We start from the raw sequence: 72089 nt of genomic DNA, 5'->3' as shown, positions 1-72089 counted from the left end.
TGGTTTTGGAATACATCATTCAGGTCGTTTATAGGTTTCCAACCAAACAGAACCTTGGATCCATGTAGACCACACATAGAAATTCAAGATTTATCCTTATGGAAGTATCTGACAGTCCAGAAGTTCCTAAATTCTATCATGAAAGGATCTGACCATAGGAACCATACATATGATCAATAACTATCTTAAGTTAAGAGCAAACAAAAAATACCTCTGACCGTTGGAATTACGGATATGGCCCACACAAGAATGGTCATAACAAGTTCCTAAATACATCTTTCGTATAAGGCCAAGATCTCAGCCATCCAAACTCTGATTGAGGCTTATTATATACCATTGGAAATCTGGTTCAATTTTCTACGAATCTAACGAAACATATATTTTTAATACATTCATTAAAAGAGTTAAAAATGGGTCCGTTTAGGCAAATCGGAATCCTGCATGTGCTGCTGGATGGCAGCCAAGTAAACTTGATGTTATGGATAATTGGACCGTTGGATGACTACGAAATTTAGTCTAGAGTTAGCTCATATTGTGGTTCATATTATTCCCAAGTTTTAACTCTGATCTTATCATAGTCGATTTTATATGATTTTTAGAACTTGTTATCCAGATACAAAAAAAAAAAAAAAAAAAAAAAAGAAGAATATTACATGTGAAGGGTGTGGATATGATGTTCATCATGGTGGATCATACTGACATAGGCCACTTTGCTGACCACCATAGCCATAAATACATGCACATAAGAACTCCATACCAGTGGGGCCCACACATATCAAAAAAATAAAAAGAGGAGGATGAGGAGGATAGGAGGACGTCCACTCCCTCTTTGATTAATAGTGGGCCATACCTCGGCCACACTCTCTCTCATTCTCTCTTAAAATCTCAAAATTTTTCAAAGTATAGGAAAAGAATAAGTGCAAGAGAGCTCTTACTCTTATATATGGAATTGGGGTTAAGGTGGCAAGATGATGTGGCAAGTTTTTGAAATCGTATTGGTGCTAAAAGTAAGGTGGAATGTGATGTATGGTATGGGTAGTGGATGGATGAGGTGGATGGTGCTAAGCATGCATTGGCCAAGGTGAAAGAAATCTAGACATGCATTGGCTAATAGATGGATAAGGGTTATGGGTTGTAGGTGATGCATGGTGGATGATGAAGTGGAGTGTTGTAATTGGTTGTTTGAAGTGATGTGGCACAAATTAAGACATACATTGGATGCATGTATATGATGAGATGGACATGAGCCATGATTAGTTTCTAAGGCATAGGGAGAGAGCTAATAATGAGTTTTAGGATAGAATCTAATTTTGTCTTATAGTGCTTGTCTTATATGTGCTAGCTTCTTATTTTGTCATGTAGCAATTGTCCTATTTGTTGGCAATTTTCATGTTCTAAAAGTGGGTTTTAGGCTCAGATGGGTTTAAGTCCAATGGGTCTAGTATAATAAAGGTTGCTTGTGTTACTGGATACATAATTTGGGTCTTTCATTCGATGGGTCATGTCTCACTAACGGAGCGTCGGATTGATGCGCAGTTTTCACCATTGCGATCGCAACGACGACGCTATCCACGTGATAGAAGTCTCAATATCATCTGGAACAAATCATTTGGGTGAGTTTTCTAGGTGCACTAGGGTGCAGTGTATGGTCCATCAACGATACGAGTTGGGACACGTGTGCATACGAGCGATGTTGCAAAAGACCGAGATCCCACATACTCATACCCGAGAATTCCGGGTGTTAATAATGTATAAATTGGATGCTTTAAAAATCGCATCTTATTATTATTATTATTATTTTCATTTAGATCACATCCAATTACATTCATGAAGGTAACCATTCACGAAAATAAAATCGACTATATTAATTATTTCATTAGAGTAAAAGAATTCAACAAATTATCAAATGTCTTCTCAATGGGAGCTTATTACATTATCGAGTTTGCAGCAGAAATATAAATAAAACTAAGTCATAAAACTTTCTTATTCATTTAATGTAATCTTTCATGGAGGGATGATTCTCTGGGTCTTCAATCTAAACATCATCTGCATCATCTGCATGGTTGGAGAGGGTCAACGCCTCATTCATAGTGATGGTTATCCTTTAAGATTAGCAATAATTCAAGAGATACATAAAAGTACTGTAAGGGTTCTGATACGTCTCGTACTCCACTACTACGAAAATACGTCTCGTACTCCATTACTACGAAAGGTATCAGCATGCGCAACCAATATATATATGAATGCATGCCTAGCAAAGTGTGTGCGGCTCATCATACATAGTGATCATCACAATGTCGAATACAATTCATGGAAAACCCGACTCGTCCCGCATCTCATAACTACGGAGATTCGCCGGCGTGTCCAACGTTAACGTGGATTTATGCGAACATCTCAAGGCGATACAACAATGCGATTGGAGGATTTTCGTAATACGATGTATTCATGGAGCGACCATTTGTGACATCCAATTCTAAAAAGTAATGTAACACTCGTGATGCTTTACTAATATCGATTGTACACCACGCCAACTAACCCATGGAATTACGTGCCGACCAAGAGGGCTGCTACCCGAAATGCATTACGTCCATGATAAATATTTGAATCACCAGCTGTGATACCTCTAACATATCACTTGCACCGAAGATGAAATAACTTGAATTGTGGGAGTTTTGGAATTCCAAAACACATGCCTAAGCCATAAAAGGAGGTAGCACAAGGCTAATATAATAAAGGAGAAAGTAGTAATAAACTAACTCAATAAAAGAGAAGAGTAGTGATAGGCCAACTCAATAAAAGATGAGAGTAGCAATAGCTAACTCAACAAAAGAGGAGAGTAGCAATAAATAACTCAACAAAATTGGTAAAGGCAAGGGCAAAGCTTGTATCCATCGCCCCACATAAATTAATAAAGATCACATGTAATTAAAATTACACCTTAACCATAATTACCAAAGGATAAATAATTGTCGGTGGTAAATTAAACAATTACAAAAAGAGAATCATAGTAACATGAAAGCATAACATGTAAAAAGCAAAATAAATCATATCGACTTAAGTTACTGTAAGCTTAAATGAATCCCTCATCTTAACCTTAGATCTAAACCCTAGGTAGATATCCATGTAGGAAAGCTTCTACATGAAAAGGTTTCACATGAATCACGACATCGCTTGAGCAAGAGGGAGACACCATACATATGGAGAATGAATTGGGCGTCTAGGCTTCTCCTTCTCCTTCTCCTTCTTTCTCTTTCTCTCTTTCTTTTTCATTTTCTCTCTTTTTCTTTCTCCTCGGGCGTGTGAGTAGAGATGGGAATGGATTCCACTTTTAAAAGGAGTGGGCGAGTGAGAGGAGTGAATTTCACATCCCACTTGGATTGAGTTTCTCCAATTTTTCATTTTTTAACGATATTTCTTTAAATCTAATTCATCTATTATGTCAGGGTCATCGAATAGAGCCAGGGTATATGATTTTCTTGGTGATCCGAAATTTAGAATGACCTATCTTGAAAATTCTCTCAATGGGTGCCAAAATGAACTTGATCTCAATTAACGGTCTATACTTAACGATCAAGGCCTAATTTTGGGAAAAATATGTAGTCAGGATAGGAAAATGGATGGACAAACTTTGGTGATTGATCGATGGTGGAAAAAGCCTAAATCTAAAATTTCACCTTTTGTACCAAAAAGAAGGAACTGACTTCAACCTTCGATGGTGTAGGATCAGAGATCGAGGCCTCAATTTTGTATAACCTCGTAATTATATGAGACTAAAGTGTGGTCCAAATTTGAGTTGCGATAGATGGAATGAAGTGGTTAAATCAAAAGATCCATATTTATAAGGAGTTGGTAGGCCTTGACAGGATAACTTCGCGCCTCAGGAAATGCCTACCAAAGTAGGGTCTTCATATTTCACATTTGGTCCATATTATGGGCAATTTAAGTTGTTTATATGAAGGAAAATATCATACTACGACTACCCAATGGGGTTTTTCACTCGATAGACACTAAAATTAACGGTTATGGGGCTAATTTATCAATTGGGCCACTATTACAATGATCTAAGGGCTAAAATTTGATGTGTATGGTTAATTTATGATACATATGTATGGTATAAAATTTCACATCAAACGGATCATGGGAACCATGTGATCTAGAATTCAAGAGTCTAGGTTAATGACAATTTTGTAATTATTACTGATATGATAATTTGAGAAATCTAATGGTTCTACATGGTTATAGGCACATTTATATGTAATTCTTACAAAAAAACTTATTTCTAAATCATTATGAATAAGAAATTATTCACCAAACTAATTAAGGGAATGTACATATATCAATCAACATAATGGTTGTTCAGATGACATGTTAAAAATATAAAAACTTGATGGTTAGTACTCTAATCATGTATGTAAGTGGGTGTATGGTTAGTTTTATAAAAGGATGATCACAAGTGAGAATTTGAAGCAATCAAGAGGAAGAACATGTATTTCAAGTGACTTGTTCACATCTGTAAATTTCTCAGATTGTAGTTTTGATAATGGGTTAGGCATATTCATAAGTGGTGAATAAGATGAATGAATTGGAATCTCAATTTGATATGTGTATGAGTGGATGCTGAGATCAAGTAGCTAGTTTACTATGATCAGGTGGTCTAAACTCAGAGTGGACGATCAGATATCTTTACCTAGCAGTGAATAGTTGACTGAACGGTTGGTTATGATGGACAAGTGAGAATACTTGGGTATATGATAATCCTATCTCAAAATTAACGATCAGATGACTTGATTTATGAATGGAGATTATTCTCAATGGTCAGATTTGTGTTGGAGAATGGATGTAAGATTAGGGTAGCTAGATTGGTATCGTTTACATGTACATAATAAGTTAAATTTCAAAGTAACACTCCAGAACTTTCAATACTCGGGTATTAAAAAGTTCGGGGTGTTACACCACATAATTAAATTTCTTACCAAACATAAATCTCCAACTAGGAAATCACCTAAGGGAGATAAATCTAGAAAAATTATTTTTCCTCCCAAACATAGTCTAAGCCTTAAGAAATTCACACCCAAATGGGTAGTGAAGGAAATAGGTGACCTTGGAAGGTCTACGAGTGCTAATTGTTAAATCATAGGATTTTATCCTCATATGTCAGCTTACTAGAAAATTAGAGGATTTCAACCTCTTGAAGTGAACATCATAGGTAAATATGAGGATTGTAGTCTCATCTTGTGCTTAATTGATATATACTGATATATTCAAGTATTATAGCCTCATTTGTTTTGATGTTTTAAAATTGCCTAATTTTAATATTATATGTTTTAGCTTAGACTATCATTGATCATTCTAATTTCGATTGTTGTATCATTTGAATGATCATAATAAGTATGCTCCATGTACTTAATGTTTATATGCACCATATTCACTTATTAGTATGTGCCTTATAATTGGTAAATCCATAACTTATAGAGTTTTTCCATATTGTATTTTTATTGGTATATTTATTGGAATTAACTCTATGTCAAATACTGACAAAAATGGAGAGAAAGATCGAGTCCCACCAAAACAAGTATGTTCTATTTTTGCAGGATTTATTTGTTGTTGCAGGGATTGATAAAGATAGGGAGAGCAATTATGGGGGAGCATTGCTAGTGTTACATGTCTTGTTTGTATCAAGTTGTAAATCATTTATATTTAACATGTAATATTTTGTGTTGTATTGGTATGTCATTGGTATGTACCATGATATTATCTAGGTTAATTTTTTATCACGTAATTGACAAATGGGGAGATTGTTAGTGCATTGATTTGTGCACTTTGTTTGTCAATCACATGAGTTCATGTGTCATGTAGTTGGTTGAGCCCTTGGAAGGTGAAGACCGAAGACATAAGAGGATGTAGAGAATTAAGGAGCAAATAACATATAAATAAGGTACCTTGGTGACCCTAACCCTTGACCCAAAACAATCCTTGAAGCTTTAGATGATCCCAGTCCTATAAGTAAACCTTGTTAATCATCCATTACCCATAAAAGATTAATTGGAATATAATGAGTAAGGCTAGAATATGTTTAAAGCTGCTGTGAAATCATATACCCAAAACAACAGTTTTTGAGTGGTTCTCGATCCCATCGACAACCTGTCGATGGGACTCGATGAAATCGAAATAGCACTCGATACGATCGAGGAATAAGCCCAACAACTAAACAAAGATAATTATGGATTTTCTCAATGGGATCAGCAGAGAGTTCGATCCTATTAAAGGACCTTCAATCCCATCGAAGGCCCTTTCGATCCCATCGAAAGAATCATTAACTAGCTGTTTAATAGCCGTTATTAATCGGTTTTTATAAAAGGGCATTCGGTTCTTGGGCAAGATCATGAGTTTTGGTGTAATAGAAGCTTAAGAGATTCCCTACTCATATCCCATATTCTAAGCCTCTAAATTAATAAGTTCTACGTAATCTTCCTTGTGAAAGAAGATTCAAACCTTAATTAGGAAGATAAACTTAATCTCCACCTTATTCTAGGGATTAGAATTTAACCAATAGTCAAATCTTTGTCTAAACCCTCTAGAACAACCATCTATGTAAATTTCCTAGGATTACAACTTTCCATTAGTTGTAGGAGATCACCCAACTTTTAATCACCTTGGTCTCCCCAAAGGAGCATCCCATGCAAAGAGTTTGCACTTGTATTTGAAGCATTGGCAACACATAGACATCAATGATGGGGGGAGTAAAATGGAAGCTGATTAAAACATGAGAGAGCATCGATCAAGCAAACCGAGACGATGCGTCAAAGGGGCTCAATTGACAAGTATCATTTGTTGAGTGTCAAATATTACATATTCTCCCCTATTTATACATAGGTTTTATGAACATGATAAGGCTTAATGGTATATTTTATATATGTTTGTGTAGCAAGGTGAATCTAAGAGCTTGGATTGAAAAGAATGGATTTAATGTTCAAGAATCACTAAGGCAAAAGATGGATCTTAGGAGACCAAGAATGAAGAATTCACGTACCAAAGATCCAATGAAAACAAGTACAAAGGATGAAGAAATGACTTGAAAGAATGCAAAATCTACAGCAGAAAATAGGACATTTTGGTCCGACCTAAGCCAACTTCGGTCCGACTGAAATTACAGAAAATTGTCCAGTAAGAAATGAGGATAATTCAGTCCGACCTGAGTCAACTTTGGTATAACTGAAGTACTTCAGTTGGAGACTTCAGTTGGAGTCAGTCCAACCTAAATTTGACAGATTTTCTGCACAAGAATTTTTAGCATCAACTTTGGTCCGATCGAAATCATGCAGAATTGTCCAGCGAGAAAGTGTGATTTTCAATCTTAATTCGGTCCAACCGAACCTAACTTCGGTTTGACCGAAGCGTAACACAGAAAAGCTGCAAACTGTATAAATTGAGGCGGTTTTGCAATGGATTGCGGAAATTCCAAGTCGATGCGTAAGGTGGAGCTTCACAACTATAAATAGGAGTCCCTAAGACGTTCCTAGGCATCTTCTAAGGTTTAAGGAGTGGATCGAAAGGGTGGAGAGCTGCCGCTAAGAGTTTTTCTTCTTTTTCCTTAATTGGTCTTTATGTTTTGTTTGAGAGTTTTTAGTTCAATCATGTCTATAGTTGGTTAAACCTCTTACTTATGGCTAAAAGGTAAAGCTTGTAGCATGATTAGGATGTTTATTTTGCTTTGAATCTTGTTTATGTTGAACTTCATTGAATTCTAGTTTGATTATAAGGAATATTCTCAGTTTTCTATGGATTGTTGTGACTCAAATTACAATAGATGCTGCGATAGCTTTGAATATCTTTTTTTCCTATTTAAAATTAGGGGATTGGTAAATCCCGTTGTTCACCATTGTCTCCTGGGTATGGTAGGGTGATGGAATCCCTTCCAAATCCTCACAATTCTCCTCCATTAAGGCTAGTTCAATGAGAAGTTCAGAGATTTGACCATCTCTCATTCCAACTGAATAACATAGGACTCTAAATCCAATTGTGTCTCTTGAATCAAGTAAGGTAGCATCTTAATTGGTACAAGTGGATCCTTGGTACCCTAGTTCCCACCTCTAAATTCATAAGTTTCAATTACAATAATCACAATTACTCTCTCAAATATTTCAAATTTAAATTTACATCTTATTCTAGTTCTATTTCTAGTTATTTTTAGAAACGTATGAGTTTAGTCTCTGTGAATTCGACCTCAGTCTTTTGAGATTATTACTACATCGCAACCCTACACTTGGAGTTGTGAACATCATTTAGTAAGCTTATACTCTCTTTCCTTGTGTTGGATTGAGGGTAAGAGTTTGTAACCCAAACTCAATAGGCTCTTGTGTAAGACATAGGCTCTTGTGTAGGGCCAAATTTATCGGACATGGGTGTGTACGTGTTAGTTTCCGTGGGAGCCTCTAGTAGGAGTAAACGTAAGTCCTTGGACTAGGACCAAAGTTGTTAGTTAGCCGATTGAAAATCAATTAAAGTCTCTTGTGGGAGCCTTTGGCAAGAGTGTATGTTATGTCCTTATGTAGAAATATAAAAGTAGGTGAACCTGATTTAAAACTTTTGATAGTGAAATCCGGTATACTCATGGATTGAGGGCGTCCGTCGAGAGTGAAGTAGGAAAATTGAACCATTATACATGCTTGTATTTGGGATTGACATTTGAGAACTTGTTTAATTATACTTATGTAATCAATTAGTAGATGATATGTATGTATGATTAGATAAATGCTAGAAGTTAATAGTTAGCACATTCCACATACATGTACACTATTATGTTTATAAACTAATTGATTGAATTGAAATATCATTTTTATTATATGTGATTGGACCCACTATTGGCTTGGAAGCCTTAGTATTAATTCACCTTACTTAGTTTAATTGGTAAATTAGTTTAAATTATGCAATTGTGTTTTAATTAGTAAAAACTTTATTTGGTCCTAATCACCCCTTTCTATATAACACCCGGTGTTTTCAGGACCTGAGTATATGACCCGTATCCTAAAAACCCGAGTGTTAACTTCAAAGGATGGTCAAATTCGAGTATACATTTTTTTTCTTCATTCATAGTAAGCAGATGAGCGTAGAATAGACAATTCAACGTAAAAGAAAAATTACATTTACATTTAAAATATACAAGAGGTTGTCCATAATGACTTATGCAAACAAATGTCCTAAAACTTACAATTATAAAGTGAAATAATGTTACATGTAAACAAAGCAAATTGTAACAAATCTGGAACTATAAAACTCCGTAGCAACTCTTGACAATACAATCATGCATCTTCAACAGTGGTACTCTGTTCCTCATCAGTCTGAACCTGAAAATCAGTTAAGTCACATGTGCTACCTGTACGATTATATATTTGATGGAAAAGTGGCCAACTCAGTGTGAATTCTCCTCAAGATTACACACCGCAGTATTAGGTAAGATATAGTATAAAACATCCAGACAACCAAAACAAAGTAAATGCAGTCTTATTATATGCGTGGATATGCTCGTCTGTGCCATATATGCATGATTAGCCAAACCATTATTAGTCCAGTTACAATCAATTGTTTTAAATAAGCTCAAAGTCACTACGGGGACTTGTCACCAGCGTAGGCCGACAGCTTGGGCATAGGTCCCATACCACCATCCCCGGCTTATGAGATACCATCTTAGGACGTTTAATGGAAACCCGTCGACTAGTGGCCAATCCTATTACAGTATATAAGGCTTACCATCGCATGGTTGCACAATATAAAACATTGAACCCATATAAGGCATATACCAAAGCAAAGCCACATGGCATGAATATCAAAACTAAGCTACATAGGGCAATTGTCAAAACTAAGCCGCATAGGGTCAATATTAAAACCATGCGATAAAAACCATCCTTAAAAACCACTTAGACACAGCAACCCCTGGATGGTATGCCCACATCAATATACAATTCAAGCCACCATTCAATAACCACTAAGTCGCAGGTTCATTTCAATCTCATTTAATCGAGTTAGATCCCAAGTATGGGTGTACATTTATAAGTAGGGGTTTCCCACTAATGTACCAGTCAATTTAAGTTCCATAAGCAATCCACAAATAATCCACAAACATGAAATAAATATATAGGATCAATAATAGGCATGTAATATAGCAATTCAATTCCAACAATTAACACATGTGACTAAAAAAAATAAAGATATCAATTATCAATCGATGTTAAAATAAAAAATTATCACTTAAACTATTGGGAAAATGAAAAGCTCAAGGGGAAGAAATCATCACCTGAGTTGTTGTAGTCCTACCCTTAATCCGAATCCCCGTGTGCAATAAATGGCCCTAGGTCACGCAAGTAGCTTCCTAGAGGATTAGCTTACGTTAGATAATAATTGTTAACATATTGAAGGTCTGTGGGGGTTGAAGGGTCCATGAATAGAATCACTTGGGCTCGCTTTAGAGCGGTTGGGCCCACCGAATTTTTGTCCTTCAAATGGCCAAATTGGGCCTAGGATTTGCTCCAAGTTCAGGCCCAATTTGGCCCGACATTCGAGGCCCGAACTGGGCCTGGTTCGGCCCAGCCTAGTGGTCCCAAGGGTGGCCTAAAATTTGACAAGGCCCATCAGATTTACGGTGAGGCCCACTACACTTTAAATGAGGTGTGGCCCACATGTTTTGAGTGTGGTGCGGCCCACCCATTTTGGATGTGCGGCCCACTGTACCTCCAGCTGGGGTACGGCCCACCTGCTGTACAAGGTGGGGCCCACCAAATTCACATGGTGTGGCCCACCTGTGCAGCACACGGCCCGCATGGAGGCCCACTTTCTAGGCCGTTTTCAACTGGAATTCCAGCCCACCAGAGGTCCATTTTCTGGACCATTTTCCAGTCTGAAGTGCCGTCCAATGCACGGCCTGTATGTCCGTTCGAATTAGGGCCTGTTTGAGGCCTGATTCCAACAAAAATCAAAGGCCATTACAGGCTGTTTTTAGTGTTTTTTAGAGCCCAAACAGAGGGTCACTTTCTGTCCTATTTCTGGCCCAATTGTGGGCCCATTTTAGCGTCTCCACGGCCTGGTGATTGCCGGGCTTCAGGCCATTTACACAACCTGATGCAGGCTTGGTTTCAGCCCAATTTGGAAGCTAGTTTCGGCCCACACCATGGCCCCAAACGGTCTGATTTTAGGCCGTTTTTAGCATCATTCAAGGCATGGTTTTAGCAGGGATTGTGGCCGGTTCTTTTGGCTTGGATTGAGGCCTATTTAAAAGCCTAATTTCAGTCCCATATGCAGCCCATTTTCTGGGCTGTTTCCCAGCCCAAAACACCATTCAATGTAAGGCTTGTTTGAGGCCTGACCCTAGCCAACATCAAGGCCCATTATTGGCTGATTCTGGGCCCATTCCAGAGGCCATTTTCTGCCCTGTTTCAGCCTGTTGCAGGGCCAGCTGAAGGATATTTCCAGCTGAGAACATGGCCCATTTTTCACCTTGTACCAAGGCCTGTTTCAGGGCTGATTTCAGCTTGGATTTATGGACGTTTTCAGCTTGATATTAACCCAGCCAGTGGCCTGGTTTCAGCCTAGTTTGGAGGCCCAGCTGAAGGCCATTTTCTGGAGAACCTTAAATCAGGGGAAACAAGGGTTGGGATCTGTCCAAATGGACGGCCAAAATCTGCTAAAAACCCCTCACGCGGATCGTGCCAGCTGGCCTGCCAAAACGTTACCATTTTCGAAAAAGTGATTTTGCGAAGCCCTTTTCCGTCGACATTTGTGTACACCTCCGATCGCATCTGCGTGCGAGACTCACCAAGTTTTGGTCTGACCCCTCCTGCGCACAAGATGGACAGTCTGGATCATGCATGTGGCCGCAGGTGATGGGCCACCGATCAAAATCTCCAGACGGTAGGTCGTCCGCTGTCACAAACGAAGAGAGAGAGAGAGAGAGAACCGCTCCAACAGAGGTCAGCCCGTGCTGACCGGTCCAGCAAGTTTGGTGCACAGTGGCTATACGCCTGTGGTGTACATGCAGGCCAAGGGTGGGGTCCAAAGTGGTGTATTTGACAGATCCACCCCGTCCATGATGTTCCATGGCACAACTAAGCCATCTTGGCCGAAGATGTCGTAGATCCAATGCTTAAGTGGGCCATATGAGTTTATTAAGGCCTTATAGGTGCTGATTTCATCATTCCGACAGTCAGATTACTTCGAAATTGGACGTCAACGGTTTAAAAGGTCCAAGGGACCATTTAAGCTAGAAATCAATGGCCGGGTTATGGACATATGACCTGTTATGCTTTTATAACTCTAAATATCATGCTACACCACTTTTAATAATATTATTTATTATTATCATTATTATTATTATTATTACCATCATCATTATTATTACTATTACTATTACTATTATTATTATCATTATTATTATTATTATTATTATTTCCCCCACATATGCATGCATTTTTAGTCATGCTGTGAGTCCCACTTTACAGGACATTAGGACCATCATCTCATGATTTGATATCGTTTAAATATTTAATTATTATTATTATTATCATCATCTTCTTTTTAAGGCCAAATTTTATTTTATTTTATTTTATTTCATGTCAGTGGCATCTGTTAAGTCTGCAAGTTCTTACTAGGCCTCGGTCCCAAATTTAAGGTGGATTACCTGTATTAGTGGACCGCATGGAATAAATTCCTATTATAGTTTTAAGTTATAAGTTTTTGAAAAAAAAAAGATTAAATTGATTATAATTTGTTCCATGGGCGGATGGCTTCATCTATGGTTAAAGGTTACTTCTATTCACTGACTCAGTTTTTAATGGTAATGCTCGAGTACTGGAAAGTACAGGGTGTTACATTCTAGGATATGACATTCATTCTATAGATTTGCCAAGCTTCTGCATGTGGCCGTGGTATCTTACACTATATGCAATTTCAAGAGTTTCAAATGAGATTCAGGGGGCATGCACATCAACTTCTTCAGTTTTACGGTTGTGCATATCTGGATTTTTAGTGGATTACACCGGGACCGAACAAGCTTATGACAGTAATGACCACATTTTTCACCACAATTGAAGATTACTGCAACTGCCTATTGAGTTTAGGTGGGTGGCATTTGTTGAGGCTTGAAAAGTTACACTATTCAAGTTGTGAAAATTGGACAACGCATGCGGCCTATGTTCAAGACGGTGAATAAACGGGCAAATAGTATTAGATCAAGACGATTTTTGAACCATCGCAGTGTTGGATCAAGATGATTTCTAAACCATCAGAAAGGTCATTGAGCTACTTTCACCCAAAATTTATTTCATTATAATTCGAGTTATAACAAGGGAGATCCGCCCCGAATAATCAAGATGTATATTGTTGGCTACGTAGTTGAAAGTGAGGATGCCTTAGTTGTGTTACAGGCCTATTTGGTAGACCAAACAACATCTAATTTCCTTAATTCTAGGGCTGAATCGTAGCCCTTCGAGTTAGCTTTTTAACGAGCACAAAACCACTCTGACCCAACCGTTAACAAGGAAGATATAGTCGTTTTTCTAATGCCGGTCCATGTAGAGGAAAATATGGTGTGCCAGTTAAGTAAATTGAATGACATGGCAATGTGGCAAGTGTTACTTAGTTGGATATAACTATCACCCAGTAATAAAAAAAGGCCCATTTAAACCTATTAGAGAGCTCCACATGGTTTAAAGCATAATCTATTATATAGTCTACACAGTCTAAATTATGGCCCATCGCAAAATCAGCATGTCATCCTATCTTGATCGTCTAAAGACACATTGTTTGATGATCATGATCACTAATCAAGTGGCTCACACTCAATTCTCCATCCAGACTGCCCATCACTCTCCAATGAGTATTATGCACTCAACAACTATTGCACCTTTGTGTAGAAGGTCTAATCTGTCCAGCCACATGTTGTAGACGTCCATGACATATCCATGCCTTACCATAATGTGTAGGTCTTCCCCGTTTAGTTTGAGAAGAGGGCCATTCACTTATTGATCTGCATTTAATTAACATTGTCATTACACGGTTACACTATCTATTCTATGAACTATAGAATATGTGTCGTTGGTTACATCATGTCCTACACACTCGCATGATTTTCATGACTAAAACCATCCATCTTACTTAACGTGTGATGTGGGCCTGTTCCTTGGGCACGGCCTATTTACTTAACATGTGGCCCATCTAATCAATTCAAATGGCCATCCATCCAGCCATCTAACTAGCTGTCTTTTCGTTCATTTAGCTGGATGTCTATTCATCTATTTAGCTAATGGTTTGTATTATGGCCCGTAGCTCATGTCATATGCTTAAGACCCATCTCGAATTACTCTCGGTCCACTTGATTATCTCACAGTCTATTTAGATGATCTTCAGTCCATTTGATTTGCTTGAGGCCCATTCACATACTTAAGGCCCACTCATTAACCCATGACCCAATTACATGGCTCAAAGCCCATTTCACGGCCCATGGCCCATTTATATTGTCCAAGGTCCATCTCACAACCCATGATCTACTTAATTAGTTTATATATTGCTTACATGACCTAATTGTTATGTATGTTGATCTACTTAAATATCTAGATTTATTGTTATACTATTGTCATGGAACATGCCAATCATTTGACATACATGCTTGAATTAGAGCTGAACACCAAGTCGAGCTGGGCTCAAATCAAATCGGCTCGATTAGCTGCCACCCCCAGCTTGAGTTCAACTCGGCTTGGTGACTGACCCCGTCTGGCTAGCTCAACTCGACTCGATCAACAGCTTGGGCCAGATCGAGCAAAGTTTAAGTTCGAATTGAGTTTTTGAGATGAGTTCGAGGTCGAGCTTTCAAGTTAAGGTTGTACTTGTACATAACATTTAATCAACAACACGATAAAACTGAAAATAAAAAACAACTTACAAACTGAAAAGTAAAAAGTAAAAATATTCTAATTACAAACTTGCAAATTTACAACAAAATTAAATGCATTTTTTTATTGTCATTATTTATTAATTGTTACTGGAGAGGAGATTTGTTTGTCAAGCTCGAGCTGCTATCCAATTCTTTATATACGTACTCGTTCACCTCTCCTGAATTAGAAGGTGGAGAGAGCTTTTTATCATGCTCTTGTATAGTTTGAATTAGATTCTTCAAACTTTCTTTGTTAGCAGATTTATATGTAGTTCCTAACATCCTGTAAAATGCACCAAGACTGGAGAGAAACTTGGATGGTTTGTTACTCTTCTTCTTTTTATTCGTACAACTTGATCCTGTTTTAATATCATGTTGTCTTAGAGGACATCATTGATGTCTGGAAGCCTCTTCTACACTACATTTTAAGGTGAGTTGGAACTGTTCTTCTTCCAATGCTAATAATATAGCTTCATCCTCTGCCTTAGAAAGTTTGGATGGAGGAGTGGAATGATTTTTATTCAAATCAATAAGAGCCTGAAAAAAAAAAGTTGGACTTCCTTTGAGGCTTTAAGACACGGTTTTGCATCTCCACCCCGACATGATAAGTGTAATCTAAGCCGATTAGTTTTGTTGACAAACTTGACCCCACACAAATGACACAAAAATTTTAATTTTTCGAACTTTGGAGAGTGGATTAAGGAACCATAGTCCCAAACATCGGTCAATGGTTCAGTTGAAGACATTTACACTTTATGTGTTGGAGAAATTAGTATTTTGACAATAATGAAATATTAAAAAAAAAATAAAATGAAATATGATAAATAAAAGAAATAATGAATTATGAATTATAACATAAACAAAAGCATGCTATGAAAATGAAATAAAAGTCATTGATGCATTGCACTTATAACCTCCATCAACATTACATACAGGTATACATTACATCAGTTTCAAGAAACTAAAAATAATTTTTAACCTAACCTCATTCAAGTTGTTTTTTTTTTTTTTTGCATGTGCAGTCTCATCTTAAAACTCGTTCTCCTTATCATCCTCATCCTCAATATCAAAACTATTACATCCCCAAATCGGACGCAATCAATATTGTGTACAAATTAATGCTTTAACTATTTTTGGTGAAAGATAGCTTCGATGCTTGCTCATGACCCTACTTCCTGTGCTAAGAGCAGATTCTGATGCCACCGATAAAATTGGAATTGACAATATGTCCTGTGCCATCGCTGATAGTGTAAGGTGTTTTACTTCACTAACTCTCAACTTGTAATAACCTGATATTTTGGTATACGTGCCTGCATCTGCATACATGCACACTTGCATCCATCTAAGCATTCATGCATAATCCTTCCATTTATTCACACATTCATGCATACACGCATGCATAAAGTTTGCAAGTTGTGACCATTGATATACATGATCAATTTATTTAGTGTGTATCATTGATTGATAATTGTATAGTTTTGGTTGTGTGTGTGTGTGTGTGTGTGTGTGTGTGTGTGTATACATGCACTCTCTTTACTCATACACCTAAAATCAATTGTTCATTCATTGATCAGCTTAAATCTAACCATGAAACATACACTAAATCCAACCATTCATATGCTGTGTAGAGTATGCAATCACCCACTCATCCATCCATTTTTTAGGATTGCAGTTTAATCATCTAAGGGCGTGTTTAGATTCACGTTTTGGTTGTATTGTATTGTATCTGGTACTGTTCACGTATACGTTGGGCGATATTCAGAATACATCCAACGGAGACGTGCCACTAACCAATGTTTGGATAGGACGTATTACTCTGAGCATGTATACAATTTCATGTCAGATCAATGTTTGGAAACGATCGGATAAGGGCCACACGATGTATATACGTGCATTTAGTGGGGCTCACTCACTGTTCCATTGAATGATCTAAGCCATTCATTCACTTTAGAGGGTGGGCATTACCCTTGCCTAGGTGTCCTTTTGTTTCTATGCAAACTATTACAGAATCTCAACCGTTAAACATGAAATGGACAGCAGAGTAAACGCCCTCATGGGCCACACTGATTTCACTCTAAAAGCAATCCCTTTCGGATGGTTTTCCGTCCTAAATCCATTGGACTAAGTGGATTTTCCAAGAAGCTTCAATAAGTGAGCCACCAAACTTCACAGAGTCGACGTACGTCGACTCTGTTGCGAAACAGAGGTTCCGTCTTTTCGTTGTGGGCCACCATCATGCAGTGAAAGGTGTATCTGAACCGTTCATCAGGTAGAGGGAGAAAAATCCATCAAAAACATGTTGACCTTTCATGACCATGTGCTTCCTCATGATCGCTACAATGATCAAAAGAAGACCGTTTGGCTGTTGTTTCAGCTTGATTGTCTCAGTAGGCCACATCATCGGATGATCAAAGCTCACCATTCATGGTTTAAATCTCGAGAGGAAGATGATGGACGGTGTGGATTTGTCAAAAGACGGCCATACTGGGCATTACCAGCAACACAGTGAAAGAAGAAAATGCTTTCTTCCTATTTACGTCTAACTGAACGTCCGGCCGGTTGCGCGGTACAATCCCATTGATGATGTAAAGTGGTTCTCGTGCGTATTCGCGCGCATTGAATGGGTCGCCCGCTGTTCGTTTCCAAACGAGGGACATGTCCCATCAACCCTACTAATACGATACTATACACTCGAAACCGTGAATCCAAACACGCCCTAAGCCGTTTATCCGGCGATCTACCTATCTGATCAATTAAAAATCCATCTTGCACATATCTAAGTATGAAAGTAATTGTACATTAACGTGTATATCGGATTAGAATCTCAATTGTTTAATTATTTTACCTATATTTTATCATCTAACCATACATCACACCTGGATCCGCCAATTGAGACACTAAAAAATCAAACAAAAATCATTGTGATAATTCTCACATTTCTCCGGACAAATTTACTAGAGTACTTTTTACATTAAAACATAATCTAACAAATTTTAAAGGTCCACAAACCATATACATATTTTAGTGGTAAACTTATAATATTAAAAGAGGAGAAAACCATCCATGTATCCACACGTATAACTGTAAATCCGACGCCCTATATCTTACAACTGGGTTACCCATTCATAAAATCAACCGTATGTCAACCTCTCTACTCATTGAGGTACCACATGGTCTACATAAATCTAATTTTCAATACATCCCAACCATCCATCAATGTACAGTATAACTCTCTAATGCAGTATGTCCTAAACGTGTGTAGCATGCCCATTTAAATTTTAATATTTTAAAGAGTTAATAGCATATACTAAATACTATTAATTTTTAGTAAAATATAAATATATATTAATTAGCAGTAAAGTTAGTATTGGATTTAGAACATAAAATGCATGTGACTATCATCAGGGATCACTAATATATACCACATAACACAATGACCAACCTAACTATTTTAAGTCGCCCAAGTTTTATTACAAGATCAACCAACCATCCGTTCATTAACTCAAACTAATAGAATGAAACCGTTAAATTCGTACACAATATCAGCACTGTCCATAGAACTCCTCAACTTTCCATACGACACCCAAATTCATCTATCAATTTGATTCATCAACACACCCACCCGATCAGCCATCCATTGTATATTAATGATTATACGTGTATGCCCAAATATACACTGCTCACACATTAGCACAATGTATATGCACGACCATGCACCACATGCATCACTTCATATATACACATGATGCATTTTTTATAATGAAACTAAAAGATGTAATTTAAATATAACCATTTTATTTTATTTTTTCACATGTGCGCATTGCGTATGTAGGACCTCCATATTATAAATAGGGTGGTGTAGGCACAAGAAGGGAAAGTGTGAGAAAAGATAATAGAAAAAAAAGAAGGAAGCTTCATGAAAATTTTGTCAATGTAGGTGATCCATCCCTAATCTGAAATTTTTATAGTTATTTTTATTTAAAATTATTTTTATTATTACAATTAATTAATTTGAAATTTAAAATTTGTAGGAAATAATTATTTATCATTGATATTTTTTTATTGCTGACATATGTTGAAAAATAACTACTTTTGGTAAATAAGATTAAAGAAAAATCTAAATTGAATTTCTAAATTAGTGAATATAATACAAAATTTTAATTATTTAAATATGTAAGAATTAAATTAGAAATTATTCTGAATCCTACTTAAGTTATATTAATTCTGTTGACGTAAATCTGTAAAGTGACTCGAGTTATAAATTTTAGATTTTTTAAAGGCTAGTTAGAAATAATATATAAAATAATTTATACTAATTAACTATAATTATATTTATAATATTAGGTAAACTTTAATAATAGTTAAAGTCCAAACTTAATAATTTTAAATAGCTTATTTAGCTAAAAATATATCAGATAAAATTTCAATTTAGAAATAATGACGTATGATTAACTAATTTAAACTTATATTTACTTTAATAATATTTAACTTAGTTTGATTAATAATAATATAATTAGACCTGATCCATCAAATAAATTGATTATTAATTTTAGGAATTATAGAATTAATTTTGATTAAAAAAAATTAAATTCTGAAATTAATTCTAAATAAATAAAACAGATAATTACTTATTCTAATTTTAATAAATTGAGATTTAATCAATCAATTTTTAAATCTTGAAAATTAATTATTAGTATAGATTTTCAATCTATATACTCACCTAACCCTAATAGATGGAAGTGTACTAATAATAGATATTGAATTAAGGTTTATTAATATCTCTATTAATTCAACTATTAGGGTTTCAAATAAGTAGAGAGAGAATCTGATAAATATGTTTAGTATATATTTTTTCTTAATTTATTAGAAGGAAATAAAGAATTATTATAAAATAGTAAGGTTTTATTAATATATTACTAAATTAATTAAATTAGAATGGTTAAATATAAATAATACATTAATTTATTTGAATTTGGGATTTGACATGAGTTACTTTTAGAAGCTCCTACGCTTTACTGATTTACAATTTCATAAAGAAATTTTAATTCAAATTTAAATAAAATTTTAATTTTGATAAAGTAATTATTAAATTGTATTAAAAAAATAATAATTCTGACTTTATAATCAATGATTTTAATTATCTAATTAAAATAATGACTGAGTTAGTAACCATCAAACCTTACAATGACTTAAATGCATAATTTGAGATTAACGAAGAATATGTGATGTAACTATGTAGTTTGCAACTAACATACAGTAATTTGCATATTTAATAATTTCGATTTGAACGGATGGTAGTTACTCATATCATGTACATATTTATTTTTAATTAAGAATGAATATTGGAATACGGGTGCGCTGCCCTGAGGATGTCCCTGGAAGGCATAAGCAGGTAGGGCGATTGTGTCCCTTAGACGAAAGTCCCTAAAGTCAACAAGTACAATGATTGTGTCCCTTGGGTGGAAGACTCAAAAGCCATCAAGTAGGGCAATCGTGTCCCTTAAGTAAAAGACCATATAACTTACCTGATCCTTTGGAGTCTCTTTTGTGTACGACGTATGAGTATAATTGTATGTATAGACATATGCAAGAGGTACAACTGGAGTAGTAGTTTGACCAGCTGACGTATAAATGGGTCCCTCACCTCAAGATACTAGTGCATGGGCGTTAATGCAACTTGACCATCCACTTGCGTACGCTGTTGTAAAAGATAATGATTATTTATTTTAGTTATATATAGAATTCATGGAAAGTTTGGCATTCAGAGCATCTTTACAATTCCAGTATTGTATTCATCTCATCTTTTAAGATTCAGTGCTTTAATTCACGACTTAAAATTTAAACAAAGTATTTTCATTGTTTGTACATTTTGTATAATTATACAAATTTCATATTTGGGTTGCATACAATCCCACGAACTATTATGCTTACACCCACATTAACAGTGTTTTAGGGCTCAGAGATTAGTCAAGGGCGAAATGGAGCGACGATCTAACCATCTGTCTAGTCATAGTGATCTTTTCTATTTGTGTTAGAAAAAAAGTATAGTGAAAAAACTCAAAAGTGAGTCTAAACATTATATTGAATGAACGTTTAATTTATTATGTTATAGTTTTTATTAAATTTGTAATCGAGAATGTTTTAAAAAAATTAATCACAATGTAAGATTCGGAGTCGGGTTTAGCCACCTCGGGGACCGAATTTAGGGGCGTGACTTCCACCACTCCAAAACATTGAAGTCTGAATCATAACACCTTACGATTGGCTCTTTGAAATACAAGTCTAACTTTGATTCTTTCATCTCATTATCTATATCTTCTTGTGCTAAGAAATACATGTATTCATGATCGAGCATATTGTCATCGCTTGTAAGAACAGCAGGAGCTCTAATTTATTTATCACTTAATGTGCTTGTGTACATAGTGTACGATTCTTCGATTGCGTCACGAACCTTGGAGGTTTCGATTATTACCCTTTGATAAGAATAAATCTTCATAAAAATAAACTTAACATATCTCATCTTGCACCGATAATCAAGAATAACTGCTAAGGCCATTAACAAATGGCATTCATCCCAGTACTTATCGAACTTCATTTACATACCAAGTGTTATAAGCTGTAGAAAATCTGGACCGTCATTGGCATTTTTTCTTAGGGCTTCCTTGATCTTCCAAACAGATGGAAAAATATATTTGTTATGGATACTTATTTCAAGAAAATATCTTCGTGCAATCGTAAAAAATATTGAGAAACTTGTGAACTTCTTTTGCTTTGCTCCAATCATCTTCAATAGGTGACTAAGAATATGTTCTATCATGCGCCGCATATTCAGGAAATATAAGTTTCAAATCTAAAGTCGAATCCAACATTTCAAAAGTCAAATTCTAACGTGTGCATATATCTTAACTTCAAAGTTTTTTGAGTCTTCATATTCAAACGTTGGACTATATCACTCCATATACTCAATCTTTAAGGTGACCCCCTTATGTATTTTACACTCTCTCATATGTTCTATATAGTGGGGTCAATTTTTTTAAGTCATTATTATACAATTAAATTTAATATGTGGGCACAATACCAAACTTGAAATATTTTTTCATCAAAAAAAATTACCAGTTGCCTTGAACTGATTATATAAGAATGATATTACACTGTCATTTGCTAAAGCATTATCTAAAGTTATTTAAGAGATTTTATTTTCAATGACACAATCTCATAAACAGTTATAAATGCAATCTGAATAACCAAACCAATATAAGGAGGAAGAAGGTGGTGGAATGTCAAAATTCTCTTGCAAAGTTTCCAATCTTAATCAACACAGTGTGCGGTCAATGAAATGTATCAGTTTCTTTAATTAGACACCGTCCATAAATTAGAAGTCAAACTTATTCTTGAGACTGATACAAAAACTGATTTCAGTTTTATTTTCTCATTTGTGTATTTTTTTCATACACTCCCTCTTTACAGTAGCACGAGAGGCCTTCTCAACCTGATGATTAAGAAATTTACTGTATCTCATAAAAATTTTGTTATCTATCATTCTAAATGGTTTTTTATCAACGATCACGAGTCTTGCACCATTCTTTCAGCTTCTCTTTTTCAAACTTATGAGTGAAAAGTTTACCTTGAGGCTCATCCCCTTCTGACTTGCTAAATGAAAGCAACTATTAGCCTGGAATTGAAATTTTTGGTTTATTTAAATAACTTTGTCTATGTCTGTTTGAATGAGTAGTTGACCCCACCGGGATTTTTGTTGTATAGTGATTTATAGTGCATACACCTAAACTTCAGCATATCATTAACTAGAACTTCTTTAAACTCATCCAATATAGCTGACATTTTCGTTCCTTTGGTTGCAGTTGTAGCTAAAGACTCCTCCCTCAACAATAAGATGAGATGTGGCCGACGCATCGGCATTAGGGGTAGTTGGGACTTCCTCACTAGCCATCTATAAATATAAATATAGGAAATTAACTTTTAAGCACTTATCAATACAAGTAGTGTCTATTTAAATGTCCTTTAATTTTTCTAGAACTTCCGAAGTGTCTAAATCAATCATCCATTCAATGTTGAATATATTGTAATGCTTTCATTTTTTAATTTAAATGTCACCCCAAAATTTCGGTAGCATCTCCTCTTATCTGTCTAGATATATCAATCTTGTATTTGATTCCCACAAGGTGTGAAAAGTTTATGATGGAAACAAATGGAAGAAATATATCAAGAGAAGAGGAGAGACGAACCGAAACAAACATATGCATTTAAATTAGAATTAATGAAAATATTCTTTTTTATCCAATATTGAACTATCCAAAAAGTGACAATTTGAGAATTTTTATGCCTCAAAAAACATATTGAATCTATGTTTAGTAACATAAAAATCCTGCAATAGACAATTGATTATCTTATACTACAATGATAAAACATTCAAAAAAATTAATGTAACTGATTGAACAATAAGAAATTAAGAATAACAATAACAATAATTTAATATTAATATTAACATTATAACATTGACATTAACAATAAAAAAAAAAAAAAAAAAAAAAAACATTAACATTTACATTAATTTAATAATGTAACATTTAAAATCACATAATTGATAAATAACAACTAACATAACATTAAGTCATTTACAATCTAAATTATAACATTAACGTATGTGAATCACTTATCAACTAATATTAATATATAATAATAATAATAATAATAATAATAATAATAATATACTTATTATATTTATTATATAATATATGCAATTTATATTATACAATATGTATCATCCATTCATCTATCCAATTATCCCCCCACATACATGATTCATCCAACCAACCAATCATTCATCCCCTCCCATCCATCCATCTCTATATAGGTTTTAGGGTTATATATATATATATATATATATATATATATATATATATATATATATATATATATATATATATATATTTATAATATTTTATTTGTATTAATATAATATATATTTTTAATAATATAATATATAATATATATATATATATATATATATATATATATATATATATATATATATATATATATATATATATATATATATATATATATATATATATAATATAAATTAACAATGCACCGATTGGCGACCGGCGATTAGGTTGCCAGCCATGGACGGTGGCGGCCATCGGTCGGCCGAGTTTGATTTACATGTATATAATATATAATATAATATTTTTTTTATAATATATAAATATATATTTATTAATCGGGTAGTCAGCCATGGACAGCGTTCAGGCTGGTATGGCTGAACGCCCAAAAATCACAACAAAAGGGATGGATATGATCATAGGGTTTGATTGTTTACCAGACGGACGGGTAGGGCAATGACGATGGGAAGGGCAGGGGTGAGAAGAGCAGAGACAGCAACAACGGACGGCCAGACTGACAGGGCAGGGGCGAGTAGAGATTGACGGACACAGGAAGGTTGGATGAAGGGACGAGTGGCTCAGCCGCTCGAGTAGAGAGAGAGAGAGGAGAGAGAGAGAGAGAGAGAGAGAGAGAGAGAGAGAGAGAAGGCTGGAGGGGAGAGAGTTTGTTTGGGCGGCTGAGTATGTAAGAGAGGTAGAGTTTTTTTAAAGGTGGTATTGATATCAAATGTACCAAGCCGAGACAAGTCAAACCAATTCGAGCTAAGTTCGAGTTATGTATCGATCTGAGTCGAGTCGAGTCGAGCCAAGCTTGGGCTAGCTCGAACTTAGTTTCGAACCAAGTCGAATCAAGCTTTTTCGCATCAAATCTAGCAAGTTAACGGAGCAATCTTAGTTCTTGTACAGCTCTAAATTATGGATTTCATATGCATTTAACATTAGACATTTTGATTGTATGGGGTAAACTTAAGAGGGCACACCTTATGGATGGATTGGATGTAGGATCTACATTAATGGCTGTGGGCCCCATACGCCACATTATAGATTAAACCTGTTCTGCCCTAAGCATTAGGAAATTAGGAGTTTACCTTTATAACCCTGCTTTAATAAGAATACACTTATAAATTAAGGGCATAATTGGAAAGCAAAATGCCCAAAATCCCTCTTTATATAGAAATAATATCGATAGTGTAATATGGATCGACTATTTCACGGAGTCTTGATTGGATGATTAGAATCACTATGTCAATTTTCGGCCCAAAAATCAGGTAGGTCCACTAATAAGGTGGGCCACAATGTTTTAAAAATTGTACAGCTGAAAATAACTTAGCTATAGTTTTCTCTCGTTCACGTCTCTAACATGGTGGTCCACTGGCTGAGTGGATCAGCTGTATTTCTTCTCCCTGGGACATCCAGTGGGACCCACCTGATGCGAAGCTCGGATTGCACCTGCCTGGCACGCTCTAGTTAGATCTCATTTTTATACATTATTTCAACTCCAATACGGCTGCATAGTAAAAGGCCCAAAACAAATCCCATATTGGCGGTGACACTGAAACGGATCTGCAAACGAAGCACTTGATCAGTGATAGACCAATGTTCAGGTGGCTGGTAGAGATATGTCCCACGGAGAATTGACCATGACTTTTGAACCCTGCCCCTAAGGCTGCCACCACCACCACCACCATTAGTAGTTGGGATTGGCTACAGTAATCCTACCATTCCACTCAATCGAGGACAAAAAAAAACAAAAAAACACAACAACAACAACAGAGGAATGATACCTTCGTGTCCCTCAGGACTGGAATCTTCCTAAATATGGTTAATTCACCTGTGCCAGGCCCTGCCATAAACCATCAATTCCAGGTTTTTGCACTGCAGGCCACACGTAGAAAGAAACCCACCAGTTCAATGCTCTGAATTCATCAACCCTACAACAATATGCAGTCACATGGCAACAAGCCCTGTTTCATTGTGCTGTAAATCTGAAACCTTCTCATGCATGGATACCCAAAGGTGCCGTCTGCACGGCCAGCAAATGCACTCAATCCAAAACAAGAGCAGTAGCTTTCTACATCCTGCTGAGGATTGTGGCGAATATATGCCACTGATTTGGTTTCAGATCAGTAGAGTAACATCACCCAAACAGCCACCTCCCAAGTTTATTTTGGTTTCAGGAAACAAAAAGTACCTCAAAACTCAGAGAATGCAGTTGGTATTAAGGCCAGAGGGAAGCTAACGCAGCTTGGGAACTAGAATGCAATTGCAGGGCTAAAGAAGCTAAGGTCAAATAAAAATCAATTTGGATAATATTGGCCATATACTAGAATTGGGGAATCCCCTTCAGGTAACCTGTCTGCTTTGTGCCTAGGGATGTGAAAAATGACTGTGCTGTTTGGGGATAATTCCCCACAAAAACTAAAAAGCATCCCATTGTACCCAAATATCTCTGCCTTTACAATTCTACAGATTACATAAGACGGATTCAGGGTGGCCTGTCAGTGTATTGAATAGGAGGCCCCACAACAGATGTGGATCATTGGATGGATGGGCCCCCACTTTGAGGTGTTGAAAAACACTTCAGATTAAATAATCCTCCATCAGACAAATAGACTTCAAGCTACCAATCAAAGAACAAATAAATGGAATTTAGGCTATGAGATTCTGCTGTACCACTGTTGGTCAAAATACATAGCTAAAATTATTTGATTAGAACAGATAAAAGACTTACTCAATATAAGAGTTTGCCATGCTGAATTTCAATTGGGACTGAGCATGACATAGGGCAGCATGGACGGTGAATTTGGATGGGACAGAAGCAACTCAAACTGCAAAGCAGAGTCCTTACTCATGCCTCAGTGGTAGACTCTCAAGAGTTTCAACACAAGGTAATGGGTTCGAGTACCCATTGTAGTGTGAGTGCATGCGTGTGTGTGGGGTGTGAGTGCCTGCGAAAATAAAAAATTAAAAACTTCAAAGCAGTAGGGTAACTTGGTTTCAGGTCAACCCAAACCCAATCAACTTAGGCAGGTTGTCAAGGTACTCGTATCAGATTCAGATTGGAAAACACCAACCCAATTTCAATTCAGGTTGGGTCCGGGCTGAGCAAATTCAGTTGGGTTAGGTTGGGGTTGGGAATAATCACATGTACTTGGGGTCAGGTTGGATCAAGTATAGAGGATTTTCAAGTTGGGCACCCTTTGTTGGAACTTCAGGTCAGATTGGATTGCAGGTTGAGGCTTCTTGATGTTTGGTTGGGCTCAGGTTGCAGGCTAGGTCCTCTTAATGTCGGGTTGGAGTCAGGGTTCAACCCGAACCCAAATGGCCAAGTTTTTGCACCCCTGAGCATTCCCAAGGGATGCTGTGGTATCAATGCAGGCAGGACATGTGATGTTGTGAACAATGAAAGGTAAAATGCAATTGCAGTCTCATAACACTAGCAGTTATCAGAAAAAAGGGAGGGCCATCTTAATAAGCTTAAAATTCACAGTAAGCACCATCTTGCAGAGAACACAGGCCACATAAAGACAGACCCAGCAAAAGCCATAATATCCAAAAGTTTCGCAAGTATAACATTTCTGTTCATGGAAGCGAAATAAGTTTACCAAGTTTTTTAAGGAACCTGACACACCTCAATTTTGAGCACTGCCAGGAGACTCACTGCCTCTAGCAGAACCACGGTTATCATCATCATCAGCGGGGCTCCTGTCATCCCTGGGGCTAGGGCTGCGGCCATTAGCCTCAGGGCTTCGGTACCTCCTGCCTACAGGACTCTCCCTCTCAGGACTGGGGCTCCTGCTGTTGTCCCTAGGGCTGCCGCTGTAGTCTGAACCGTTGCGCTCAGTGGCCTGCTTACGCTCCCTTGGTGGAGGGCTCACTCTCTCCCGTGGGCTGCCATCGTCAGGTGTAGGGCTGCGCTTCCTGCCTTTGGATGGGGGAGGAGGGCTCTTCTTTGACTTTGGGCTCCTGCTGTATCGAGGGCTCCTTGATCTCCTCTCCTCACGCTCGAGGCTGCGTTCTCTTCTTGGAGGGGACCTAGACCGGCTGTTGACAAAAGCAGATGATGTTGTTATTGAATTAAGAAGAGTTGTATACATCACATATGACATAACAGATGCAAAACAAAACAAATCTTCAAAATGATAATATTTTGATGCCATCCTTGAATCTCTTCCAAATTGGCAACCTGTTTCATTTTACTTCCACTGTTGTATATGTTCAAATGGAACTTCTGTGAAACATCACCAGCATAACAAAGAACATAACGGTTATAGTTCACTACCTGCTTTTACATTGTGGTTTCTCATACACAGCAAAACATGGGAAACATGCACACAGCAATTCTAACTCTCCAGATCGCTGGCCCAATTGTGGATTGACCATAGACCGAAAATCACACTGAGGGATGCCAAGCATCCTATTAAGATGGTCTGCCATCCAAACTCAAGAAACAAAATGATGTGGCTAAGTTCGTTCCATCAGTGTGAATCTCATCCTATGCTACCATCCACAATGGGATTCATGATTTGAATAGTCTGCAGCGTACTGTATGTTTGTCAGGTTCATTAGACACCACAAGATAGGAAGTGACGGTGAACTACCACCTTGGCCAAGTGGCCCTAGCCTCTTAAACATTTAAAAGCTCCCGGTAAAAAGGAAAAGAAAGGATGTGACCACAGGAAGCACAAGAACAAATCCTCGACCATGCATCAGAACGTGTACATGCTTGAGGAATTAGGGTTGCATTCCCAGTTCCAATTACAAATATATTCCCTACATGTCATTTAAATTAAATCCTCATACATGTCCTCTTTTTTTCTTTTCTTTTATTTTATTTTTTTAATTTTTGATAAGCTCATAAACATCATTTACGTTAATTCCTTCTAGGTTCAAGAATTTCTTGAGAGTTTTTTCAATTTTTGAGGTTTTTCTGATGAAAATGTGAAGAAAATCTAACTGAAAATAATACAGGGAATTCAAAAAGGAGAAATGCTCCAATGCTGTCTTCTGAGTACACTATAAGTCAATAATGCTCCAATGATGTTTTTCTGCATGTTTTATACATCCATTGAATACAAACTTGGCAGGGCAACATGGAAAGATTCTGAGAGGATATATGGTGCAGTGAAAGGCTGCTCTGTTTTTTATTCCATATTATGTGAGATTGCTATGTATGATTTATGCCCATCCCTCCCATGCTTCATTTCCCATGTTTCCTGACCTGCCAACACAGTCACCAGTCATCTGTCTAAAGAAGGGGTGGGTAGGCATGTTGATTGGCAGGGGCTTTGACGGGAGATGTAGCTTGTGCCTTTTTCTTCTGCATTTTAGCTTCATTTATGTTTTGTTTATTCTTTCTTACGACTCCATTCACTGAAAACAACTCCACTAGAACTCTGTGTGTGCGTGTTTCTTTCTTTCTTTTTTCTTCTTTTTTTTTTCTTCCTTCAGAAGGATTACTGAAATTTTACTAAGAGGCAACCAAAAAAAAAAAAAGGATACAAAGAGGATGATGAGGGATAATCCCATTAATATAGAAAGGAAGATTCCCCCAACTACCCTGAAAAGCCTCTAAATGGCACATCTAAAAAACATTATCTATAGCCCATTCCACCACCAACCACTTAGCCATGTGAAAAACTTGGTTAGAAGACGAACCTTGCCATTGAAGGTCCAACTGCTTAATTCTAACCAAACCAACCATAGAATGGACAATAGAACCAAACACTATATTGTAATTCTCTTCCTTCTGATGGAGCATGACCCAGTTGACTTCCAAAAGGGCAAAGAAGTTTCCCACACTTTTCTAGAAAAGGGGGAGTGTAAGAAGAGATGCCCCACATTTATTTCGTCCTAGAGATGCAAAGAACATTGATTGGGAATAATTATATTCCTGTTCCATAGGTTGTTTAGCATCAGAATCTTGTTTTCACCCAGCTAGCCACCCGAAAGCTGACCAGCCTGCATACTTACATCAAAACATAGATATGGTGGAGAAACTGTGATGGGAGAGGGATTTTGGAGCATAATGTTCATCTCACAAGGCAATGTTTTGTTCCCCAATCAGTGGAAAAGTAGTGTGCTCATGTGCCTTCAAACATCTCCTGAAGTTCCACTGAAAAATTCCAAGTGTGTGCCTTCAAGTGTGTACTCATGTGCATTCAAACATCTCCTGAAGTTCCATTGAAAAGTTCCACCATTTTCCTGAAATTCCCCAATCTGGGTGCAATACATAGTGCAATACCTAAATACTTTTTTACAGCATCAGTATGGCTCTCCATCATAGGACAAAAGGGTAATGCCTGGAACGATAAGAGGAGCAAAGGATATTGTCAGGGTGACCCAGTTAGGGGTCAAACAGTGGGTAAGGTTGGTTGGAGTAGGTGCAGGCATCCACCAGGCATAGTCACACAAGGTACGTGGATATCTGCCACTAGATGACATTCTCCTTAATGAAGAATGAGCTGGTTCAAACCCTGCTGCTGCAGAATGACAGTTCTACAGACAAGGTGAGAGTCGTTTTATAGATTAGAGATGGGAATTGGGAGAGGTGTGGCAAAACATTTAGGTCAAGAGTCCAAAAGGTGACTTGCTTGAGCTTATGGACGAATGTTTGGCTTATATATTGGGCAATGTTGAAGTAAGCTTTTGAATTGAATTTTGGCTGTTCGAGAACAGATCTAAGGGGCAGTGCAGAGACAGTGGGTTAGGTTTCTGGCTAAAATTCCTTCTGGGAAGGGGCTGGATTATGGGCAGGTAGCAAGGATTACTGGAAATGATTAGGGGTAGATTTGTAGGAATAATCTGTGTCAGGTTAGGCAGGTTGTTTGAGCATTACTTGGCAATAAAAGAAACAACTAGAACCATCTAAGAAGGGAAATAAAGGTGAGCCATACAGGAAACTCCATCGATTTTCCATCCTTCAAAAGGGATCCCAAGAAGACACTGATTCACTCTGATTTAACAGAGCACCAGATCTCAACAATTCAACCTAGTCCTTCACTCCTCATGGGCAGTTCACGATCTTATTAACTAAAGGCAATCAATGCCAACATTTGAAACCATGTAGCGAAGTGGTATGAGCTGAAAATTGTTATAAGTTGGGCTACAATAATCCCACTGTTCTTCTACAAAAATAGATAAGGTTAGCCAACCTGTAACTGCGGCTTCGGCTGTAACTGCGGCTTCGACTTCTGCCACGGCGAGGAGATGGTGATCTCGATGGCGATCGTGAGTAACTACGCCCACGTCTGTTACACAGCCATTCCATATTGAATAAAAAGAGACCACTGATACCATGTATCCAAAATAATTATAGAAGAACATAGAAAAAGAATTTAAGGGTAATAGCAAATACTTCAGATTCTTTGGACTGTTTTGGCAGTTTCTTTCTATGTGGCCTCTTTCTCCACAGCGATAACACTTGTTCTTCCAGTCGCCTGCTTTGCAATCTCGAGCCCAGTGCCCATCCAAGCCACAATTAAAGCAACGACCAGATCCAGGAGGTGGACCTCTACCCAGATATTCTCGAGAACCTCCTCCTGAGCCACGTGGTCCCTGAACTCACAGTCAAAGAGATATTATTGGGGTGCATATACATGGTAAAGCCACAAATAAGTAAGAATGCAAACTGAAAAGCCTACCACTGCAAGGATACTAAATCTAAGTTCAAGTCATCAAAATGCATTCTCTTTTTCAACTATTAGAATCTCTGGTGGATGGTGTGCAACTCAATCAATCCATGCAGAATTATAATGCCGTTAGTCCAGAAAAGATATTTTTAGGGCAAAGGGCAACACATGACCATGGAGACATTTCTGCATAAATGATCAAAGGCACTGACATTGCTTCACTATTTGACTGCGATTACTCTACAAGCTTACAAGTTCGACATCAATGAATGGAAGTAAGAATGAGTGAATTTAAAATGAGAAAACCAACTCAAACTGCCCATATGTTCTTCGTCAAGTACATTTTGTACAAGTTCATCAAGTGATTGAGATGCAGTTGTTGTCTTTCATAGAATACAGATATGGAATGAGAGTTTAGAACTTAAGATTACAAAAGCAAAGCAGCGAACTAAATTACTGCAGAAATGTGAAAATGTTTTGGGACTGAGAGCAACTTCTTTGGACGTCAAGAGTTCTGAATTGACCGTTCGCTGCAAACATCAAGATCAGTCCATTCCTAAAAACATGCCGGTCTTTAGCTCTACAACTGCTGCATGGGGTAAGATTTATGTACTGATTCTTTTTCATAGAGCTCCAATTATACATGCAATGTCCTAATCATTTCCCAACCCAAATAATTACCATGGGAATATTGGCAGACAACAAGCTGTAGATAAGTAAAATACAAAGAATATGAAGCTCACCCCCTTTGCAAATTCCACAATGATACGGCTCCCATCAAATTCTCGACCATTTAAGCTGTATCTTGCATCGTCTGCATCTCGAGGATCACTAAATTCCTGTAGATAGTTTGCAATGACAAGAGAACCACACAAGAGAGGCTCATATTTGAACAACATGATTCCCAAACACTCCTGATGAGGAAATTAGATAACAACTACACATTAAAGCACACAAAGAAACACAGTAAGAGAGTATGGATATACATACAATAAAGGCGAAGTCGTGCTTCAAATCCACATCTCGAACTCTGCGTAAACCGTTGCCAGAAACAGTAAGGCCATCATGACTTTATGTGCCGAAGGGTTTGACACTTCGCCCCTCAGAAGAACTAAACACCACTTTGTGATTGTTGCCATTTCCATAAAAACACGCAATAACATTACAGAAAGAATCGCCAAAGTCTCCTATAAACTTTGCAAGAATAGCCACCAATTCCACCAAAGGGCAGCCTCTCACCATAGACCTCCAGGTTAGGCAAAAGCCCAGAAACCTTCAACAAGATCATTCAAGTTAAAACACACGACACCTGGGGGTGCAACCTTCTCACACAGATAACATAAAGAATAGAGAATATAAACCCAAGCACAAACCAGCTTGGCGGAGGCCTAAATGACTCAGAAGCCTCAATGGGAGACAGCCCAACACCCACGCAGATTTTTTTAAGGTGTTCCACCACCCACACGGACAGACTGCTAATCCAATGAATAAACATCATCAGAAGAACACAGGACAATCCAGTGCAAAGGAGGTAATAGGTTCCAAGCATGTAGCTGAAAGGCTGAGTTCAACCAACATAAACTCATGTTAAGCCAACGAAAATGGATGTAAGGTTATAAACAGCATATATATTAACTCTACGAGTTCCCAAAAATATACACTGGAAAGTGAGCATGAGATCACGAAGAACCTAATTGTGCTAAAAATCATCTAAGAAGAATGAAATGACTAGGAATAGATAAGACAAAGGAGTGGGTGTTGACAAGGAACAAGAAGAACCTGAACAATGAGACAATTGAGGACTTTAGCATCTACATTGAGAAGATTACATATGATTGATGATAAAACAAGAATGACATGAAGAATCACCATAACGTGCATGCAGTTCACATAAACCAACTAAACCAATTAGCTTAATCTACGAATGGTTGTATCTTTTTACCTTCCATATCTGCTGAAAAGGTCTTCCAGGTCACGCGTCCGAGTGCGAGATGACAATCGGCCAACATAGAGGCGAGTACTCCCGTAGCGATCATCATAACGAGGCATGTTTGTTTTCCCTGCAGCAATTAGAGATTTAAAGACCAACATCAGTAAATCTCTTAGTCACCAAAGAGTTACTTGCTGAGGCATTACGAACTCCAAACACATGAATATAAAAACAAAGAAAAATAATTAGAAGAGTATTGTCCTCCACCTAAACATACCATCCAAATGCAAATAACAAAAAGAAGGCACAAACATGAGAATAAAGCTTTCAACCATATACATATATCAAACATATAAAGACTCCAAATATTTATTTGAATTAATGTGACCAAAAAAATCAAGTCTGTTCAACCAAATCAATTAAACTAAGGCCAGGCTGAATGATGCTCATCACAAAGGAGATAGTCCCTAAGTACCACTTTGGAAAACAGATGTAGCAAAATTGGAGAACATGAGAGGAAGAAAAGTAGGGGTGTCAACGGGCCAGGATAGGGCCGAACCAAGCTTTGTCCAAGACCAGGCCACATTATTCTACTTAAGCCCAAACCTGGCCTGGACCCATGATGGGCCAGAACAGTCCAGCCTGAGCCCATGAAAGATTCAATTGGCAAAGTGAGAAGAAAATAATCCTAAAAACTAAACTATTTTCATTTGTCACTAATAATCCCATAATTCAAAAAAAAAAAAAAAAAAAAAGCTAAACCATTGTATTTGTAACGAGAGCCATGTGATACCTTCACCGAAAAAAGAGAGTAAAAAATTACACTATAATCACTAATAATCCATAATTTAAAATGAAAAGAGAGAAAGAAGCACATAGAGAGAATAACACAAGAGAACAGAGAGTGAGAGGGAAGAACATAGAAGAACAGAGAGAGAAGAAATACAAGAGAGGTTATGGAATGTACATGGAGTTGTAGCATAACTTAGCTCCTCTCTCTCTCTCTCTCTCTCTCTCACACACACACACACACACAAACACACACACACACACACACACACAAAAACGCACACACACACACACACATACAAAAGAAATGCTACTGCTAAGATTATGATTAATATATTTTGGGATGAAACACCATTTTATTAGGATTTTGATGGATTGGGCTTTGTTTGGTATGAAAATATGATTTGGGAAGATAACGATATGTAGAAATCGAAGGGAGGGCGGGATTTTAGGAAGAGGGGGAAATTTTTATGGAACGAGAGGAAAATTTTTTGAAATTTAACTTTTTTAAAATATTAACAAGCCGGGCTGGGCTGATGGGTTCTTGGATGGCCAAGTCCAAGACCAGCCCGCTTGTGAAACAGACTTGAATTTTAGGCCCGAACCCAGTCATTGGGCCAGATAGTCTAGCCCAAGCCCGGGCCAAGTCAAGCAAGCCCAACCCATTGATAGCCCTAGAGAAAAGGAACTTACAAATATTTTTAAAAAATAATTTAGATATATAAGCAAACTCATGTTAGGATAAAAGGATGCTCGGCCCAACTTTTCCCTGTTGTCATCAACGTCTGCATCATCAATACTGTTATCTCCATAGTCACCATGTCCTGGTTATTTGGGATCAGGTTTACGAATCTTGTTTCATCAAAATTCCCTTCTAACGCCTTATCTATTGTTAGTGAAAAGGCCTTTGCGTCCCTTCTCATGGCTTGCATCCGAGTCCACTCAGGTCTTCTCTTGTACTCCCTTGGGCCCAGCCTAATTCAAAGTTCCCTCCTTTCCAGGGTTGTCTCTGGTTTCTTAGCACACCGGTGAACCATATTGATGAGCTCCATTATTTTACATACAATTGAGAGCAATCCCAATTCCCAAGTTTATTTGAATTACCCAATTCCAACTTACAACCTTCATAGTGCACATCCATCTCAACATCCTCATCTCTACAACATCAACTCTCTTTTAGTCTAAGTTACGTAGCGCTCTGCCACATATAGCATAGCCATTCTTAACTTCTTTTCCTGGAATAGTTGCATAGCTGAACAGTTCTCCTATGAATTTCATTTGTTAGTAACAGCCACATATCCAGAGGCGTCTCTGCTTCTTCATCCACTACTCCAATTGTATTGGAAACATCCTCCATGGTCTCTCCCAAAGTCCTACCACAACTTCCATTCATGAAATTCTTTTCTAGACAAAGATTTTGACTTACAGACGTAAGAGTGAGACTTCAATAATTACAGAGCATGTCCGGCTAAATATTTTTACACAAACTGAATGTGGTATCCACCCATTCAAGTCCACTCGTGATGCAACTTGGACCAAATCAGCAGTTTTATTCCCCTCGCAGACAGAATTAGCAGTTTCATTCCCCTCACGGAGTGTTGCAAGTCAATCTCCTCTCCAATAGAATCTAAGATATTCCAATAAATTGTTAGCATATTTTTTTAGTAGCCAAGTTGTATCAGATCTCATTACGAACTTTTTAGTAAAAATTTTGAGTCACTACCATTGAAATTACTATGGTTCTATTCAAAGGGAGCTTCCAAGTCCTTATTTTGACATGTACTTTCTCTGTTTTGAGGGTTAACTTTTGTTACAGCCTTTCAATCATTGAATGTCGGCTTTGCATATTGAGGTTGGGTTAGGGTATCGTGATTTCTCATCATTGTTTTTTTTATCCCTGAAATGAAATATGATTGTAGAGTCGATTCCATGGTTATGAAGGGTCAACTTTCTTGCTCGTTCTGCTATCTTTGAGTAGATGTCTTCACTTTGATTACGGAGAATAGATAGAATTAGGTAGGGTTCCTACAAAGGTGGGAAAGTCAAGTCAGGTTTGGAGGCCGAAGACAGCTAACAAAGAAAGGGACATTGGCTTAGCTTGGATTGAGTTAGAGGGACCATTTACCCTGCCCGTTTAGGGCCTTTCTTGCTAAGTCAATTCCCATTTTGGGCAAATAGGTTTGCTAATTATTTTTTCCCAGTTAATAGGATCCTTGAACAAAGAAAGAAACCCTACAAGATAAAAGAGGGTATCTTAAATAATTGTAATAGAAACCCTCCAAGATTATTATTTTTTTTAAAAAAAAAAGGGTATCTTAAGCAATTGTAATAATTAGGTTCAATAGATATCCTGATATAGTAAGATGCTATCACACAAACAGTCATGCTCAATTTGATGGAATTGTGAGATCTTCCATAATTTTGCACATGAGTTATTCTTGGTTTGTCCAACCATTAATAACTTCATTACAGTTATATTATAATATATAGCAGCCGATTGTATCTATATCGTCATGAGACGATACGCGATACGGGATCGTATCGGCCCGATACGAAAAAAACTGACCCACATCGGCCCGTATCGGCATCGATACGGGACCGACACGCCCATTAAAGCCCAATTTTGAATTATTATTATTTTTTTCAAAATTTCACTCTCTTCTTTTTTCCACTTAAACTATGGAAGAAACTTAAAAACTCAATTAAGCTAGATCTAAACCTATTTTGAGATCAAAACAAATGATTTGAATGGGATTCAACAAATCGAAGTGAAGTGGATCATTGTGGGAAAAATCGGAAAGAAAGGTAAACCATCACTTTCTTTTTTATATTTTCATCATCTTTTTGTTGTATTTCAGTGTAATGGGCCCTAGTTCACCAAGTTGGGCTTTTATAGGCGTATCAGCTTGTACGCCCATAAAAGCCCAATTTTGATTTTTTTGTTTTCCAAAATTCCACTCATGTCTCATCTTCTTTTTTTTTACATTTAAACCATAGACGAAGCTTAAAAATTCATTTTAGGCTAGATCTAAACCTATTTTGGGATCAAAACAAATTATTTGAATGGAATTCAACAAATCATATCAAAGCAGGTCATTGTGGGAAAAAACAGAAAGAAGGGTAACCATAACTTTCTTTTTTATATTTTCATCTTCTTTTTGTTATATTTCAATGTAATGGGTCCTAGTTCACCAAATCATGCTTGATTTGCGTTCAATTAGGGCCCATTTAGTCGACCTTCAACAAATCAAATCGACAGACAACATTCTCATCAAAGAACGGTCTGATACACCATTGAATACATGGTCAAAACACACAAAAAATGCTAGATTTTTTTTTTTTTTTAAAGTAACGGGATTCATTGAAGGAGAGAAAAAAAGACAGCGACTGTCGAGGTGGCAGAAAAGAAAATTAAAAAAAAAAAAACGAGAGAAAAAGCCAGACTACTGTCCTAGGAACATGAAATTAAAATCCTTCAGGTAAGAGACATTAGCAGCCCATTCAATAATTAAATTCTTCGCCCTGGACCCCACAACTTGAGCTGAAGACTGAGAGTTGTTGAAGCATCTGTTGTTCCTCTCATTCCAGACCGCCCACCAGATTGCTATAAAAGCCATTCTCCAAACATACGATCTGATTTTCCCCAGCTTACAGCCATGCCAGAGAGTCAGCAGCTGGAAAGCAGATGCCGGCACACACCCGCTGACATTAAATCTGATACAAAAGTCTACCCGAATTTGGGATATAAATGGACAGTGAACCAGGAGATGGTCAACAGATTCCTCGCTATCCATACAGCAGAGACATATATTTGCTAGCTGCATGCCTTTCTTTTTCAAATTGTCGATCATAAGAATCTGGTTTTTTGACGCCAGCCATGTGAAACGCCAGCCATGTGAAGCAGATGAACTTGGGGAACTGGGTATTTCCAGATGAATGGAGAAGCGAAAGAAGAGTGAGAAGGACTTGGAGCAATAGCTGCGTACAGAGAGTTGACCGAGAATCGAGAATTTGTCCCTCTTCCAAATAATTCTATCTTGCTCCGTCTGGGTCGGATTAACTATAGAGAGGCAATCAAGTAACCCAACATATTCATTGACCTCCCTTTCGTGAAGATTCCTACGACAATGAATGTCCCAAACAATACCTGCACCGGATAAAGAATAAAAGTTGGCGATATGAGCATCGTTGATGACAGAAAGGCGATAAATATTAGGGAATTTATCCTTCAGTCTCAAGTCCCCCAACCAGCAGTCCTCCCAGAAACGAATTACGGCACCATTCCCCAGATCGAAACCTATATTCTCCACAACAGGCCTTTTGGCTTGAAGAATGCCTCTCTATATATGTGAAGCTTTGTATGCAGTGGAGTCCTTTGTCCACCAACCCCCCTGAGAGGACCCGTATTTACCTTTGACAATTCTACTCCATAGAGCCTCCGGTTCCAAGGCCAGCCTCCGGAAAAAATGCTAGATTCTTGGATCTCCTTTTTTCGAAATTTTCTAAAATTTTTTTCTTTAAAAAAAATTCTAACCAATATCAATACACGACATCGTATCATATCATTTTTCTACCAAGCTGATACACCAATCGGTAACGACATTTAGAACCATGGTATATAGACGAAATACTCTTTTGCTTTAAATAAAATTTCCCCATAAGAAAAGGAAAAAAAAAAAGGTTTCCATGAGATCTTTAAGATGCCAGCCACACAACCTGATCCATCCTATCTTAGGTCAGCTTAGCAGGCTTCTAGAGGGAGGATTCATTGACCGCCTCTTGGTTCCAATTTCTTCAAATTTCTTGATGGGGCTGGACTGTACTCCACCTCAGATTAGCAGAACCCCAAGCTTCCTCAATGGAGTCTTCGTGTTTTCTATTTTGACATTAACTTCAGTTGGAAGATTCTGAAAATTTCTGCATTTTTTTTTCAAAATGCCCAATTTCCTTTTTTGGCTTGTTTTTAATTTCATTTCTTTCATATTTCTTTAATAAGAAAAACATTTCTATGCTAACAAATAAGTAATTATCAGATTTTCATGTTTAATGATTTCTTATTTTAGAAATCTTGGCAAGCAAGGAATTTTATTTCAAGTTCCTAAATTATGCTTGAGATTTTCTCAAGAAGGAAACCTAATAGACACTCATTACAAATATGCCCGGTGGAATGAGAGAGAGTTGAATGATCTTTCTTTGCGTGATTTGAACTTTCAATCTAGTATGTTGAACTTCTTTGCAATTAGTTTCCTCTTTGATCTAGTTGCATTACTTCAAATGGGCTAAGAACCATGCACAAGATGGTCAATCAAATAAAATTAACATCACACATTCAACATGTATGTTTGAGACGTAGTCAGCGCTTCATAGAACTCCACAAGTAATCCCATTCACAAAACCATTCTCTATGATTCCATATCCAGCTTTTCTTTTTTATGTTTCAAATTCCTAAATCTTAGTAGAATTCAAAGCCCGGAAAATGAATTCCCCGAAATCAACACTACGGAATGGAGATTTCTTCAATTTTCAGCCCGCTAAATATTGCCAAAAATATAAACCGATAATTAGGGCAAACCGATATTCTATCGAAAATTACAAAATCCAAGCATCAACTTAAAAGTACAAGGAAATCACGTGAAAAATCTATGAATCCAGACTATCCAGCTTTTCTTTTTATGTTTCAAATTCCTAAATCTTTGTAGAATTCAAAGCCCGGAAAATGAATTCCCTCCCGAAATCAACACTACGGAATGGAGATTTCTTCAATTTTCAGCCCGCTAAATATTGCCAAAAATATAAACCGATAATTAGGGCAAACCGATATTCTATCCAAAATTACAAAATCCAAGCATCAACTTAAAAGTACAAGGAAATCACGTGAAAAATCTATGAATCCAGACTATGCTCGCAACCAAATCGGCATCTACAAACCTGATTGCTACAGAATGAATTCAATCAATCCTTCAGCTGAAGAACTACAACGACACCTACACGGAGAAAAGAAAACATCAAGGAAAAAAGCACAAAAATGTATAAAAAGCCCCAAAATTCAAATATTCAAAGATTCGGATAGAGAAGGGTTATTTTTAGGGGATCTTCCACCGATTTCAGCTGTTTCTAATACACGAACTACCGGATAACAAGAATTTATAGAAAATCGAGAAAAACGGATCTGACTACGGAGAAATAAAGATCAAAACATGTAGAGATCCATCGGAAAATCGAGGGTAGAGACGTACAGATGATGAGATAGAGAAACGTACCTGGAAAACGCCTAGACGTAGATAGATAGAAAAAACCCTAGCTTTCTTACCCTTCGCTGCGGTCTCTCTCTATTTATAGGAGAAGGTTGGAAAGCACCCAGAGCGTCTGCAGAGCGCTGCCCCATGTAGAAACGAAAGCGCACGTGCCTATGTGGCACACGGGGCTAGACCCGAGGGATGCGGTTTCCGTGGATCCCTGATTGTGGGGTCAACCTTCATCCATGTTACTTACATCTACACCGTCCATCCGCTTTTAAAGATCAATTTAGGGTATGATCCCAAAAAATTAAAATAGATCCAAATATAAGGTTGGACCATACCATGGGAAACAGTGGTGATTGACCATTAAAAACTTCCTATGGGTTACAATGTTTTGTGATCAAGCTAACATTTGTTTGGTCCTTCATCTACGTCTTTGTGACCTTATCAATAGGTTGGATGGAAAATAAACATTGTGGTGGCCCTGAAGAGGTTTTTAATGGTGTGTGTTGGATCACCACCGTTTTTTCTGGTGTGGTCCACCTGATATTTGGATATGTTTCATTTTTGTGGCAACGCTCTAAAACTAGCTGTCAAAAAAAATGGATGGTGTGGATGTAAGGCACGTACATCAAGGAGCTATCAAAAAGAATGGATGATGTGGATGTAAGGCACGTACATCGAGGTAGCCCTACATTCAAGGATCCACCGACCTCGGTGGATGAAGTCTGTGGTCCACTCAGGATCAGAATGCCTTATTTTTTAGCTGGAATATCTAATCGGTGTCTCGCATGACGGAATGATCTGATCTCCAACACGCCAAAAAGACACGGGAGCGGCTTCGACGGATCCCCCAATCCACCGAGGTGTAGGTCCATGTGGACCCTGACTGTGGGGCCTATGTGACTACATCCACACCGTCCATCTCTATTGAAAAACTCATTTTAGGTAATGAACCAAAAAATTGAAGCAGTCTAAATCTCAATTGGATCATAGTACGGGGAACGGTAGCAGTAGACCATTAAAAATTTATTGTGTGCCGCAAACGTTTTAGATCAAGATGATATTTGTATGGTCTCTTCACATAGGTGTTTGTGACCTTGTCAACAGGTTGGATGCAAATAAACATTCCGGTGAACTCTATAAAGTTTTCAATAGTAGATATTCAATCACAACTGCTTCCCCTGGTGTAGTCACCTAAGATTTGGGCATCCTCATTTTTGGGATCATAGCGGTGTGGATTTAAAGCACATACATCACACCCACCTCGGTGGATTCGGGTTAAAAAAGGAACGTGTGCTTGCGTGCGAAACATGCAGTGCTCTGAACCGCGTGTGGGTTTTCAAACACCGGGACATGTACTGTGTACTTGAGGGAAGCAGATTGTCGATCACCCCGGCCCATAGATATACCTGCGCTCGGGGCTGTGTGGGGTCCACAGAGATGTCCATCACAAATCCACTCCGTCCATCTGTTTGGAAAGCCATAATAAGGTAGAATTGTGATGTTAATGCAGATCAAAACTCAGGTGGGACACACAACAAAACAGTGGGAACAAAAACGTCCATTGTTGAAGCCTTTCTAGAGCTGACCATGATGTTTATATGCCATCCAAACCGTTCATAAGGTTACTAACACTCAGATAAACTCTACTAAAGAATATCATCCTGATACAAAACTTCTATCACCCCCCGGCATTCAATTCCCCAGTGTTTCGTGTGGTATGACCCACATCAGTTTTTGATATGCCTGATTTTTAGAATACTGTGTGGTCTTTCAAAATGGATGGACTTAGTGGATTTGTCACGAACATCACTGTAGGCCCCGCAGTCCCGAGCAGGCGACTATATCCGTGCCTGGGGTAACAGGCAATCTGCTCTCATGCTCGGCTCTTCCGTTCGCACACCTGTGAGAAACGTCTATAGCACGTCTTGCGCAGCAAGTAAAACTTGTATATGAGGAATTTTAATTAAAATGGCCTCTAACGCATGGCTGTTTCAAAAAATTGGCCTCTCTTTTCATTTCTTTTATTTTTCTTGTTAATGCATACTTTTAATTTTTATTTTTTTAAGCCAAAATATCCTTGCCTTTACGCGTTTCACTAATAAGTGTGCAGAAACCTTTTAAGCCCCGATTTCGATATATGATGTGACATCATGCGATGATTGGACCCACTTGAAAGCAGATATAATCCATTCATTTTCTTCATGGCCTACCATTTCAGCAGGAAGATACAAATTCTAGCTAGATATGAGCTCTCTATAACCCACAACAATTGATAACGGTGACCGTTTACTTCCAATAATTTTCTTATGGTGAGGTCTACCTTATCTACAGACGTGACTCATTCCTTGGCCTATGGCCTTAAATTAAATTCTAAATTTAATGGACATAGTAGATTCAACACATACCCCATGGTAGGCCCTACAACTCTTCACACACAACAACCTAAACCCACACATGATAACTTCAACACTTAACACATGTCAACCTCAACACTTAATACATGACAACCTCAACCTTTAACACATGATAACCTAGACTCTTAACACATGACAGTCACGACCCACACCCTTAACACATGACAATTTCGATTATTGACACATGACAACTTAGACTCTTTACACGTGACAATTAAGACCCTTAACACGTGACAATTTTGACACTTAACACATGACAACCTGGACCTATACACTTAGGGCATGTTTGGATTTACGGCTTAGATCATTTTGCATAGTATTAATGAATAAAATAATACTTTCAAAGCGTTACGCTACCCTCGACTACATCGCCTAGCCAATGTACTTATTAGAGACGTCGGTAATGTTAGGGAGCAGTCCATCAAGCAGTGCAACGCCTTTATCGCACTGCACTGGAAAATATACTTTCAGTTTCAAATAGTTCGATGGTTTATATCTAGATTTACACCTTCATTGCTATTTCCTTCTCATCTTCATGGACTAGTTCAAACACCTTGAGATCGATTTGTTCCCACCTCAGTCCCTTCCGAGAGTGTTTGCATCTTCGTCTGTATCGAAGACGAAGATCATATATCGTATGTCTCTGGTTATATATGCAGTTGCCCCCCTTCGTTCCACCATGAATAAATTCTTCAAAAAAATTTAGTGATGACAGGTTGGGAGTTTAGAATCATTTGTATTTCCTAGGGCAAACATGATTTCTTGAGTCTCTCCATGGTGTATCCATCCCTTCAGGGGTGGATATTATTGTAATTATGTCTCTTCTCTTTTTGTTGTGTACTCCACTACCTTTGTCCCAATAGGATGTATACGTAGGCAAGTAGACCTCCGCTTTCTTCCATACCCTATGAACAGGGCATCCTAGGATCTACCGCCGTATCCACATCCATTGCAAGTGAATCCCTGTGACAATACTTCGTATATGCAATCCATCTGGGAGATGGAATCCACTCACAACACCTAGGACATGACCACTGCATATCATCCATGTACTAAGTAATGATCCACATGGACCATTAGAGCCATTACTGAATGGTTATAAAAGGATAGTGAGTCCAGTCATCTTCTACACCATTCGGTGATCGTCGTCGGTGGAGGTAAAACTCTGTTTTCAGGTCCAGGGCTTGATTTATGGAGCTTTATAGGATTATCTTTGATTTGTAATCGTCAACGTTATAGAGGACATGTTGTCCACTGTTAACTCAGTATTAGGAGATGTTTTCACGAATCTACTCTATTTATGTTGGCATATGAGTGTATTCCTTGTCAATGTTACATTTACTTCGTATTTTAGAGTTACCATTCCACTTACTTTATTATTTTACATAACGTGAGGTTTGATGACAAGCCCACTTATGCAGACAACACTCGCTTTAGTGGTGATCCTGTGAAAAACCAATCCCTTGCATTATTCTATTCATTTGACATGTGCATTTTTTAATGGTAAGCCAGTTTCTTTGACCAAGAGATACTATTAATCTCCTCTTCTGATATATATAAAATTATTTTAACATTACTTGCATAAATTATCTCTTTAAAATGAAGACATATTCATAGCTATCGATAGTAAAAATCTGATTTTATATGTATGTATATTTCTCCTCTATATATCCATGATTTTGTCTCATTTAATTTATGAAAGCCCTTACTAACTTACAAAAACTAAATATGTTATTACTAATTTGAACTCAACTATAAAATGTGTGAATATTATTCGTACACCTGTAAATGAATGTTTATCATGACATGCTCACCATTAAATAAAAGTAACTGGCATTCTGATAGTAGAGTTGTCCAATTTTCTCATGGCTTCCGATAGTGGTGAATTTGGCACAAAGCAATCCTCCTATAGTGATTAGAATGATAATGAAATAACAGCTGCATTAACCGCAATTGCAGCATCTGTATGTGTTACGAGAGCTACTAAATATTATCGGCACTACTGTATGAAGGCGTTGCCTAGAAATGAAAATATTGAGAGAAATAGATTCGTCAATGAAATCATAAGGAAGAGCGATGTTGATTGTCTTGCATGGTTAAGAATGGGTCGGGATAACTTCTGCAAATTATATTCATTAATGAGATATTGAAAATTACTTTTCGATATAAGGAGGTGCAGTTTATAAGAGCAAATGGTCATGTTTCTACATACTATCGGTCACAACGTACATAACTGTGTCATTGTTCATTGCTTTTCACGATCTTCAAGTGCTTGATGCTATAATTGGTCTCTATTCAGAATATGTGAAGTTCCTTGAGTTACATACTCTGAAAGAAATATCTGACAATCCAATGTGGATTTCATATTTTCAGGTATTACATTATGAATTCATGTACTTGTCTAGCTCAAGTCACTTCAGCATTATCTACCAACTTATTTTTAGAACATTTTCTTGTAGGATTGCATTGGGGCCCTCGATGGCGCCCACATACCGACCTATTTACCGAAAGAAACAAGCTTAACCTTCCGAAATAGAAAAGGTTTTCTGTCACAAAATGTAATGACGGCTTGTACATTTGATATGAAATTCGTATATGTGCTCGCTGGATAGGATGGTTCTGCATCAGATGCTCCAGTTTTACAAAATGCATTAACTCTTGCCCTAACTGTGTCATTGCTCCTCATGGTAAAGATTGAATGGTGCGATTTCTTCAAAGATTGAAGATTATGAAATGTTAATAATCTACAATTATATATTATAATGTGTAAGAAAATATTATGTCGTAGATGCAGGATATAAGCATTCTCTCGAATTTATGGCACCATATTGAGGTGTTCAATATCATTTGAATGAGTATCGTACAGGAAGGAAGCCTGCTAAAGAAAGAACTCTTTAATTATTGTCATGCCTAGTTGCGAAATGTTGTCGAGCGTTGTTTCAGTCTTTTAAAGAACTAATTTCATATTGTACGTACAACACTATAGTTCAAGCTTATAACTTAAGTAAAGATTGTTATAGCTTGTTATGTCATATGCAATTTCATCCGTATTTGCAGTGAAAAAAGATTTACTGAAGCAGTTGAGGATAGTGGAGACATTACAGAGGACATTTCGCCATTTCCTATAGAGGTTACTAATGCTAAAGAAGGTCGAGCATTGTCTCACGTAACAGACCGCGCAAGAGAGGAGCGAAAAAGGGGATGAGATTGGAGAGAGGATGTGGAATGACAGTCTTCCATACACGCGACAACATTATTAATTCTAATTACACTTTCTATAATGAGCTATTTATTATAACAGTAAGATTGCTAAGACAATTATTTCGTACCGTTCTCTTTTTAAACTTGTTTGAGATACTTCGCCTCAATTTCAGTACATTATTGTATTTCCATCATAATATATAGCAGTAAAGTTTTTTAATATATATATATATATCTTGAATACTTTAATCATTATATTAATGTCACACATTTCTGATTGTTGTGCTCTTTACGTTGACTATTTCTAATGCATAGGTATAATGAATTTTCTTTAGAGCTTTTTGAAGGTATCCAAATATATGAATGAGAGGTCTTCGCAAGCAAAGGGTACACGCTCACCAAACAAGAGTCCGACATCATCGAGTCGCAATGTAGATACACCAACTAAGAAAACTTTGCTTCCATCAAACAAAGCTCCTTCACTAATGAGCTAGAGTCACCTCAATCCAAGGATATCCACTAGTAAAAAAAATGCTCAGATTTAATGAGCGATTCAATGGACAATACATTGGTTGATGCATTGTGGAGCAGGTTAATCTAGGCCATAAGAGTGATATTGTCTTTAAACCTGAAGCTTATAAGGCAATGATCACAGAAATTCAAGATAGATGTAGAATTGAGTTGGAGAATCGGTATATTTCAAACTGTTTGTGTACCTTGAAAAGGTTTTATTGAGCAATCAAAGATATGCTGAATGCAAGTGGGTTTGCATGGGATCCTGATTTGAAAATAGTTATCACTTCGGACGATGTTTGGGATGTTTACATTGCGGTAAGTAAATCCCCTAAACTTTTATCGCATATTTAAAGAGATTTTAATATCATCTTTGTAATTAGAATCATTGTGTGTAACTAAGTTCATTAACTGCCAATGTTTACAATCTTACCCATATGTCGAACGAGTTCGCGGGAGGCATATTGATAGATACAATGACTTGGCTTTTATGTTTGGCAATGAATGTGCACATGGATCATTTGTCAGGACTACCTACTCGTCACCCCTTTCCGGTAGACACCGCTCACGAAATGAGCTAAATTTCGATGAAGATTTTGAAGACAATGGATCTAAAACTGTTTGTCTATCGTCAGACGATGATGATGGTCACAAAAGTAGTTCTAGCCTTCGTATGAACGAGGGATCATAGTAGCAGTCAAAAAAGGTATAACAAAAGCCATATGGAGACCACAAAAGGGTCTAGAAGCAGTCGTTCTACCACTAGCGACATGACCCAACAGAAAAAAATAAGTCAAGTGATCACATTGACGATAAGATGAGAGAAATGACTAATGCAGTCAAGTCCCTAACAATTATAATGGTACAGGGTAAAAGTATGATCTATCTTCAAAGAATGTTGGAGATTCTAAAAGAAGTCGAGGGAGTCAGCTATGAAGACCAACTTTGGGCTGCTAGGGTGTTGCAGGCTGATATAGTTAGTGCAGGTTTCTTCATGAAAATGAGGCATGAGAGGAGGAAGAAGTGGATTCAGAAACATGTCCTCAACCGCACTGACCCAAACTAAAAGTGAACTGGCTTCAAATGACACTCTCCAAGACTTTGATAACATACATTCTCTTTTTGTATATTTATTTTAGATCTTTAGGGTATTATACTTTGGGTGCTTCTTGAGCACCTAGCAGGTCGGATGACTATATTTTGGATGATGCAGTTGCTGATGGTCTGACCATTTGCAAGTAATGTGCTCGTAGTATGTTAACTTTTGTAGTATGTAGATGGACATGGTAGTTATTTGCTTGGATGCATGTGCAGCACATGTTAGATAGTCTGAAAATGATGAACAGACGAACATAGGCATCGTAATAGCCTCGAAAGGGATAACCACACTATTTAGTGGTTGTGATTGTTTGGGATGCATGTGTGATTATTTGTACTATTTGACCTGCTACAATTCTACTAATATATCCAGATATGATGTTTTGCATGTGATGATATATCCATAATTATGGCAGGTTTGCTGTTGATCCTCATTTTCATTTCGTAATATGTGTGATCGATTTTTCATATTGTCTTATAATATCTCAACAATGTAGAATTATTACTCCAATGAGGAGTAAGGTAATACATATTTAGTCACAGCAAGAATGATTTTGCTCCATCATGTCGTATTAATATGGAACATAGGGAAAGATCGAAACTTCATAAGCAGGTGAGATGTCGAATATAATAGAACAAATCAATTTGATTGTTTTCAATCATAAGGTTATGAATCTCTGTTTTGTATTATTACGTATATCTTAATAGAGACAGTGGTAGTGCTACTTTCATATGATAGTTTATAACTTTGATGATGATCTAATTTCAGGTACTATGGGAAAGTATTATGTGGTCTTTATGGGGAGAGTTCCAGGGATATATGACAATTAGGAGGACTGTCATGCACAGGTACATCGATTCAGTGACTGTAGACACCAATCGTTTAAATCATATGCTAAGGTAGCGACATAGTGGAAGAAATACAAGGAATAAATAACAAATAATTTGCAAAATTAATTTATTGGATTGTTTCAGATCTGTTATGATTAAAACATATCCAACCAAGATCGATTTGTTCTGATTATTGTAAGTCAACCTCCATCAGGTAGTGGGTTGGAGGATCTGTGAGGAGCATAACAGTGCGTCGAAAATGCGGACTGAAGGCCTGTTTAAGAGGGCAGGTGAAGAAACTGCTCAGATTTAGGAAGCAGTGATTGTTGATGATATCCATGGTGGGGTGCACGAACATGATTCTAGTAGCGTCGGCATGGTTGATGAAAATGCAGATCGTGGGACAATTAATACCATAATCGGTGTTATTCTCAGTGTGTTAGTTATATATACAGCACTTACGTGGTTCATTTCATCTTTATTTAAGTAAGGAATGGATGTTTGGCTGCATGAACTAAAACCATATGTTCTGGGTTTTCTTTTCTAATAGAGGACTTTGATTGGAGCCTTCATATTATGTTTTAATTTATTGGACATGAAATACTAAATGTACCATACTTCTTTATTCAAAATTTTCATTTCTTTCACGCGATTTTGTATGAAGGACCTTGACCTCGACCACCCATCAGGCAATAAAAAATGGTTGTCACAGTGGGTCTGTGGTATATCGAATCGAATCTAATCTCCCCACCTTATCTACATTTGTATAAAATAGCCGATTTATTTTCGTAAAATCTCGCAACAGTTATGTTCGAGCTTCCGTATCTGACTGGTATAAATACATCAACTGGGGGCACTAGTGACAATTATGTATATGCGAAAAATATTATGAAATCATTTTATAATTTATGCATCACGCCATTATACGTCTTATCCAAATATCGACTAATTCATTGCCTTTGTATACTCATCTGAATCTACACTTATCCAAACAGTCTGTTTTTCTTTTGAAAAAATGGACGAATACGTACTCTTCTATGTCGTATACCTCTGCCATATAAAAATACAATACAGAACAATACTATAGATAAATCCAAACAGCCCTTAACATATGATAACATCGACCCTTAGCACACGATAACTTAAACCCTTAACATGTGACAACCTCAACCCTTAACAATAGCACCCAACCCTACTTAAATGATCTCCAATCGCCATATGTGGGGCCCATTGTGAGGTATGTGTCAAATCCACTTCGTTCAATTTGATGAAAGGCCATGGGCCGAAGAATTATGACAACATCAACCCTTAACAATAGCGCCCAAACCTACTTAAGCGATCTTCAATCGCCATATGTGGGGCCCATTGTGAGGTATGTGTCAAATCTACGCCGTTCAATTTGATAAAAGGCCCTGGGCCGAAGAATTATTCAGATCCTCATAAGTTTTGTGCCCCCCTCCCCTCCCTCCCTCCCCCCCCAAAAAAATAAGTTTTTAATGGTAGGTTTTAATTCACAATACTTCATGTGGTGTGGTCCACTTGAGCCTTGAATATGCTTCAATTTTGGGTTGATGCACTAAAATGAGCTAGTAAAACAGATGGATGGCGTGGATAAAAGATATAAATCACAGTGGCCTTATGGAGTTAACTCAGTACGCTTAAGCATATTAAGTTACTCAATGCATAATTTACTTCCCTTAAGGAGCGAATTAGGTGAGACCCTAGACTCACTCAAGATTGTGCGGCCCTTACTGTGGGGCCTACTTAATCTATGTATTTTATATCCACGTCATCCATCCATTTTTTTCATATCATTTAAAGCTAGTATACAAAAAATGAAGCAAATCCAAATATCAGGTGGACCATACCATAAGAAATAATGGTGATTGACCATTAATGGGCCGTAAAAGTTTTGAATCAAACTGATATTTATTTCTTCTCTCTATCCAGGCTCATGTGACCTTTGTAACCTTATCAATATATTAGATGTCAAATAAACACTATGGAAACATTAAAGTGCGCCCTAAGAAGTTTTTAAAGGTAAGACATTCCATAATCATTGTTGCATATGGTACGGTCCACCTGATTATTGGATCAGATTCATTTTTAGGATAATGCCCTAAAATGATCTGGAAAAACGGACATATGACATGGGTACAAAAAACATACATCAAGGTGGGCCCCATGATAAGGACCACACTATCTTGGATGAAGCTAGGGTCTCACCTAATATGCTTCCCTTCCCTTCCGCAGACATAAATGACCTAGGAAAGCCTTTCATATGAAGTTCCTGCATTGGGAACCTAGATGGGGTCCACCATGGGGTATGTGTTGAATCTACTCTGTCCATTGGATTCTGAATTTAATTTAAAGTCATAGGCCAGAGAATGATTCGCATCCACAGATAAAGTGGATCATACCACAAGGAAACAGTTGGGAATGAATGGTCACAGTTATTAGTTGTTGTGGGCCATAGAGAGCTTGTATATGGCTGAAATTTGTGTCCTCCACTGATATAGTAGGCCATGAAGAAAATGAAAGAATTGGATATGCCTTCAAGTGGGCCCAATCATCGCATGATGTCACATAATGCATTAGAATCAGTGCTAAAAAGATTCCTACGAAACTGAAGGGCATTTTGGTCCTTGAAAAGTAAATAGGCGTTAAGATGTCAAAAAGAAAAAAAAAATGGAAAAGAAGGTTATTTTCTTGAAATGGCCATACATTGGGGTCATTTTAGTAAAAATCCTGCTAATTTATAAATGTATATAAATCCACCCCGTTTATAAGTCATAACCATTCTTTTAACAATACATGAAAAATGTCAACCCATAAAAAACTCCAGTGGCTAGACTAATCGGATAAATGTAAAATTGTTCTCCAACACCTTTTTGTTCCAGCTCCCCTTCCCTTCCCTCAGTTTTCCCTCTCACTTAGTTCCAACAAGTAATGACGGGAATTTAATGCCAATTTTTTATCCTCTACTGTGAAGCTAGTAAAAGAGATTATGGCTCCACAAGCAAATTAATATGTGTCACATACATTCCCTTGATTGGAATCCATTTTAATAAAGTTTTTATGGTTATTTAAATCAATTTTTTCACATATGGGAAGAATAGTCGACCTAATCACTTCCCAACACTTGACTTAAATCAACTTATAAATGCTTAATTGATTATTCTTAATAAGATACATAATTTTTATAAATAATTCGAGCTTTCAATCAGATTGATCTCATTTTGTGCATAAATATATGGTCCACTTATGCCTTTTAAATACCCTATGAACGACTTATGATGGTCCTTACCTTATGATATATATTGGCCCAGTGAATGATATTACAAAAATCATTCCGCCAGCAAGTTTTAATATTAACAAGCCTGGGTTCATCTTTCGGCCCACTAGATTGATTGGGTATCGACAACACTTCAACAATAATTATTGTTGTCCATGGACTTCACAAAGTGGGCCCATCAAGTACATTATATTTGGGGTAAAAGTTGGCCTAAAAACTTTTCATGGTTGATTTGTCTTAACTCCATAAGTTGCTTGGTGAATTGGCAGAGCAATTTATTGTTCGGTTCAAAAGAGAAAAGAATTAGTGCTCTGTGATCCTACCCAAAGATGAATTCACCAAGCTTGCCCTCGATAGTAGGGACTTTGACCTTCGCAAGAAGTTCAAAGGCGTGTACTTTGGGGACTTATTTGAACCATTAAGCCAGGGCACCCACTATGAGTGGATTCTCCAAAAGGAGAATCAGTGAATGAACATATCACAGGACATGTATTACCATGACTCTAACTACGAGTTGGTTGATGCATAAGTTGTCAGGCCCATATCCAAGTCTGTATCGTTCCGTAGGCTTTCGCGATCCTCCCTGTCGAATTCCGGTAACCCGCAATCTGTAGTCGGCGTTTGTGTACGACTCTAAGTCGCAGCTCGTATATCTGAGTCGACTTGACTTGAGACTTGTACTAGTGCAACCGCGTCGTCGCCGCGGTTCCAACACCGCATCTCGTGCATCGATGCGATACCTGGGCAAGGAGTTGTGGGCCCGCATTTATTTCGAGAAAACGCTAGGCATTTGCAATCCCAAGAGAATCTCTACCAAGCGTCACATCAATCCCATCGATGTACTAGTCAAGTACACCTCCCATGACAACCCATCCCTCTCTCACCTAAAGTCAACCTTTCCATCTCATCCTTACACACCCATCACCCATCCCTCTCTCCTTACATCTTTCTCTCTCTCTCTCTCTCTCATTTCTCTCTTCACTCCTAAGCAACCGTCCATGGCTTCTAAGGAGAGAAAGAAGCTAGGTGTGGCCCACTTCCTACCCCCTAATCTCCCATCTCCACCCTTCAATCTTCATTTTCCTCCATCAAAGAGAAAGCTTAGGAGCTTAGGATTCCAAGGAGTTATTGAAGAAGATCCAATGGTGGGTATTCTAGAGTAGATCTTGATCTTTGATGTATGGGACAAGTGGGGCCCATTGACGTGTATGTTGTATGATTAAGGGGGCAAGCTCATAGTGGCGGAGCTCCTCCCCGCTTCTCGTTTCTTTCCTTCTCTCTCTCTCCCTCTCTCTTTTTCCATGAATGATGGCCCACCTTGATGGATGATCCACGCTGTCCAGTGGGACCACACACACTGTCTAAACGTGGGATATCCACCTTAATGGATGCATAATATTCACATTGCCCATTGTGGGGTCCACCTTGCTAACCTCCAACAGCAATGCTACTTGGACCGTCTGGGAAAGGCCACATGTATGAAGAGAAAACACATGTATCAGCTTGATTTTATAAGCTAGTGGGTCCCACACATGTGGACCCACCTTATATTTGTACCGTCCATGGGTAGGGACGGTGATTCCCAGCAGCACATGGCTGATGTACTTGTCGTCAGAAAGTTCTGGGGCCCACCAAGATGTAAGGCCTCATCCTCACCGTCCAGCTATTGGACGGTGGGTCTTCACTATGAGGTATTTGTTATATCCTTGACGTCCAGCAACTTAGCTGCTGTTGACGTCAACTAATTTTGTGGTCCCATCACAAGATGTGGTTTACATCTAGTCGTCCATCTGTTGAGGCGTGGACCCCATCCCACCTGACATATGTGTTGATCCAGACCATCCATCCCAACAGATTCAAATCTCTAGTGGGCCACGTCGTCCGTAGGAACCACCTGATGCACGGTTCATGCTCACCGTCTAGCAGATTTGGACGGTGGGAAAACCACCTATCTTTGCTTGTTGCAAGCAGGTGGGCCACACGTGTGACCCACCTTGATGCCTGTACATCCACACCGTCCATTTCTGGATGGTGCAGTGAGAGGGCTGACCGTGATATATGTATTTTATACATCTGTCCAACCGTTTGGAGATAAGGGGCCCAACCCACATGTGTGGCACGTGTGGGGGGTGGGACCCACCTTAATGTAAGTGTTTTATATCCACACCCGTCCATCTGGAAGGGTGGTGTGGGCCACCGAGGTGTATTGTTTCATCCAGCCGTTTATTGGCCAGGACGATGGGAACCCACCTTAATTTACGTATTCTACATCCCTGTCATCCATCTGTTCTGGACGTGCTAGTGGGACCCACCTTGATGATATACGTTTTGTATCCACCGTCCACGGTGCTGGGGACACCCGTGATGTATGTGTTTCTCCGCATCGTCCATCTGGACATGTGGGGCACTCCGTGATGTATGAGTTGCTCCACGCTGTCCATCTGGACGTGCTGGTGGGACCCACCTCGATGCATGTATGTGTGGGCCAACCGTGGTGTATGTGTTTTATACACACTGTCCATCCATTTGTGTGGCCCGCCATAATGTATGTATTGTATATCTATGCAGCCGTTGATGCGGCCCACTTGATGTATATGAGGCCCATTGGTGCGGCCCGTTGATGCGGCCTAATTTAATGTGTATGAGTCCCATATGTGAGGCCTGATTTGATGTGTATGAGGCCCATATGTGAGGCCCGATCTAATGTGTTTAAGGCCGATGAGATGTGGCCCATTGTGATGTATTAGTGGCCCATTTGATGAGGCCTGATGTGATGTAATTGGGGCCCAAGCATGAGGCCCAATGAAATGTATTTAAGGCCCAGGTGAGAGGCCCATTATGATGTATATGTGGCCCATGAGTGAGGCCCAACGTGTTGTACATGTGGCCCATGAGTGAGGCCCGACGTGTTGTATATGTGGCCCACGAGTGAGGCTCGACGTATTGTATATGAAGCCCATGTGATGCGGCCCATCGTAATGTATATGCGGCCCATGCGATGTATATAAGGCCCATTGTTATGGCCCATGTATTGCGGCCCATTTAATGTATATGAGGCCCATATATTGCGGCCCATTTGATGTATATGAGGCCGATGTATTACGGCCCATTGTGATGTATATGAGGCCCATGAGTAAGGCCCAATGTGATGCACATGTAACCCATGAGTGAGGCCCATCATGATGTGTATTAGGCTCTTGAGAGAGTCCCATGGTGATGTATATTGGGCCATTGTGGGAGGCCATGGGCCAACTATATGTTTTTGGCCCTACGAAGGCCACTCCTTGGGAGTAATGTTGGTTTAATGTCCACATTGATGAGCAATAATGGTTAAATGTCCACATTGTGACCTTCCCTTAGGCCCTTTGTTAGGTCGATTATCAATACTGATTATGATTATGTGACAACATAGCACCATGATACATGCTCATATACATCATCTGCATGTTTATTATGAAATGTGGTTGACCATTGCATATGTCATAGGGCGGATTATTAGGGGACTCTGATAGGCGGAGTTACTCACATGAGCACGTGGTACGCGCAGATTTGATACATGACTGGATGGTATGATTCATGCATCTCGCATTTTGTGATATGACCACCGTACGCCCTAGCAATATCAAGGCCGTGACCTCCACACGCATGTCGTGGATGGCTAGATAGGACACCGAGAATGTTTGGTTCTATCATACGGGCGCCATAGATGTCCCTGAGTGAAAATCTCTAAACCTCCGTGTCCAGGAGACGCCCAAACATCTAGATTAAGTGGATATATATGAGCGTATGATGGCTGTATACCAGTAAGTCGTGTCTCCCACTACGTCGTGGTCGGTTGGGAGGGGGTGTAACCTTACCTACCTGAGTGAGGGGGCAATATCTAGGTTCAGTTTGACCAGTTTAAGGAATGAGTCCGTTATCGACGAGCCGAACCTGATATTGGCAGACGGATAGTGAGATCTCTTCTACTTACCCAGTTATGCGCTCAGATAGGGGCTGTAAGCTGGCGTAGAGTGTAATAGACCCCGGTGATGATCTCAGAGATGCACGGTACTAATATGTGGACTTATTGAGTATGAGTTGCATACTCATTCATTCATTCATTCACTATCCACACGGGCTGGTGGTGCGCAACTATTTGTTACGTGTACCTTCGCAATGGCCAGAATTTTGGTTGGGGTGCACGACCAACCTGAGATCAGGAGTTTACCACATTGAGTCTATCTATCCAAATTTATGTATGGGATTGGTTTAGATAAAAGTCCCTTGTGATGAATCTTGTAGCCTGCGATACTATGTACTATCATCCCGACTTCATACTCCAGATTAGTCATTTCATTCGCACTACATATTGCAATATATTCACGGCATATGGCATTTAGGTTGCTATGTTTCTGCATTTATATGGCCTAGATGAGGCCGATGTTATTAGCGGCTCTTCAGAATTACATATTGTATTGCATCATCGGTATCTGATATTTGGCTCATTTTGTCTCCACATTGCATAGCCGACCTACATTACTTTCTCAGTATATGACATTAGCTTATTATGTCTTTTCATCGCATATTCTGGATAAGGTTCATGATATTTCTATGGACTTGCTAGTATTTTCGCTTACTTTGATATTTGTGTGCTTGACACTTATCTTGCGCACACACTTACACCACCCTCTAAGCTTTCTATAAGCTTATGCACGATAGATGCGTGCAGGTGATGATAGGACGCAGTTGAGCTGAGACAAGAACGTACGACAGAGCTTTTGGAGCTTGTGACATTTATATTGTATTTTCCTTTCATGTATTGTACTCAAGTTTTTGTTATCAGTGGATATGTAATGATGATGTTGTCTTTGTGATTTGGGTATACTTGTGGTTATACTTATCTTCAAAGAAATTCATGTTGAAAATCCTCATTGTAGGATCCTAGGATCAGAATCTGGTGTATGAGCGCTAAAAGCCGTGAATGGGGTACTACGGAGGCTGTCGGCACCAGATTCGGTGATCTGAAATTTTGTGAGCTCGATTTCCGACTTTGGGCGTGACATAAGTGGTGGCCAAATAGTTATATAAATGTTTGGCCTTAAAACGAACAAAGGTTTAAACTCCCACCACGGTGAACCCTTTGAAAGAATACTTTGGAATTCTTGAAGTGGTATTCTTTTAACATCTCTAAGGCCGATGAGATTTTTGACATCCTCTTGGAGGTTAAGTTTATTAAGCTACCGGATATATCAGAAGATTCTATCTTTTGAAGAGTTGAAAGGGGAGAATACTGTAATTGACATGGTTTCAAAACTCATTCCATGAAAAAATTGTGTCATTTTCAAGAATATTATTCATGAAAATATTGACAAACGTCTTCTCAAATTCCCCGACAAGGAGGCCATGGGGATTGACTGAGTACTCTTTCCTAAAAAGGCCAACACCAACGTTGTTCATGCCGAGATTAAAATAATTAGCTGATTTACAAAGAAACAACCAACGGGAATATCTCGACTGATGAAGCCATTGTCGACTCCAAATAAACAAATGATCATTCTAACCTCAACATCACCCAACGAGAAATAACCGATTTATACTGAGCACAAGATGGACACCCCCATTGACGCTTCGCCCAAGGGTAAAATGGGTATGAAACCTTTACCCATCTAAGGAAAAAGTGTACTAGGGGCGCAATCACCTACAATATTTAAAGCCATTGGCAGACGACCGTTACAATTGAAAGATAAATAAAAGACCCCTATAGTAGGCTTAAATCTAGGTAGTTCATCTACCCGTACAAAACCTAGCGAAAGAGTGGCCGCCCCGATCATGATTTAATCAAACACTTACCCTTGTGCCAAATTTGCTGCAAAAAGATAAACCATGATAGCAGATGACCATTCTAGATACCACACACCAAATTTCCTTACAAAAACTGAGGCTACCCATGAAGAAAACCCAAACGGCCAGTTTGCCCCCATCACTTACCTTAAAGCTTGCACGTGGGTGATCAAAACTATCGGCCGCAGAACAGAAGGTCACCATTAAAGCCAAATCTACGTGTACGGTTGGGGTCAAGGGTGGAGCATTGACCGATTGATCATCATTTTTAACTAAAAAACACGTGACCGATTCGCTTTCACATTTATCATTAAAAGTCGTTCAATCACAACCGGCCCAACATGGGGAGTCAACTCAAGCTAAGTTAGATCCTCAACCTCAATTCCCTGACGCGTCATCTTCCAAACATAATAAAGGAGTGACCGTTTGGGTCGCACAACCCAATCAAAGCATTACATAAGACATTCGACCATACGCTACCCAAATAAGTAAATAAGGTAGTGAGAGCTCTTAAATGGCCAGTAACAAACCCCACTAAAAATCACAAGCCTCTAATAAACAAGCATGTGACAAATGTACAAAGTTTTTGGGGGATGTCACACTATTGGGAGTACACCAAGTTACTCACGGTTAAGCCAAACATCTGCAACCTTTTTGAGTAGCTGATTTGGACGCAAACAATCATTTACAAAGGCAAAAAGCTATAAAAAGGAGTCTATGGGCTTAATGAAAGTTGGTCTGCGAGATAAATCAGCCATTAGAAAATAACTTTCTTCCATGACTAATAATGCTTCAACAATAAAAATAGCTACAAGTTAAAAAACCTTAAACAAGTACTAGTCGAGATGGACTTGTTAGACGATTCACATCATTAAAATCAAAGTTTAAGATAGTACAAATGGTATGGAGGGCTAAACCTATGGCCGTCCACTTAGCTTAAGTAGTAAAGGAAAGAAGATGACCAAATGAAAACATCCGAGCTCCAGGGCAATCAACCTAGATTGTTTAATAATCTGTACGGCTGACTGACCAAGGTCTGACCCTTATCTTCGAAGCCATATCAGTATAAGAAGACAAGAAAAGAAGCACTGTACCAAAACCACTTTCAAAGATATAATCATACAAGGATAAGGAGGATAACAGCTAGGTAAAGCTAGCTAAATTTAAGTATTCTTTGCCAGAATTTTACATGGTAACACCTGTAAATGGCTCACAGTTGTTTCAACCTATTTAAGTTAGAAATTTTATCTTGTCGAAGGTCAAAATAAGTTTGTAGGAGTACCCATGTCACTTTTTTTTTTTAAATGCATAAAAAGGAGAAGGGGTTTGTAAGACCCAAAAACCAACCTTTTAATGCATTGAGAAATGATGCTTCGCCTCTCTAATCCTTCGCCTCTCCTCTTTCGTGTGAGTATCCCATTTAGGAACTTCTTCTTTCATGCACCACAATTCCTCAAATACCGTTATCCCCTTTTTGTAGCCTTCTCTCTCTCTCTCTCACTCTCTCTCTCTCCCCCCCCCCCCCCTCCCCCCTTTATAGTGTCTTATCTCAACATTAAACTACTTGTGATGGCCTTCTAAAACTTAGATTTCCATGTCCAAGAACGTAACCTATTTCATAAGCTCATGGATCCTATCCTCTAACTCCCTTATCTAGGAGTCTATTCTGACAATCTCTTCCACTAAGGAATTTTTACGCCATTGTTAGAGTAATGCCCATCCTTCAATGTCATGGAAATTTCTACAATTCTTCTCCTATTTTCAAATAACATAGTTACTTCATTAAAGCTCTCCTTAGCGATGCGATATTTAACACTGTCAAGATCAATTCTTCAATATGAACCACTTTCGAGGCCCATTCATCATCAGGAATGATAACCCTACAGATTTCTTCGATAGCTTTGACAATTGTGTCAAATTCTTTTGAGAGCGCAAGGTCAGGTAGTTCAAACTCAAGAAACTTTGATATGAGCCTTTTCAATCCCTTTACATCTTTATTTTGAGAATGACTGCTTAAGATCTACTTAGAATTCACCTAAGCCTTTGGAGAAGCAAAAACATCATCACTCTCAAAGTTTAAGAAATTTGAAATGAGTTCAAAACTGTTTTAAGCAAGGTGGCCGTTAGGTTTCACATTTGCTTTAAAAGCGAGCAATCATGACAAGCGATTTTTAATGCATAATACTACGCATGTGACTAAACACGAATCCTTTATCGCCATGTACTGATTGTCGAACAACCATTAGAGCTGAAGCTACATAAAACATTCTTTCTACTCATTTGGTGAAGTAATTAGTTGCTACAATAATAAAACTATGCCCTTTAGACGAAGGAAGATAAATTTTTCCTATCAAATCAATGGTCCAGGTTTAACAATAAGATGCAATTCAATTGCGGGCACATGCTATATCGGCCCATGTTTCTGACACGCTTCACACCATTTAGCATATTAGTTACAATCAGCTGATGTGCTCGGCTAGAAATACCTATAGCATTGAAGTGTAAGCCTTATTTTTCTTATGACTAGGTGTGCTTTACAAATTTCTTCATACACTTCATCCATAGTCAATATAGATTCATTTTTGCTCAAATAACGCAACAATACCCCATTGGCCTATTTTTTATACAATTCCTTATTGATTAATACATAATTTACAGTCGTCCTCCTAATGTCTCGGCCGACCTTTGTCTGTGGAGGTTGAAGATATTTTATAATTGAAGCTCTCTAGTCATCACTGCTTACCTCAACTTAGTAAATTTTTTCGGTCAATTCCCATTGAAAAATCGATGGTAATGACTTCCTTTGAACAATCACCATTCTTCCTTCAAATTTCTGAGCAATTTGAAGCCTCGTTACTGTGTCATGTCATTTGCATCAATAGTTTTCTCAAGTTATATGTTTTAACTCAGCTTCATTGAATTTATTTAGCAAATATGTCACCAAAAGATGATATGACTGTAGAGCAATATTTGTATAATTAAACAAACCAATTAATTGGTTTATTACTAATAAGAAATCGCCTATAACTACTCCCAAAGCATTCAGCACATCTAAATCGATTATCAAGGTTTCGCATTCAGTTTGATTATTGATATAATCGAACTCAAGCTGGAATGAAAATTCTTACTTTCTACTAGCTGGATCGATCAAGACAATCCCTGCTCACGATCCTTTGTTGGTCCTCGAACTGACAAATATCAGTCTTCAATGTGACAAATAGACTACATATAAATCTAATGCTTTAGAAGGAAGTCGACTTTCTTTGTCTAAAGGATGATCAGACAAAAAATCTACTATGGCTACCCTTTTATAGACCTTTGTGGCACATATACTAAATCAAACTTAGATAATGTGAGAATTCAATTTTCAATTTGGCCATTCAGAATCATCAAATTTAACATATATTTTATTAAATCAGTTACCGTAATCATATTGACTATTTCGATAATAAATAAAATCATAATTTTATATCCATGGAGTATAATGATAAACATAACTTTTCTACGATAGAATATCATTTTTCGGTATCTAACAATGTTCAACTAAGATAATAAATTACACGATCTTTTCGGTCAACATCATCTTGTGTTAACAGAGCTTCAACCGATTCTGTAAAAGTTGTGATATATAACTTGAGCGATCGACCCTTTACTGGTGGCATCAACACTAGTGGCCTAGACAAATAATCTTTCATGCGTCAGAAGTCAATTGATGCTCTACCTCCCATCTGAACTCATCTACTTATTTTAACTTTAACAAATGAGAAAATAAATTAGTTTTTCCAGTGCAGTTGGAAATAAATCGTCGCATAAAATTAATCTTACCAAAAAATCTCTTCAACTCAGTTTTGGTTCTCGACGGCCAAGCTTCTATTATTGCTCGCGCCTTACGCTGATCTATTTCAGTTTCTCTTCAATGTATCATGAATCCAAGAAAATTTTTAGCCGATATACCAAAAGCACATTTAAGAGGGTTCATATTTAATTTATGAATTTTCATTCTTTCAAATGACTTTTGTAAGTGGTTAAGATGTTTGGTCAAATTGGTCAATTTAACCACTACGTCATAGATATAGATTTTCATGAATTAGCCAATCATATTATGAAAAATGATGTTCATAGCTCTTTGATAGGTAGCTCTTGCATTTTAAGCCCAAATAACATTATGACTGAGTAAAACAAACCTAAAGGACCAGAACATCTAAAAGCTGTCTATGTGACATCTTCCAGTGCAATGTTTATTTGATTAAATCCTAAATAAAAATCCATAAAAGATACCATTTGATGCCCAACAGCCCGATCAATCAGCTGATTGACCATAGACATATGATACTCATAATTTGGTGTGGCTCGATTTAAATTTGAAGAGTCAATGCATACTCTGAGCTTATCATTTTTCTTGATAATAGACACTATGTTTGAAATCTATTCGGCATATTTAATGGGTTTAATAAAACCTACTTTAAAGAGTTGCTCAATTTCTTACTTTATCTTTTTACGTTACTTCGGCAGTCATCAGCCTAGGCGGCTATTTATGTGACCGATAACTTTCTTTCATAGGTAACTCGTGTTCAACCAGATTTCGTTCTAATCCAGGCAATTTATAATAATCTTAAGCAAATCAATCAACAAACACTTTAAGTTATTAAGTTCAACCTGTATTTAGGAATCCGATAATCCATTAATAAAAATAGGCTTGGGATGTTATTTCATTCTCAAATTTGCCTCTATTAGAGGATCTTGAGCCTGAGCTTGAGAATCCTCCAATTTCTTTGGGGCTGGATTCAAATCCTTTATTTCAATAACATCTTCAGTTATCTGATATCCGGTACTACTATTTCGGTCCTATCAACAAAACATCCATTATTATATTTTCGTAAATTCTCTTCGAGTTGTAATACTCTGGCCATGAACTCGGCCTTGATTGAAGATCGGTCCATCATGCATTTTTTTTAATGCAGCTTTTAGTCACACAAAAGGAAATCATAGTCTTCGACAACTCTTCGTTTAGTCGAATCATGGTGGCAATATCCTGTACGTCATTATCTGAGTTAAGTCTGTCATCAATCTCGATTGGTTTACCATTCTTGTCTCGTCCTGTAAATCGTATCGGTCTGATCTCATTTATATAAAAATACACCTCGACCGCATTAGACATAGCTAAGAATGTTTTGTTATTATCCAAAAATAATTCTACTCTGTCTTGATTCCAAAAGATCATAAATTGGTGTAGTGATGATGGAATGTACAAAAATGAATGAATCCATTATTGTCCAAGTAAAGCCTTGTAATTTGATAAAGTGTCACCCATAAATAAATCGGTCAGCACCTTCTTGGTTCTTACCATTGGTTCAACTAAAACACCTTGCGTTTCCATTACTCCTCTAACAAAATTACTCATTATAACCTTGGTTAAAATAAGGTAATCTTTTAGTCTTTCTCAATTTAACCATTATTATTGTAATACCTCGATTTTCGAGACTCGAGTATTTAACTCGTTTCTTGAAAATCCGGTGTTAACCGGTGATCAATAGACAATCAAATTAAAGTGTGATTAGTAGAAGCAAGCGTAGTATAGATATAGCCCATCTGTAAATGAATATCCTGGGCCACTCGGCTGGGGCCAATATACAAAATGTTAAAATGTAATTGTTCAAAAGTAACTATAATAACTAGTCTATTGATTCAAGCCATAGTAGGCAGCCGCTTCCTAATGCAACTCCTCATCGTAAAACTCCTCTTCAGTGGTAACTGACTCCGGGTTTGCCGCACATTCGTCAGCTCCTGTACCTACCTCCTTTATACAGTTGAACATTAATGAATGAGTGGCCAGTTCAGTGTGATCTCCCCTCAAGATTACACACCGCCGCCCTAGACAAGAAATAGCATAAAACATACACGCAATCTAAAACATAGCAAATGCAATCTTATTATGTGCATGGATGTGTGAATGCAATCATCACCTCGGGGATGCTCATCCGTGTGGACATTGGGCTCGTCACCCATGCAATCATCGACCTTGGAAAATCATCCAGTCGGACAAATACGTACATTATGTACGATAAAAATAGATGCTGGTCTGTGTTATGTATGCATGATTAGCCAACCATTATTAATCTAGTTACAATCAACCATTTTAAGTAAGCTCAAGGTCACTACGGGGGCTTAACACCAGCGTAGGCCGACAGCTCGAGCATATGTCCCATACCACCATCCCCGGCTCATGAGGCTATTGCCTTAGGGTGTGTATAGAACCTATCAACATGTGGCCAATCAATTCTCTATGCAAGGGGACTACCACCGTATGCTGACTATGAATGAGGTATTGAAATAATTAAACACAGCGACTAAAATGAGACAGCATGAATGATTCAAATGCGAATAAACGACGGTGATAATAAATATTGCAAGGTTCATCCCGTAGTTAGATAAGTGGAATCACTCCATAGATGGTGATCCTCATAATTCAATTTTCACATGTCATAACCTCCATGTTGAAGGTCTATTCTTATCACAACTAATCTTGTTACACCCTAAGTACGAACTCTCTTTAGGTAAAAGTTTCCGTAGAGAGATTTTGACAGCATATATTTCACAGTCAATGCAATAGAAGTTCAGACATGATTCAATAACTTGGACAGAATATATATACACATATATGCAGAAGTCTCATAGTCTTGATCTATTAATTCTAAGGCAGGTTCCAAAGGGAGATAAACATGTGATTCAAATACTTAGTAAATTGGCAAATTGATCCTTAGCACATGTGCTCAAGCAAACAAGTCAAGCGTTCAAGTAATTCCAGGGCATACTTTTTAAGTTAGGCTAATAAATAAGTCCTGGGATATTTTGATTAAGAAATTTTATCGAGCATTTCACAAATTTCTGAGTAAACCAATCAGGTGGTTAAATGACTTCCAAGGTATGAGATGAGGTTATCAGTTCGTATTACTAGTCTTATGGCATATGTTCCAATGAGCTTACTGGCTAACTTATGCCTAAGATTTATACACCGCATCTAGCCAATGGTTAGGAAATTCATAAAACATGTTTTTAAACAATAAGTCAAATGATCATCCGTCCTAAGGATATCATATACAACCACAATAAAAGACTACCCTAAATCCAGTTTAGAGATGAAAAGCTTAAGGGGAGGAAAATAATGACCTGTGGGGTCGTATCCTCCTTGATCCAAATTCCCGCGATTAGTTTACGGTCCAGTACCACGTGATTAATCACCTAGGATCATTCCCAATTCGAGGTTTGAGTTAGACACATACTTTCCAAGGCTCAAAAATAGGTAAGGCTTATTCAAGTAGAGACTGTGTCTGCACTTGCGTGATCAGGCCCATAAGTTACAGCCCCATATTGTGGCCTGATTCGACCTGAATTGGCCCAACATTCAAGGCCCAAACTGGGCCTGGTTTGGTCCAGCCTAGTGGTCCCAAGGGTGGCCCAAAAACTAGGCATGTTTCTCTTCCATAACTAAACCTGAATCTGGGCCCAACCGGTTTACATGGTGTGGCCCACCTGCAGCCACCGTGAGTCCCACCTACTGCCACTATGTGCGGCCTGCTTGCAAACGTGCAGGGCCCGCTGGACTGTGTGGTGCGGCCCACCCGTTCTAAGGTGAGACCCACTGAGATGGAGACTCATGTGTGGCCCACCCACTGAACGTGGTGCGGCCCACAGAGCTTGGACCTCGGACCCATGGCCGGTTTACAGGCCAGTTTCAGCTCCTCTTCAGGTCCAGGCAAAGGCCCGCTGTTTGCCACATTCCCGGCCCAGGTGAGGGTCATTTTTGAGCCCCGCTGCAAGGCTGTACCTGGCCCTTGCACGGTCCAAACCCAGCTCTGCTTTCACCTCTCTTTAACGGTCCATTAAGGGCCCATTTGCAACTTGGATTCAATCCAACCTCGGCCCAGATTTCAGCTGTCTTCAGCTGAATATTCAGCTGCTTTCAAGTTGTAAATTTTAGTTGTTTTAAAGCTGATTTTCAGCTGTATTTGTGCAACAGCTGAATGCCGTTTTCATGGCCCACTAAGGCTCGGTTTCAGCATCGTCCCAGGGCCTAGATGGGGCGTGTACACAGCCCACATTCAGGCCTGATGGAAGCCTGGTTTCATGGCTCGGTTTTCTGTCCACACTTCAGCCCAAAACGTGGCCGTTTTTAGCTTGGTTTTAGTCCAGCTCCGGCTCATTCGGAGGTCTGGTTGAAGGGTGTTTTCTGTTTATTCTTGGGGTCCGATCTTAGCTCTGGTGCAAGGCCCAGCTGGGATCATTCCAGCTTAGTTTGAAGGCTTATTTGAAGGCCTGATGCAAGTATGTTTATGGCCCAGATACAATCGGAATTGGCCTGTTTGCAGGATGTTTTTGGTCCTGCAGAAGGGTCGTTCCTGGCCCAACGTCCGGCCCCAAGCTCGGCTCGCCCCACGGTTCAGATCTGGGTCTAGCTGGGGCCGTATTTAAATCCAAACCAAGGCACTGTTGGGAGTTGTTTTCAGCTCCATACAGGGTACGTTTACAGGCCTTATTCAGCTTATTTCAGAGCCTAGATAGGGCCTATTTTTAGCTTTCTGCATAGCCTTGCTGGTGGGTGCTTACAGCCTAAATCAAATCCCTGTTTAGGGGGTTGTTCTCGGCTTGAACAAGACTTGATGGAGTTTTGGTCTAAGCTTGTTTTGGAGTTCCAAAAGGATAGAGGGGAAGGGTCTACCTGCCTTAGTCGAGCTCGACCTAAGCTTGGGTTGGAACGCACGCACCCACACTCCTTTCTTCCACTCTCTCTCTCTCTCTCTCTCTCTCTCTCTCTCTCTCTCTCTCTCTCTCTCTCTCTCTCTCTCTCTCTCTTTTCTTTCCTTCTTTCTTCTTCTACCTCTGGTTGTGGAGCTGTAGGCCCACACTGACCTAACTCGGTCCGATTTTTACTGGCTGAGTTGGGGCAGTGTGCACTGAGCTCACCCATCCGAATAAGCACCCTCTCTCTCTCTCTCTCTCTCTCTCTCTCTCTCTCTCTCTCTCTCTCTCTCTCTCTCTCTCTCTCTCTCTCTCTCTCTCTCCCTCCTTTCCTTCTCTGGTGTGAATCCTGAGGGAAACAGTCCCCTTTTATAGGCAAGGAAGAGGAGAAGCTGATGGCTGGGATCGCTCCACGCGGCCCTAGTGAACGTCCGTTGATGTGCCCGCTTCCCTTATCCAAAAAGAGTAAGACCCCTGTTTCTTCTTTCCTAGCTTGTCCGACCATTTTTGGCTGTGAGAGGACTTCTCTCTAGCTAGCGAGTGGAAGCCGATAACCCCCTAGATAAACCGTCGTTGGTTTGCCCATCAAGCCATCTAATGGTCCTTCAACTGTGGATCCTAGCCATACACAAGGAGATGGACGGCTCAGACCCAACTCTTTCATTTCTTTGCAGGGGTCCGTACCCCTATACGATTCTGTTCGGACGGACCCCACGATCAAAATGGATGGTTTGGATCGTCCGAAAAGTTCCCAGGGTGGGCCACTTTGGGGTTTGAAACCCATCAGATTTGAATTTTCAACGGGCGGGAAGGAAATCCCATTTTTTTTAGATGGGTCGGGTCAATGCTAGTTTGACCCGCTCGACCTGGCTGGTGCACTTCGTGCACATGGGTACTGGGTGCACACGCGACTTGTCTGGGGGTCCATTATGACGTTTATGATAAATCCACTCCGTCCGGTCATCTTGAGGGCCCCACTTAGAGGTCCTAGCCCAGTTTGGGCCAAAGGCGAGGCCCTAGTGGACCGCTACACACCCTTTGGGGCTGTATTTGGCCCACCTATCATGATTCCGATGGTCAGATAGATCTCAGCTTTTGTGTTGACGGTTTAAGTGGGTTTTTAGGGGTTTTGAATGCCTGAAGATCCATTTATTAGCCCTCGAAGGTCGAGGATAGTGTATAGTGTTGGTATTCGTGGCCTATAGAAATTTTAACTTGGAGTGGTTAGTTAAGCTTACTTACTTAGTTGATGTAGGGTCCCTCTCAGCCTCTACTCATTGCGATGGATGACCCTAATGCTGCCTTGGAAGTCCATCCTGCACGGGTCAAGTTCAAGTTACTTAGTTAATTGATCTCGTTTCTCATAAACGTGGGTTTAAGAGTTACATCGGTGTACTGGAGGTACGTGGTGTTACAATTCTGGCTAGGAGAATGCTAACATTAGCTCCATTATAGACCAGAACCCGAGTGATCAGACACTCTTCCAAGTATACGGAGATATATAATGGCTTCAAATATTAGGTCATTATAAGAGTTGATCTTTCAATAATTATTTTGTCATAAGGGGATCCTAGTTCGACCGTAACGGTTGACACCTTTTGGCTTTGTCCTCAGAGTTAAAGGAACCATGTTGTATGATTATAGGATATCCTAACTTTTCCACATCTCCTTTTATCTTATTTGGTTGAGATGGTTTAGCCTAAAAACTTAATGGCAGTATCAGAACCATATTACAATCCAATGTATTTGGTATGAACGAGCCAAATTGTATTACCAAAGTTGGACATTACTCCCCTAGTGTCTCAAAGTTCAGTTACTTATCCACTTCATTTGCAACTTCATTCCCGATTCCTTCATTCAGTTTAAAAGAGGCTGGTTCTAACGTTCTTGTTTTAACAAGCAATTCTTTAATCAGAAGATCATCCAAAAAATCTTTATCGCTTAAGTATTTGGTCGATTCTTTAATATTCATTTCTCTGATTTTTTAACGAGTCAAACCCCACATGAAGTTCGGCTATATTAACCAATATTTGTTCTTCTTCTTCCGACTTTGGTATTACCAGCCTTGATTGGGTTGGCGGGTACTTCATCTGAGATTCGTCCCATATAGCAGCTAACTGTCTTCTCTTTGCTGCCAGATACCTTTGCCAACATTATTTTTGAATATGAGTCATCCCTTCTGATACTGCTGGGAATTTCAGATGACTTAGCCTCTTTCAAACTCTTTCTCGTGCGGGTCAAGGTTTAACCATCATTTGCCCTAGGACAGGCCCAGGGTGATCACTGACATGCTTAACCTTTTGTTGGTAAAAAGAGTTTTCTTCCTCATAGTTTCGACTGATCAATTGTCTTTCCTGATATTTTGGTCGAGAAAATCACCCGTTTGATCGAATCAACCTCGCACATTTCCACAAAGGTGGTGATAATTTGAAATTAATGCATCCGAACATGCTTCAATCTATTCGACTATCGACTTAGGCCCCATACTCTTGTCATCCTTTCGCTCCTCAACTTGACCCATTTGAACTCCAAGGTTAATTTTTTATCACAGCTGAACCAACCTTTGAGAATTAATGGTGACCATATTAATCTCTATATTATATGGAAACGGATCAGTATTGATCAACATCGCTTCTTTTTCTTTTTCTTTTTTAGAAAACTTTAGCAACCCTTGGTTAATGTTGTCTTAAATAACATTCTTAAAAACAACACGTTTGTTGGTGGAATGCAACCGAGTTCCATCTCATATACAGTATTTTTTTTTTTTAATTCTTTAGTTGTCGGGATCTTATGGTTAACATAAATTTTAATAAATTTGTCAGCTAACATGATATCAAAGATTTTGTCAATGCAAGCAATATCAAATGTGTACATTCTTTGAACTTTCTAATTAGAAGATATTGTTGCTAAAATTGTGGTTTTACCGTTACAAACGAAGCTTGAATATATGACTAATATCCTAGAGGAGGGTGAATAGGACTTTTTAAATTTAACTAAATTATTAGCATACACTTACTTCAAACACTTATATAGAGTAATAAAAATAAGAAGAATTGTAAATATAAAGTATACTCAAGTGAGAACATCATTCAGGCATTCTGTCAAACATGTTTACTACAGTAAGTAATTCATGTATATTGTTCAGCAAAAAATAACAAATAGGAATTAAAGCATTCAGCCCATTGTACAAGATGTATAATGGATCGGCTATGTGCCTACTCCACTCCAGGCTAGCGCACTCTCTCCTAGAGTGTGCTGGATTTCACTATTCAGATGGTTTAAATCAGGTTAACCATAAACCTTCACAACCTAACAACGTCTACACTATTTTCATTTATCAATGGCCTACACAAGATTTTACAAAGTCCTACACAAGGACGATGAATGTACCCTCTTGTCGGAGGCCTACGCAAGGACCTGTTGAGTTTGATATTTCAAATTTTGAAACCCAATCTTACACAAGGAATGGTTTCCAGACACAATGAACCCAAATATACTTTCTTACCTAAAGTGGATGCGCCCTATTAAAGCACATTTGATGAAGATGTTCTCGAATCGTGAAGCATCTTCAACTCCCTTGTACCACAACCGTATTGATGATGTGCCTTTGGAGACGATGAGGTTTGGGTTAAGGGTTTGGTGAATCCTAACTTAATAATGACAAGTCTTTATGGTCAAGTCTAGGAATCCTATGGCTGAGCATTCAATGCTATCTAGCATAAAGGATTTATCAATGAATGTGGTTGCTAGAGCATTAATGAATGTTAAAATTCATTCTTCAATCCAAGCTTTGAATGCTCAATGAATGTTTTTAAGACATGGATTGAATGATGAACTCCATGAGGAAAGAGAGCTTGGGAAGTAGGGTATTAACTAAGGTTAATTACTTACACACACAAGACTTTCTCTATTTCTCATCAAATTGCAAAGAAAATCTCTCTTTCGTATATGCAGAGAAGTTTTACAATGATTAAAAAATGGGCAAAAAACTATTAGAATCGATGTCATCGATTGGTCTTTGATGGCATCAAAGTGTCCCTTCGATGTCATCGAGAAAATCACGATTTTCTTCAATGTATTATTGGATAGTTCTGTCGATACCATCGAGTGACCTTCGATGCCATTGAAAAAATTAGGTTTTTGACCTAAATTTGCTGGATAGTTTGGAGTTTATATTCGATGCCATCGGCTGAAGCACTTTGATGCCATCTAAAAATTTCAGAGTTTTACTTTAAGTTACTGGATATTTTGGAGCTTCTTTTCAATGCCATCAAAGAGATCCTTCGATGCCATTGGAAAAATTCAGAATTTTGACTTTAAGTTATTGGATATTTTGGGCTCCAAGTTCGATGACATTAAGTTGTCTTCGATGCCATCGAAGATAGTTTGATATGATCAAAATTTATCTGTTTTTGTGATTTTCTTTTTGAATAGATTTCTTCACACTACTTCTTACTAGCACTCTTTGAATAGGTTTTTCCAATGAGATTTGGGTTAGATGGAAGGTCAAGTTTTATGTGATGGGTATAAGTTTTTGACGAGGTCCCGGTATTTTATCATTTCCTTAATTTTCAATGCTTTTGACACCTTCTATCTTCGAGTCTTCATTCTTAAATCTTCCATGGGACTTTCTAGACTTGATGACTCACAACTCACGTTGATTGACAAACTAGGGTACTTACATTTGCCTCTGCATTAAGTAATGTCGAGCATATAAATGGTTGTTTAGCCACTACAACATCAAAATTAGGGTCAAAATAATATATTTTTGTTGACAAAGTCTTTTGTCGCATTGACTCCTGAAGTAGGGCCTTATATCAAGACACCTTTCTGGTTTAATCATAAAGATATGTGAATTCGATCTCGATAATTTTTTTCAAAGCTTGAATTCTAGCCCGTTTTGAGCTAAGTGGACAAATTTTGCTTCAATCGTGAATACCTTGTATCGCCTTTTTGCTCCTTTAACCTGAGCAATATAATTTTTGACCGAATTTCCTGGCAATTACCTAAAACAAGTAAGATCGACCATAGAAATTTATATGTCATTATAGAAGAACTGAGCATCAAACTTTTCTTTCATCTCTTGTCAATTCTGTATGAAATTTGGTAGCAAATTAGATAATAGGTGAAAGCTACCTCAGCGAGTGAATGATTAAATAGTTGTAATTTATAATACTCATTATTGACCAACTATCCACAATGTATGGTAAATCAACCTGTGTTATACAATCAATTGACCTGTATCACCTGTAAACAATGTAAAGTCAAGTCAATAATTCCTTGGGAATGGATATTGCAAGTCAATCTAGTCAGGATATGATTTATTATAAATTAGAGTAGTAGTTCGACCAAAAACTTGGCCTACTACTTCCTGAATTAGTTGAACAATTTGGTTATGCTCCTAATATTGTTATGCAGCAACTAAAAGTATTTTTAGACCAACCTAATATTGTTCTTTATTATATAGTTGATTTTTAGGAAAAGGTTGCCCCTAGGTATCCATTGATTCCTAGCTTCAGGGATTAAGTTCCTATTCTCACGTTTAGGACAGCTTAAATCTACCAGTGGTGGTGAATTGCGCACGTCTTGGACAAGAATACATTCAAGATGTCTAAAATCTACTAGTATCTGTGAATTTTGCACATCCTAGATTGGACTAGGGATAGGAATGGGTAGTGTATTTCACCATAAATAAAGTGCCAGTGGCTGTCACGCCCCAAACTCGAAAATCGGACTCACAAAATTTTCGATCGTCGAATGCGG

General features: G+C 38.2%; 1 protein-coding gene across 4 annotated transcripts; it reads right to left on the bottom strand.

Moving 5' to 3' along the window:
• Nucleotides 1-27263: 27263 nt before the first annotated feature.
• On the bottom strand, nt 27264-40530 carry LOC131253088 (serine/arginine-rich splicing factor RS2Z33). 4 transcript variants are annotated; one of them, XM_058253918.1, is made up of 8 exons: nt 40431-40530; nt 40099-40154; nt 33394-33511; nt 32442-32481; nt 32195-32365; nt 31178-31377; nt 30975-31070; nt 27264-27864 (listed from the first exon to the last, which is right to left on the bottom strand). In XM_058253918.1, the coding sequence occupies exons 3-8, from the start codon at nt 33498-33500 to the stop codon at nt 27453-27455; spliced, it is 1026 nt and encodes a 341-aa protein (XP_058109901.1). In that variant the 5' UTR covers nt 33501-33511; nt 40099-40154; nt 40431-40530; the 3' UTR covers nt 27264-27452. The 4 variants fall into 4 exon arrangements, with proteins under 4 accessions (XP_058109901.1, XP_058109903.1, XP_058109904.1 ...); XM_058253920.1 differs by having other exon boundaries at nt 32195-32290; nt 40431-40529; XM_058253921.1 differs by lacking the exon at nt 32195-32365 and having other exon boundaries at nt 40431-40529.
• Nucleotides 40531-72089: the final 31559 nt, after the last annotated feature.

Source organism: Magnolia sinica, chromosome 8 (genome assembly GCF_029962835.1).
Source record: "Magnolia sinica isolate HGM2019 chromosome 8, MsV1, whole genome shotgun sequence".
NCBI lineage: Eukaryota > Viridiplantae > Streptophyta > Magnoliopsida > Magnoliales > Magnoliaceae > Magnolia > Magnolia sinica.
This window is presented reverse-complemented; position numbering and strand designations above follow the sequence as displayed.

Bases quoted from the DNA above. Each gene is read 5' to 3' on its own strand.
- LOC131253088 (XM_058253918.1), bottom strand. From the start codon at position 33,500: ATGCCTCGTTATGATGATCGCTACGGGAGTACTCGCCTCTATGTTGGC. The intron at 32,366-32,441 runs GTATGTATATCC...TTTCCTCATCAG, and splicing joins AGCACGACTTCGCCTTTATT to GAGTGTTTGGGAATCATGTT. The intron at 27,865-30,974 runs GTTGGCTAACCT...TTTTGTCAACAG, and splicing joins AGCCGAAGCCGCAGTTACAG to CCGGTCTAGGTCCCCTCCAA.